We start from the raw sequence: 68,473 nt of genomic DNA on the forward strand, positions 1-68,473 counted from the left end.
CTAAAGCCTTTGACTGTGTGGATCATAATAAATTGTGGCAAGTTCTTAGTGGGATGGGCATCCCAAGCCACCTTGTCTCTCTCCTGAGGAATCTATACAAGGATCAAGTAACAACAGTAAGAACTGACCACGGAACAACAGACTGGTTCAAGATTGGGAAAGGCATACGGCAAGGCTGCATCCTCTCACCCAACCTTTTTAACTTGTATACAGAACACATTGTGTGATGTGCGGGGCTGGATGAATGCAAAGCTGGGGTGAAAATTGCTGGAAGAAACATTAACAACTTCAGATATGCAGATGACACCACTCTGATGGCCGAAAGCGAGGAGGAGCTGAGGAGCCTTCTAATCAAGGTGAAAGAAGAAAGCGCAAAAGCCGGGTTGCAGCTAAACGTCAAAAAAAACCAAGATTATGGCAACAAGAATGATTGACAACTGGAAAATAGAGGGAGAAACCGTGGAGGCCGTGACAGACTTTGTATTTCTAGGTGCAAAGATTACTGCAGACGCAGACTGTGGCCAGGAAATCAGAAGACGCTTACTTCTTGGGAGGAGAGCAATGTCCAGTCTCGATAAAATAGTAAAGAGTAGAGACATCAGACTGGCAACAAAGATCCGCCTAGTCAAAGCCATGGTATTCCCTGTAGTCACCTACGGATGTGAGAGCTGGACCTTAGGGAAGGCTGAGCGAAGGAAGATCGATGCTTTTGAGCTGTGGTGTTGGAGGAAAGTTCTGAGAGTGCCTTGGACTGCGAGAAGATCCAACCAGTCCATCCTCCAGGAAATAAAGCCCGACTGCTCACTGGAGGGAAAGATACTAGAGACAAAGTTGAAGTACTTTGGCCACATCATGAGGAGACAGGAAAGCCTAGAGAAGACAATAATGCTGGGGAAAGTGGAAGGCAAAAGGAAGAGGGGCCGACCAAGGGCAAGATGGATGGATGGCATCCTTGAAGTGACTGGACTGACCTTGAGGGAGCTGGGGGTGGTAACGGCCGACAGGGAGCTCTGGCGTGGGCTGGTCCATGAGGTCACGAATAGTCGGAGACGACTGAATGAATGAACAACACAAAGTTCAGATTGGCTTTTCCCACAATCATGAATTCTGTCACTACAGGTTCACTGTAGGAAGTGAAGAAGGCATATCACTGTGAGTTATTACAAACCAAAAGAAGAAGAAAAATAACAGCAAGAATGGAAGTAGAAGGATGCCTGTGCAATATTTGACTTCTTGCTGGAATACCTTACTAACTGCACTTAACAGCAAATACAAACTTATAGCTTTCTTGGAAGAGGCACTCAAAGCATTATAGCTACATGCTGAGATTCATTAATGCATTAAAGAACCATGAAGACTTTGGATAAAACAGAGAATTGATCCTACAGAATCAACTGAAATTGCAAAGGACAATGGAGAGGGCAGTAGCTGAGGAAACACCAAGGAGGACAATCACTGTCAGGAGCATAAGGGAGTCCGAAATGCTCCAATAAGCTATTGCTTCCTACATATTTCTAAGGAAAACAGTAATCAACATGGTCAAACAGGCAACAACACCATAGAAGGAACTAATGAAATCACTACATCAAGAAAAGGTGCTGGTGGTTGAGGACTAATTGCTCAGGGACAACAGGAGAAGGCCCAACAGACTGGAAAGGGGCAAATAGAGTGTCATCTTCAAAAAAAGAGGAAACAGAATAATAGAGTTGGAAGAGACCACACGGGCCATCTAGTCCAGCCCCCTGCCATGGAGGAGAAGCACAATTAAAGCACCTCGACAGATGGCCATCAAGCCTCTGTTTAAAAGTCTCCAAAGAAGGAGCACTCTGAGGCAGAGGGTTCTACTGTTGAACAGCTCTTACAGTCAGAAAGTTCTTCTTAATGTAGAATCTCCTTTCCTGTAATTTGAACCCATTGTTCTGAATTATAATTTCCAGAGCAACAAAAAGCAAGTCTGATTCCTCTTCCTTATGACAAGATTCAGATATTTATACATAACTATCACGTCTCCTATCAACCTTCTCTTCTTCAGGCTAAACATATCCAGCACTTTAAGCCACTCCTCATAGGGCATGGTCTCCAGACATTTGATCATTTTAGTCCCCTTCCTTTGGACTCATTCCAGCTTGTCAATATCTTTTTAAAATTGTGGTGCCCAGAATTGGACACAGTATTCTAGGTGAGGTCTAACCAAAGCAGAATAGAGAGGCATCGTGAATTCCCTTGATACTCCTTTTGATGCAGCCCAAAATCCCATTAGCCTTTTTAGCTGCTGCTCACACTGTTGGCTCATGTTCAAGATCTTTTTTACATGTACTGTTGTCAAACTGTCCGGCATCTGTGTATTTCAATTTTTTTGTGCCTAAATGAAGCATCCTACATTTTTCCTCATTGAAATTCATTTTGTTTTGCCCAGCTCTCTAATCTGTTACGTTCATATTGAGTTCTGATCCTGTCCTCTGTAGTAGTAGATATCTCTCCTTATTTGATAAGCATGTCTTCTAAATCCAAGTCATTAATAAAGATGTTGAACAGTACTAGGCCCAGGACAGAACCCTGTGGCTCTCTACTAGTCACTTCTTTCCAAGATGAAGAGGAACAATTGGTGAGAACCCTTTGGGTTTGGTGGCTTGACCAATTGCAAATCTACCTAACAGTACACACACTTCCAGACGCAAGAGGCACTTGAACCCACCTATGAATGACCAGCTGGTTCTGGCTGGCATTCCCCGCCAGTCAGAAAAGGGGAGGGGCCTTAGGAACCTTCTTACAGGTAGCCCCTCCCCTCTGCATTCGGCCTTCCAGCAGCACAACTCACCCTCCTGCCCTCAGTTCAGTATGAGCTATATTCGTCGCACTAGGGCCAGGTAAGATTTTTTTTCCTTCTCAGAAAGGAGGGTTTTTCGCCTACCCCAAATTGAAGCTGATAGGAGTAAGGAATTTAGGGTGTGGGCTGTATAAATAGGTGTCCCTGGCAGGAAGTGGGGGGAGAGATTGGATTGGTGTACACCTTGGCACCCTTCCATTCTGGGGTTAAGGGAATTCCTATTCTGGGTTACATTTCACCTATCACCACACCTGCTCCATATTGTTCAGGTTGAACACCAGTCTCGTTTTGGGAAAAGACTGAGGCACAGAAGGTGTTGAGCAGTTCTACCTTTTCCCTATCCATTGTTAACATTTTATCACCTACATGTAGCGACTTTACTCCTTGTTTTTCCTTTTTCTACTGACATCCAAAGAAGCCCTTTTAAAATTGTTTTTAATCTCTCTGGCAAACTTGAGCTCATTCTGTGCTTTAGACCAGGGATCCTCAAACGTTTTAAACAGAGGTCCAGATCACAGTCCCTCAAACTGTTGGAGGGGCCGGATTATAATTTGAAAAAAACATGAATGAATTTTTTAATAGATTGCACATATTTTATTTGTGCTTAAAAAACAATACATTAATTAAAATGAAGAACAATTTTAACAAATATAAACTTGGTATTTCAATGGGAATTGTGGGCCTGCTTTTGGCTGATGAGATAGGATTGTTGTTGTGTGCTTTCAAGTCATTTCAGACTTAGGTTGACCCTGAGCGAGGGCCGGGTAAATTACTTTGGAGGGCCGTAATCCAGCCCCCGGGCCTTAGTTTGAGGACCCCTGCTTTAGACTATCAGACCTTTTCCTTCCTATATACTGTATTTTGGTTATTTGTTTTAATTCCTCTTTGGTGATTTCCCCCTTTTCCATTTCTTGTCTATACCCCTTTTAAATCTTAACTCAGTTGAAAGTTCTTTGGACATCAATTCTGTTTCCTTTAGACTTCTCTTATTTTTCTCTCTCTCCTTTTTGGCACTATTTGCAAATGTGCCTTCAGTATATCACTTTTAAAAAATTCCTATCCATCATTCTTCTCATTTAGTATTCCTATCAATGGGATCTCATTTTGAAATGGTCATATGACTGGTCAAATATATAAACAAATTATTGTTATTATAATTAAATGAAAATTATTATCAATGGTATCTCATTAAGTATTTCCCTAAATTTCCTGAAACCGGCTCTCCTAAAGTTTAGAATACATGTCTGACTTCTCTTAGTTTCCCCTTTCCTCTGTATCACAAACTCCTGAACAACAACGTCACTCCCACCTAAGGATCCCACCACTTTCACTCCATTGACCAGGTCCTCAGTGTTTGTTGGAATCAGATCGAGAATAGCAGATCTCCTTGTTGCTTCTTCCACCTTCTGAACAATAAATTTGTCTACAAGGCAGGTGAAGAATTTGTTAGACTTTGTACTCTTGGCAAAGATTGTTTTCCAATATCAGAATAGTTGATATCTTTCATTGCTAGTATATCTTTTCTTTCTATATGTTTGATATCTGTTCAAGAGAGGCTTCTTCAGTCTGGCTTGGAGATCTGTAATAGGTCTTCACAACTAAATCTTTTTTCAGTTCTTGCTTCCTTTATTTTTGTCCAGACTCTCTCAACCTGGTCACCAGGATTTAAGTTCCAAATCTCTTCACAGGTGTAAACATCCTTGACATATAATGCTACCCCACTCCTTTTCCTATTTGGTCTATTTCTCTGAAATTAGTTATACCCCCTCCATTACTACATTCCAATTATAGGACTCATCCCACCAGATTTCAGTTATGCCTATTACAACATAACGTTTTTGTTGTGCTAAGAGTTCCATTTCATGTTGTTTATTTCCCATGCTCTGTGCATTAGTGTAGACTGACATCTAAGTTCATGGGACATTCTCCCTAGCTGTTTGAGATTATTTTCCACTCACTGCTTAGTAATTCTCTCTTTTCAGCTTTTATGTCCAGATCTTAATAAGCTACTATCCCCAAGAATATTGTTACCCCACTCCACACACAACTCAGTTTTAATTTTGTATGATCATTTTTTTTAATCTTTTAGCAAAAATGATACTTCTAACTTCTGTGAGGCGCAACTCATCCAGAAGCCTATCTTCCTGGCAAAGCAGACCATGTTCCAGGAAGCCAAATGGTTCTTGAAGATTATCTGTTCACCTCTACTATTTTTCTTGTCCTTCCTGGGCTGCCTCATACAAATTATTATAGCCTGTGCCATGCAAATGAATATAACCCAGCAATTACAGCAATTCTAGGAAAGATTCTGTAGCAGATCATAAAAATAGATAGTTTTTTAAGCACTCAGAAAGGAATGCCATCTCTCACTATGAAAGTCAAGATAGGTTTGTTTGTATCTTTATTTATATATTTCAACCACAAAGGCTCCCATATGGTTTGATGGATCTGGACCAAACTTGGCACATATACCCTTCATGGTCCAGCTTAAAATACTAGTGTGGTTTGGGGGGGGGGGGGTTGACAGAGTTGATGGGAGTTGTAGTTCACTCACTTCTAGAGCCGTATGAATCCCACTGACAACAGATCTGGACCAAAGTTGTCTTACCCATCAAGACCAGCTCATAATACTGGTGGTGTTAAGGGAGAAAGGCAGAGGATGTTGGGAGTTCTAGTCCACTCACATTTGGAGAGTTGCATCATGGCCACTGATGATGGATCCTAGAGCACATTTGGACCGCATTTGGCACAAATACACATCATGACCAACTGAAAATGCTAATGGGCCTTGGGGGAATGGCAGCACATGATGGAAATTGTAGCTCCCTCACATTCAGAGAGCCATGTGAATCCCATCAGGTGCTATGCTATGCTTTAAAGAAACAAATCTCTGGAGGGTGAGGGAAGTGAAGATACCTGCTGATGAAGACGGTTGCAGAACTCCATTCAAATTATAAGAAAAAATCACAAAAAATATTCATTCTGCAATGCGGATTTTTAAACTGGAAATGAAAAGGACAGCAGAGCACCTTCAAGAAAACAGCCTGCTGAAGTTCTTTTTGGAGAATTAAGAATAGATTGACAGCTGCCATCAGGACAACAAGATGAGTACAAGATGGCATATGATAACAATAAAAGACTAGCTGCAGCAAAAAAAAAATGGTTATAAAGATTGATACAAAATTAGTGTCAAGCAATCTATCACCAGAGATATTCATAACTCTGAAAAATGAAATAAAACTTGCCATTGTTCAGGCAATGTCCCTTTTACAGCTAAAATCAACACCATTTTAGATTCTACAAATATGACTCTTCAGCAAAGAATCTCTTTCCCCCTCCCTCCCTCCCTCCCTCCCTCCCTCTCTTTCTTTCTTTCTTTCTTTCTTTCTTTCTTTCTTTCTTTCTTTCTTTCTTCCCTTTCATCCATCTCCAAGGCCCTTCCACACTGCCCTATATTCCAAGGCAGAACTAGACAGTCCCTTTGTTGCAGAAACTTCCACCATAAAAAGGGGGTTGTCCAGATTACATCCTGGACAAACCATAATTAATCCGGCACAACCCCCCCCCCCCTTTTCCTCCTGGCATTTCATAGAATCATAGAATCATAGAATCAAAGAGTTGGAAGAGACCTCATGGGCCATCCAGTCCAACCCCCTGCCAAGAAGCAGGAATATTGCATTCAAATCACCCCTGACAGATGGCCATCCAGCCTCTGTTTAAAAGCTTCCAAAGAAGGAGCCTCCACCACACTCCGGGGCAGAGAGTTCCACTGCTGAACGGCTCTCACAGTCAGGAAGTTCTTCCTCATGTTCAGATGGAATCTCCTCTCTTGTAGTTTGAAGCCATTGTTCCGCGTCCTAGTCTCCAAGGAAGCAGAAAACAAGCTTGCTCCCTCCTCCCTGTGGCTTCCTCTCACATATTTATACATGGCTATCATATCTCCTCTCAGCCTTCTCTTCTTCAGGCTAAACATGCCCAGTTCCCTAAGCCGCTCCTCATAGGGCTTGTTCTCCAGACCCTTGATCATTTTAGTCGCCCTCCTCTGGACACATTCCAGCTTGTCAATATCTCTCTTGAATTGTGGCGCCCAGAATTGGACACAATATTCCAGGTGTGGTCTAACCAAAGCAGAATAGAGGGGTAGCATTACTTCCTTAGATCTAGACACTATGCTCCTCTTGATGCAGGCCAAAATCCCATTGGCTTTTTTTGCCGCCACGTCACATTGTTGGCTCATGTTTAACTTGTTGTCCACGAGGACTCCAAGATCTTTTTCACACGTACTGCTCTCGAGCCAGGCGTCACCCATTCTGTATCTTTGCATTTCGTTTTTTCTGCCAAAGTGGAGTATCTTGCATTTGTCACTGTTGAACTTCATTTTGTTAGTTTTGGCCCATCTCTCTAATCTGTCAAGATCGTTTTGAATTCTGCTCCTGTCCTCTGGACTATTGGCTATCCCTCCCAATTTGGTGTCGTCTGCAAACTTGATGATCATGCCTTCTAGCCCTTCATCTAAGTCATTAATAAAGATGTTGAACAGGACCGGGCCCAGGACGGAACCCTGCGGCACTCCACTTGTCACTTCTTTCCAAGATGAAGAGGAAGCATTAGTGAGCACTCTCTGTGTTCGTCCACTTAACCAATTCCAGATCCACCTCACCGTAGTTTTGCCTAGCCCACATTGGACTAGTTTCCTTGCCAGAAGGTCATGGGGGACCTTGTCGAAGGCCTTACTGAAATCCAGGTACGCTACATCCACGGCATTCCCTGCATCTACCCAGCTTGTAGCTCTATCGAAGAAAGAGATCAGATTAGTCTGACATGACTTGTTTTTGATAAATCCATGTTGACTATTAGCGATGACTGCATTTGTTTCTAAGTGTTTGCAGACCACTTCCTTAACAATCTTTTCCAGAATCTTGCCCGGTATCGACGTGAGGCTGACCGGACGGTAGTTGTTTGGGTCATCCTTTTTTCCCTTCTTGAAGATTGGGACCACATTGGCCCTCCTCCAATCTGCTGGAACTTCTCCCGTTCTCCAAGAACTCTCAAAGATGGTTGCCAATGGTTCCGAAATGACTTCCGCTAGTTCCTTCAATACTCTGGGGTGTAGTTGATCTGGCCCTGGGGACTTGAACTCATTAAGAGCGGCCAGGTATTCCTGAACGACTTCTTTCCCAATTTGGGGTTGGATGTCCTCCAAACCCTCATCCACTCCATCTTGCTGAGGTTGAAGACTCTCTTTTTGTGAGAAGACCGAGGCAAAGAAGGCATTAAGTAGTTCTGCCTTTTCCCTATCCCCTGTCAGCATTGCCCCATCTTCTCCTCGAAGAGGTCCTATCGCCTCCTTGTTTTTCCTTTTTCTACTGACATAAGAATAGAAGCCCTTTTTATTGTTTTTAATGTCCCTGGCAAGTCTGAGCTCGTTTTTTGCTTTAGCCTTGCGGACCTTTTCCCTACAGGTGTTGGCTATTTGTTTGAATTCTTCTTTGGTGATTTCTCCCTTTTTCCACTTCTTGTGCATGTCTCTTTTGTGTCTTAGCACAGTTAGAAGTTCTTTGGACATCCATTCTGGCTTCTTTGCACTTGTCCTATTTTTTCTCTTTGTTGGCACAGTTTGCAATTGCGCCTTGAGTATTTCACTCTTGAGAAATTCCCATCCATCCGTAACTCCCTTGTCTTTTAGTATCTGTGTCCACGGAATGCTGCTCAGCGTTTCCTTCATTTTTTGGAAATCAGCTCTCCTAAAGTCCAAAATGCGGGTTTGACTTGTCTTAGTTTCGGCCTTCCTTTGTACCTCAAATTGCAGGAGCACATGGTCACTTGCCCCTAAGGATCCTACCACTTCGACCGCATCGATCAGGTCCTCCGCATTTGTTAAGATGAGATCAAGAGTAGTCAATCCCCTTGTTGCTTCTTCTACCTTCTGGACCATGAAATTGTCTGCAAGGCAAGCGAGGAATTTGTTGGACCTTGTACTCTTGGCCGAGTTTGTTTTCCAGCAAATATCGGGATAGTTGAAATCGCCCATGACTACTACATCTCTTCTCTGTGCCTGTTTGGTCAACTGTTGGCAGAAGACTTCATCAAGTTCTTCCTCCTGGCTTGGGGGTCTGTAGTAGACGCCTACAACGACATCTTTTTGAGTCCCAGTTCCCTTGATTCTTATCCAGATGATTTCAAGCTGGTTTCCCAGATTGCTGTCTTGAATCTCTTCTGTAGCATAAGAGTTTTTGACATATAAGGCTACTCCGCCTCCTCTCCCCTTTGTTCGGTTTCTGTGAAAGAGGTTATACCCCTCGATATCTACATTCCAGCGATAGGAGTCATCCCACCAGGTTTCAGTGATCCCTATGATATCATATTTGTGGTGTTGTGCTAAAAGTTGGAGTTCGTCTTGTTTATTTCCCATGCTCTGTGCATTAGTGTAAAGACATGTGAGCCCCTGAGATCTTCCCCTGAGCTGTTTAATTGGGATTATTGTGCTTTGGGTACTTGGTCCTTGTTGTGTTTGTGCAGCCCTCTGTTTAGCCTTCTGGCGATTCCCAGATATTGTGGGTAAAGTAGTGTTCGCAAGGCTGTTGTCCCCCTCCCCCGGTGGACCTAGTTTAAAGTGCGTCTAATGAGGTTTGCGAGTCTGTGAGCAAAAAGGTGTTTTCCTACTTGTGTGAGATGCACCCCATCCCTTGCCAGTAGGCCATCCTCCTGGAAAAGCAGGCCATGGTCGAGGAAGCCAAAGCGTTCCTCCTGACACCATTTTCTAAGCCAGTCATTGACTTGTACTATTTTTCTGGCTCTTGTGGGTCCGTGTCTTACAACAGGGAGGAGGGATGAAAAGACCACCTGTACATTACATTCTTTTAGCTTTGCTCCTAGAGCTCGAAAATCATTTGTGATCTTTTGAAACGTATGCCTTGCAGTATCATTGGTTCCTACATGAATCAACATGAGGGGAGGACGGTGATAGGGCTTGAGGAGCCTGGTGAGCCTCTGAGTGATATGGTGTATTTTTGCCCCCGGTAGGCAGCATATTTCTCGAGCCATCCCATCTGGTCTGGAAATGACAGCTTCCGTTCCTCTAAGGAGGGAGTCGCCTACTACCAAGACCTGTTTACTTTCAGGAATGACAGGGCCCCTTTTGTGCAATGTAGTGTGTAGGTCTCCAGAAAAGTGATCCTGTTGGTATGAATTGTGTAGGTGAAAAGTGTTGTCCTCCTCCTCGACATCCCCGGTGCATTCATCAAGGACAATCCATTGAGATCCATTTCATTAGTACAAGCCTGGAGAACTCCGGCAGTCGTCCCATTTAGCCTGGGTGAGTTCTTTTCTTTTACTCTGTTTAGTGGGCTTTTAGGGAGGCGATTACAGTGCCTCGGTATTCTTTGGATACTCACCCCAGAAAGCGTATGCTTTCTGGGGTAAGTGTAGATGAGCCCCCAGGAAGATCTGCATTTTTAAAATGTGGATTCTCCTGGGATAAAAGCCTATCTGGAAAGGCTCCCAGAAAATCCCACAATATCTGCTTTGAACTAGGCTATTTGAGTCCATACTGCTATTCCAGTTCAAAGCAGATAATGTGGGATTTTCTACCGTGATATTCTGGGATATAGGGCTGTGTGGAAGGGCCCCCCAGTCACCCACCCCATTATTCGCAATTGCAAAGTAATACCATAGGATCCACAATACAATACTTGGATGTTATTTTTTTTTTTTTAAAAACTGACATTATAATAACTTATTCTTAGTTTATATTATATCTCTATGTTAACACATAATCTAGTGGTGAGATGGTAGATACATAAATGACTCGCCGTCCCCTGGCACACATTGCTGTGTCCCAGTCTATGTATATGTGTTTTGTGTGTGTATATGTGTGTGTATATATTTGTGTATATGTGTTTTGTGTGTATATATTTGTGTACATGTGTGCGTATATATATGTGGTTTTGCGCATGCGTTGTAATGTAATTTTGGGGTTTTTTTTTGGCCTTTTAAGTCTCTTTTGCTGTGTTTTTCAGTGTTTTTATGAGTGTGGTCACTTGTTGGCCTGATAAGTGTATTGTGTCCAAATTTGGTGTCAATTCGTCACCAAATTTGAGTTAAGTTAATCCCACAAACGAACATTACATTTTTATTTATATAGATGTACAGCTTCACTTCCTGACTTTATCCCTGCTTTGGATGCCTGATCCTCCAGCTCAGGTGTTCAGGGGCGCCTTCTCCAGTATCCTCAAAGCAGACATTGCTTGTTAACATATCTGTGTAATAATGTGCAGTTAACTTCAAAGAGTGGAGCCCCCGGTGGCGCAGTGGGTTAAATCCCTGTGCCGGCAGGATTGAAGACTGACAGGTTCGAATCCAGGGAGAGGCGGATGAGCTCCCTCTATCAGCTCCAGCTCCTCATGCGGGGACATGAGAGAAGCCTCCCACAAGGATGATAAAAACATCAGATCATCCAGGCATCCCCTGGGCAACGTCCTTGCAGACGGCCAATTCTTTCACACCAGGAGTCACTCCTGACACGACAAAAAAAAAAAAACAAAACAAAAAAACAAATTCAAAGCGTGCCCACTTTCCACTGCATTTCATGCTCTCATTACTTCATTGGAGGTGATGTCTTAAATGACCGTAATAGTTGTTGTTGTTTTTTGTCAATTGAGGAACACTTAGGAAGGAAAGTCATCACTCTGCCCCCAACCCAGCACAGCCTGATTTTTTAAGGAAATGTTTGAAACAATAAAGAGACATTTCTTAAAGGGGAATTGATAATGGGAGGGGAATTACTACATTCCTCTGCCCTTTCCCCTCCACCCCCATTTTGCACTGTCTATTGAACTACTCGCAAATCTGATCAGATCAAACAAGTGATAACTTGAGTAGATATCAAAAAACATACACGTGTACAGAATTTATTTGCAGATAATGTCTATTTATTGCTAATAAATCTTACACATTCTATATCTGCACTGCAATCGACCTAATGAGATTTCAAAAATACTCTTGTTTTCCAGCTAATCTTACAAAATCTACATTATTCTACTTCAATTCTGATCAAAAATTTCAACAACAAACAGGAGTAGAAATTAGACATTCAAACTTCAAGTATCTGGGCATTCTCTTAACAAAAGACTGAAATCAGATAATTAGGATAAATTATCTACAGGCATTTTATTTGGCCAATTGACGCAAAAGTTGAATACAAGATCAGATTTGAAATTATCAGTGTTAATTAGGGAAGATTGCAGCAGTATAAATGCATATGCTTTCAAAATTACCATATCTGTTGCAAAATATTCCTTTAACAATGTTCTACCAAATTCTCTGAAATTTATAATTAACTGACAAATATTTTACAGGTGGGAAGAGAAATCATTTTTTAAAGAAGTGCAATATAATTCAACTGCGTTAGTGATACTTAACTTTAAAATTTCATCATTTTGGCTATGGCATTTGAATCACTATGCTTTGGCTTAATAAGTGAAATTAGAAATGGAAAGTGATGAAGGATAGAATGAGATAATAGCCGTATTTACTCAAGTCTAATGCACCATCGAAGGTAATGCACATCTCAGTTTTCAAACCCCCAAAAGTACTTACCATATTATGCAAATCTAATGAGCACCATATTTTTAGAAGGTAATTTAGTCAAAAAAGGTGAGCATTAGAATCAAGAATATATGGTACTTTATTTAGGTCTTGATGTTGCTCAGCTAAATATGGTAGCCTCAGTATGCCCTTCTTTAAAAGCCTTCTACGTGTTTGATGAAAATGGAGAAAATATCTGGCTCCAGAGCCCTCTCCTATTTGCCCATTATTTTATCACTCTAACTTTACCTTCAATGATTGAACATAGCCATTTAGGCATTATGAGATCCCATGTAAAGTCCTTTAGGTCCATGATGGAACAGCAGCAGTTCTGACAGTTTATGTTGTACCCCCTCACACCAAACATAACTGAACACAGACCATCCTTGTTCTAAAACAGGGATGTCAAATGGGTTGTAGATTTTTGGGGGGCTGTATGACCATGTTCTAGAAGCATTCTCTCCTGATGTTTTGCCTGCATCTGTGTCAAGTATCCTCAGAGGTTGTGAGGAGTTTACGTTGGGTACCTCACAATTTTTGAGGATGCTTGCCACAGATACTGGTGAAACACAAGGAGAGAATGCTTCTGGAACATGGCCATACAGGCCAAAAGATCTGCAACAACCCAGTGATTCTGGTCATGAAAGCCTTCGACAATACAGGGGTGTCAAACTCATTTTCATTGAGGACCACATCAGCCTTATGGCCACTGAGGACCGCATCAGCCTTGAAATGGATACAGAGGATCAGCAATTACATTTTTTACATAGTGAATGGTGCTCTTTAGTTTTTACTTCATTTAGGTCCCCAGATGTTATTGAATGACAATTCCTATGATTTTTTAATTATCTGCCACATGGACTTGGAATTGTAATCCAACAGCATTTCTTAGGTTGGGAAAAGGTTAAAGGACATTTTAAAGTCAGACATCATATCCACAAGCCTTGTATCTAAATTCAAACAGCATTTTCTTGATTAAATGGAACAAACTGTAGATGGCACTGCTCTACTCATGATGTCTAATGACTCTACAGATGTTGTAGTCCATCAACTGGATAGGCACATAAAATAGTATGGTGAGCTGGATTTGGCCCATGGCCCTTGAGAACACACATCTTCTAAAACAATGTAGGAGCAAATGGAGAGCCATATGGTTCACAGACACTAATTGCAAGAGTTGAACAGAGAAATGCCAGTTGCTTGTTGTATAGCCTCCTTTCCTTACCACCATGACTGTTGGGGGAAACAATGGTAGAGAATCAGGTTATGTGACATGTGTTTTTCTATTATACAGGCACTCCCCAAGTTATGAAGAAGATAGGTTCTGTAGGTTTGTTCATAAATTGAATTTGTATGCAAGTTGGAAGAGGTATATTTTTAAGTATAACTCCAGCTATATATAAAAGCATAGCACACGGAAGGGTTAACACCTGTTAGCACCTGTGTTGTGTTTGTTTTGCTGTCTGTGTCCCTGTTCAGAAGGTTTCATATTTCTGTCCCTGAGATAATTGGATTTTGAAAGTGTTGGATTGTTGCAGGGACTGGGACAGGATGGGAGAAAGAGGGGTGGGGCGCAGGGCCGTAGCCAGGATTTCGTTTCGGGGGGGGGGGGGGGGGGCTAAAAAATTTTCAGGGGGGTTTCGGGGGGGGCTGAGTTTCGGGGGGGGGGGCTGAGTCTGAGTGAAAGAGGGTCTAGCCTAGCAAACCTTTTGTATCATTACCCCAATACCCCCATACATATGGGATATATTGAGAATGGTGATCAAATCATGATATTAATAAACATAACAGTTTAAATAATGCACCAGTAAGGCCTTTTCGGGAACCACCATGAGAATTTCGGGGGGGGGGCTGAAGCCCCCCGAGCCCCCCCCCCTGGCTACATGCCTGGGTGGGGGGGAAGAGGCCAAGAGTAGTTGGCAGAGGGTGGGAGGGGGAGGGTTGCCTGCCATGAGGAAGTCTTGACACACGGTGATCTGGGAGGACCCTTCTCTCAGCATGAGGATGTGGTGGGCCGCCCCGTCCCCCTGTCAACAGGAGGGGGTGACACACAACTGGATCCAGGGGCCGGGGCTGGAGGAAAGAGCCCAAGAGGCTGCATCTGGCCCACGGTCCTGGGATTGCCCATACTTGATCTACACCACAGAATTAATGCAATTTGACACCAATGTAACTGCCAAGGCTCAATGCCATGGAATTCTGGGAGTTATAGTTTGGTGAGAAATTAGCACATACTGGCAGAGAAAATTAATGATCTGATAATTGTACAGTGTAGATGTACTCTGTTGAATTTCTGTGTTTTGTCTTCTCCTGTTGTCTTTATGGCTACAATAGAATTTTTAGTTTGTACAGCAGCACAACTCCGTGTTGATTCTCTCTCTGCTGTGTCCTACACACATAGGCTACCAGGGTTGTGCCTGATAGATGAATTAGGACTGGGTCATGAGAATGCAACCCAGTTCTTTTCAGAAGGGAAAGAAAGCACAGTTTTGAAGAGGTGTCTGGAACATACGAGGGTTGAATGAAAAGTAATGCCTCCACCTTCATTGCTTGGGTTTGGATGGAAATATTTTAATAAATCAAACGCCGAAATAATCCTTAGAATGTGCTCTTTAACTACCACTATTCACTTTTCCACATAATCACCAGACAATTGGATACATTTCTGCCAACAATAAACAAGTTTTCTGAAGCCATCACGGAAGAAGTCGATACTCTGTTTCCACCACCCATCGTGCACAGATCTTCCTATAGCCAAGGAAAACAATAATGTGACCCACACAATCTTGTAAAATGCCGATTATGCTTGAAATTTCTCTCTGAGTGATACAATGATCATCCTGAATCAATCTGTCAACCTTTTGCTTGTGAAACTCGGTGGTTGCTGTCACAGAATGTCCAACTCTTTGTTTGTCACGCAAGTCAGATGTTCCCACCTCAACATCTTTAAACTTTCTCGCCCAATGACACACAGTACTCACATCAACACAATCACCATAAACAGCTGGCATTCTCTGATGAATCTCCTTTGGGGTGACACCTTCAATGATTGCACGTTGCTTAAGTCGCATTGACTGACCGTCTGCGCAGGGTTCCATACTTCACACTTTAATAACACAACCATTCAATGCTAAGGCTTCCCGCCAAAATGGAACTGTAAAGGAGAGTCTACTGAACAACCAGTACCTGCCGCATACCAGTACTGTCATCTGTTGAGGAGTTATGAAGGTGGAGACATTACTTTTCATTCAACCCTCATAATTGCCATTATGGTGATACAATTGTCTCTTGGCTATACCACTTCAGAAAGCAGATGTGGAATGTGCATGAGAATGTTCTGTCATATGAAAGCATACCTTATATAGTGGGCCCTTAGTATTTGCAGGAATTTGGTTCTAGGACCTTCTGTTAATACCAAAATCCAGGGATGCTCAAGTCTCATTATATACATTGCTTTACCTTATATAAAATGGCAAAATCATAGTTTGCTTTAGGTTTTTTCGGGGAGTTCTTGTTTTAACATATTTTCATACCATAGATGGTTGAATCTGTGGGCACAGATCCCTTGGATATAGGGAGCACACCGAACGTAGAAGAACAACTACTCTTGGAAAGAATTCTTGCCTAACCTTCTTTCTCACCTCTACTTTTCACTACACATGTGGGTTGCCTTTAAATCAAGGAGCCCCTAAAAATGACCTGTGGTCCTCTAGGTGTTTGGGCTTTTAACTCCCAGAAGTCTTAGCCAACTTGTCAAGTGGTCAGGAATTCTGGGAACTGAAGTCCAAAACACCTGGAAGGCCATAGGCTGCATGCTATCCTTATTTTTAGTTGTATATCCTTCAGAATGACAGCATGAAGTTTTGTATTATTATAGGAGCCAAATACAGCCCCATTTTCAGCATGCACAGCAACAGTTGCATTGTGCTTCAGACTGTTATTATTTGTTTAGTGGGAAATTAAAGGCTTCCCTCACACTTTGCTTTGGATTTATCTCAAAACTTTACCTTTTAAGGTTGGATTGCAATGTGGTGCCCAAATATTTTGCTCTTCATGAGGTATATGGGTCAGGTAGGTTTGCTTTGTGTCATGAATCCAATGACTATCTGAAGATAACCAGCTAGCACTGGGACAGTTGGGTGACTTGTATAAGGAAATCATTTATGATAACCATGTTTGCTAGAAAAAAAGTGCAACAGTGCCTGATGGATTGGAGATTTTCAGCATTCTTTGTGGTCAGTACAGGATATTCCACTCACTTGTTAAACATGAGCTGATGCGAATTCTTGTACTAGAAAAAGGGCTTATTTGTCGACATTCTTCATAACCATGATGTTCAGAAAGCAATATTAAAAAAATTAAAATATTATACATTGGAATATAATTAGGATTCTTCAGAATTAGCACGCCATAATTTAACTTATATGTTTGGTTTGTACGTTCCACGTTTTCCCAAAATTTCCATTATTTTTTAATTTAGTGATACTGTGGTGAAGATGAAAAATACCAATAACTGGCAGCAATTGAGAAGGTGTAGGCATATGACATTAGAGACCTTAGGGTAAGGTAACTTTAGAAAACACAAAACTCCAGAGCTAAGGCCTTTTGGGTGATTTTTTTGTATGGAAAAATGTATTTTCAATTCTGCTACTATGATGAATAAAATCTTGCTTTATTTGACAATGAAATTTAGGACTGATATCACATTTTCCAGTGAACTTTTAACTGGTTGGATTATGATGATTTATATCTCAACGCAGCAGAAGATAGAAAAAAATGAAGTTTACAACTAGCAACGAAAAATAGTCAGGAAGTCTCATTCATCTACTCACTTAATTTGCTAACCAGAACCTGCCATGAGGCATGAATCGTATATATGAACATTTGTCTCTGCGGAATACACCATACAACCATGATGGGCCTTTTTTTAAATATCCGGACTACTATATTTCTGCAATGAATATCCCATATAAAATCTGAAAAGGGGCCTTATTCATATATTTTATTCCCATGGCTGGTTTTCAGTCTATACATGATGAAATCCCTGCATTTTGTTTTCCCCAAAGAGAAATTTATTCCATATTACTTTCCATTATGCATCACACTATCACTCAGACTGTTTTCCCTCAATGTTAATTTGGGGTTAATGCCATTCGCAAGTTTCTTCAGAGATAGTAGATAAGATTTCTTTTTATTACAAATTCCACTAAGATCCAACCAGTTGTATTAATGAATGTGTGCATGCACTTTTAGGACATATCCTATATATATAGTTATTGTTAACTGCTATTAAGTCGACTTCAACTTACGTTGACCCTATGAATGAGAGACCTCCAAGTCACCCTATCATTGGTAGGATATATATTGATATATGACTAAACACACATACACACATGCGCGCACACACAATATAGTGGTTAACACCTTATATTCTCACAATATACCTTCAACAACAAAATCTTCAATTGCACCCACTGAAATGATGTCAGCATTAGCTGAGAGACTTGTGTCTTTTTCACAGTTATACTGCGACCTGTCGTCTTCTTGATCGTGAATATCACAAGGTTGATTGTCTGGAGACTGGTCTGCTAGTTGCCACTCTAAAGTCGGTTTCAGAAGTGTTCCTTGTAAAGATGAAGCAGTTTCAGAAAGCTGAGATGGAGATGCCAGAACTGGAACAGACGAAACTCTGAGGGGGAGAGCGTTGGGGTACAAGGCATGAGGAGAAGAGAGGATCTCTGAAGTGGGTGTTTGAGACAAGTTCCTTTTTGAAGAAGGAATTGACAACTGAATGTATTTGCCACTTTCGGGGTCATAAAACGTCTTTAATTGAACTGGCAAATCTATTATAAAATATTCTCCTGAGTCTGGATCCTGAAGGAGTTTACGTTGGGTTGCAGGTAAAGAAGGTGCAGGACTTAATGATATGGCAGGCTGGTGTTCCAGGTTAGATTCTGAGGGGGTCAAAAGAGACCTGGGAGAGAGTGGAGACTCAACAAGGGGCAAGTGTGCAGTGTCTTCACAGGGTGGGGTAGGTTCATCTTGAAGCCTTTTTGGTTGTGAGACTGCTTTCTTCCTCTTGTTTGCTAGTTTCTTTGCTCTTCGCAATGCTTTTTCTGTTTTTGGTGGCACAGCTGGAGGCTTGGCTGCTGTCTTTGCCATTTGTCCCATCAGCTGCAGTTTTCCATTTGTCACCGGAGAATTGCGAGCATCTTCAGAGTGTTGACTTCTCTGGACTGGATTAAATGTTTCCGTGGGAGAAGGCTGCTCTCTACTCTCTGTTGCTTTGTGTAGCAAAGAAGTATTTGTTATTTTTTCAGCATCTGATGCATTGAAAACTGCCCCTGAACCTGTCAATGGACTTGTGAACGAATGTGATACCATGCTAGCTGACCTTGGATTTGGCTGTGTACAATTTGACAGGCTGCCTGTTGCAGCTGTTACATCTTCAATTGTATCACTGAGACCAGGAAATGATGCTGGGCTCTCTGAAACACTAGGAGATTTTGTCTCCTGACTGATTATTTTTTTCACACAAGAGCCACCTCTGCGTTTAGGAATTAGGTGGTTCTTTTCTCTTGTTGGAGAAGTTTGCTTGTTTTTTGCTAGCTCCCTTTCAATACTAAGGTTTGGCTGACTAGTCGGACTGAGTTTCAGTTCTGCAGCTCTGACCTTTTCTCTGACCAAATTTTCACTGCTTTTCACATTTTTGCCAGATAGCACTGATGTAGTCTGAGCTCCTTCATCATCATCATTATCATCATCTTTCACTAGCGATATGATGCTTCCTAGTCCTTCTGTATGAGTATATTCTGTTGTTGGGTTGTTCTCTTTTCCAGTAGCTTCTGCTTTGTGCTGGCTTCTCATTCTGGAAAAAGACAAGCCCACCTCTTCAGTATTCATTATCATTTGCCTTGGCCCATATTGTTTTTCAGTCTCACTATAACTACCAGCAATAGGCTCTTGACAGGAAAAAGATCTGTGCAGAGGCAATCTGATAGTTTTTATCACAGGTGGTGACTTGAATGTGTTGTCTTTGATCATGAATAAATTGGGCTTGAATGAATTGGGCAAAATTGGTGTCAGAGGCTCTTCTGACTTGCTTTCTGATGCAGAATCCACGATTTTCCCTCTGTCTTCTTTCTTCTCCTTCCCCATTCTTTCTTGTACTGTGCTTCCATTTTCACTTTGCTCTTTTTTCCTTTTGCCCTTCCCATCCACATTAGAGTTGTCATTGCTAAGGAAGTCATGCAATTCTTTCCTCCTTTCTGTCTCTGTTCCTTTACAATTGGGCATTTCCTCCACACCAACGTCAGACTTCTTTCTTTGGCTTTCTTGAAGACATGCTTTATGAAAGAGCTGCAATAAAGAACTGTTTGTCTCATTAAACGGTTGGTCTGTTATGGATATGAAAGATTGCTCAGAAGAGCTGGTGCTTCTTTTGCCTTTCTGTTCAGTCCCATTTAGTGGACAGGCCTGACTGTCCGTGTTAACAATATTTTCTTCAGCTGTAAAATATTGATTTGGGGATGCTGGAGATCCGACATTAGAACTGTGACATGGTACACCTTTTTCTTTCTTAGGGTCTTGCAAATAAAGACTGTTCACATGCTGCTCAGATACATCAAGTGAACAACTGGATGAAGGAGAATATTGCCTGAAACTGTGTTTAATTGGGTGCAGTGCAGTTGCAGAAACCATCTTAAAGTCCTCTATATCTGCTGAAGTACATTGTCTTAAATTATCCCTGTTTTGGTAATTTAAAGAATCTGCCTTTGATTTGGATGCAGTTGCGGTAAGATAATTTTCATTTACATCAGCAGCAATGCTGTTTTCCATGGTATTGTCCATTTGTTCTTTATCACTGTCATCTATTAATTTTTTACTGTCTTCTTGTACCATACCAATTGCTGTAACACTTGATTTTATGTTGTGTTCTTTAATCTTTTCGTCTTCTTCAAGGGCTCTTGGCAGAGGAGAGGGACTGTAAGTACTTTTCACTCGCTTTCGGATGTCTTTTAAGTTGAATAATAATCGTGATGCTTTAGATTTATAATCGTTCTGAGAACAGTAAAGGTTTCCCTCCTCAATATCTTTGATTCTTCTAGTGTCGGATATGGGATGAGTTACCGGTAACAACTGGCTTTCTACTTCATTTCTCTCTTGAGGTATAATTGGAGTTAAAAGTTTTGAGATGTTGAAAGAAGTACTGGAGGGAATAGACACAGATTTGGGTGACTCAGTTAAAAGACTGAGATCAGATTGCTTTCCATATAATGAATCCTTTCTTTTGGGCATATCACAGGCAATATTCTGAACCGGTTCCATTTTCCCAAGGGTAAGCTTTTGTTTCCTCCAGGGTGGACAAATATTTTCCAGTTCTGAATTATTACACTTCTCTGGTACAGAAGTAACATGTGGCGCCAGTATTTGTGCATCAGTGCCACAGGGCACCATTACTGGTGGAACAGAGATCTGGGACAGAGAAGGTGAAATAGGAACCTTGGATAGTGGTGCTGGTAAAACATCAATCTGGGAGGTCAGTGGTGGTGTAAAAGGATCTTCAGATGTGTGGGACGGTGGTGTAGGAATCTTGCATACAACTGCTGACAGAGTGGAGACTTGGGGTAACAAGACCTTTGAAACAGTGTCTTCATGTATGGGCAAAGATATCTGGGGTAGAGCTGCTGAAGAGAAAGAGGCTTCAGATTTTTCTGAAAGGACATCTGAAAAATCTTGTTCCAGAATCCCAGTAACTGTGATATCATCAGGAGATACATTTCTTTTAGAAGTACAAGATTCGTTAAGGAACGGTGTTCCTCCAAATGTAAGATTGTGCCCTTTGGGCTTAATTTCAGAAGAGTCGCCCATTTCAGACAAGTTTTTGTGATGAGCATTCCATGATTCAAACGCACTGTTTTCACTGTGGAGAAATCTGCCTTTCCTTGCTGGTTCTTTTGCTCTGCCTGTTCTGTTTTTCACTGCCTTTTTAGAAACATTGGAGATTTTAGACTTACAGGCATCTGCCTGAGAAAAATGAAAACTATATGGACCTTGACAGATCAGATCCATTTTGCTATGTCTCTTGTGCAACTCATCTCGGTCACTTCCATTTGCCATATCTTGGGATGTGTCAGAAAACTCAGAGAGTTCCTTTTGAATATTTAGAATTGTTTTGCCGCCCAAGGAAGTGATATTGCGTCCAAAAATTAATGGGCCCTTTTTCAAACTATTTTTATCTGGGTGTTCAGCAAGTGCTAATGAGGCTTCATCTTCAGCTTTATCAAATGTTTTTATCAGAGAGGACACTTTTGAGGTATGTTTATAATTGCACAGCCCAGACACTGGTAAACTCATTTTTCCCCTTGTGTTTGTAGAAGCCTTTTTATTTTCGTGAGAGTTTTTGGGAAACTGCTGGAATGTTGAATGCTCCTCAGCTTTTGACAATTGCTTGCGAGACACAGTTTTCTCATTATGTGGACCTTGTAACAATTTGCTAGATAATTGGTGGGTGATGTTGGATGGCACAGCTGGATCAGAATCTGTGTAAGATGCTTCAAGCTCAGCCACGCACAGACTTCTGAAGGCTCGATCCGTGAGACTGCAAACCTCTCGGTCTGTGTCATCTAGCAGACTCCCAATGCTGGAGGAGTCACTTTGTCCATCTGACTGTTTTTTATTCTCCTGCATTTTTCATATGAGTCAGAAATAAAATAATCACACTAATAATTTCATATATAAAACAGGTAGGTGATTTCTTTTGGTTACTGTTTCTTATCCATTTGCAACATCTTTGGATGAATTTCTCTTCTAGAATGTGCAGTTTTATATTCATTTGCCTTATGGAAACTGGGACTTTCTGCTCTGCAAATTGAAGATATAGAAGATATTATTATTGTCAGCAGATAATACACTTGAAATTAACCTTTTCTGTTTAATTACCATTGCCCACCAGTTTAATGTCATTGTGATATTTTCTAAATAAAGGAAAGAAATAAGAACACATCTCATTTATTACATTGCCAGATTTCTTCAATTGTAAGACACTACTGATTGTAAAATGCACCCTAATTTCAGCACATAAGAAACACCTGCGATTCTAAGATGCACACCATTTTTAGAGATGTTTATCTATGAAAAACTGAATCTTAAAATCGAAATATTTTAGTTAAGATTTTAGTCTTATTCATATTCATTTTAAATCCTGCTACTTTTCCAAACTCTTCTATTTTCTGAGTCCAATTTAGTAGATTATTGCATGGGTCTTCCACTATTCCGATCACGTCATCTGCAAAAGCCCATATTTTATACTCATGTTTGCATACTTTAGATCCTTTTATATTTTGGTCTTCTCTTATACCTTTCATTAGTAACTTCAATGCCATTATAAAAATTAACGGAGACAATGGGCAGCCTTGACGTGTTCCTCTTCTGTTGTTTGGCTATTTACTATAATCTTAGCTTTTTGGGAGTTGTAAATGGAATTTATTGCGTTATTAAATTCAGAGGTGGCTCTAGGTAATTTTCAATGGTAAGCAAACAGTATTTTGGTGCCCCCCCCCCCCAAACAATCATTGATATATATTTTCTGTTCGTCACGGGAGTTCTGTGTCCCATATTTGGTTCAGTTCCATCATTGGTGGAGTTCAGAATGCTCTTTGATTTTAGGTGAACTATACATCCCAGTAACTACAACTCGCATATGTCAAGGTTTATTTTCCCCCAAGAGCGCCCCTGGGCAAAATCAACTATACTGTGAATGCTTACTTTGCATAATGGGTTGAGCCACCCCTGATTAAATTTGAAGCCCATATCTAATTCTTGTATTAATATTTTGAAAAAGTCCCAATTTAAATTATCAAAAGTTTTTTCTGTGTCGACCGCTAATATAGCCAATTCCTTCTGGTGATTTAGCTCATAATATTCTAACAAATCCAATACCATCCGAATATTGTCCTTCATATTTCTGTTTGGGAGGAAACCTGTTTGTTCCTCCCCTATCCAATCCATCAGAAAGTATTTCAATCTTGTCGCCATAATATTTTTAAAAAAATTGTAATCTGTTTTGAGCAGTGAAATTGGTCGATAGTTTTTTTAAGTCTGTTTCATCCGTGTCCTCTTTATATATCATTATTAGGTCAGGAATTATTTGGTGTGTCATAGCCTCATTTAATTCTCTTTTCAATAGTGGAATTAAAACTTGCTTCATAGATTTATAGAAACCTGCCGTAAATCCGTCGAGGCCCGGAGCTTTATGGCCTTTTCTATTTCTTCCTCGGTTATTTCCTTATTTAGTTTTTCTCTAGTTTCTTCTTTAATTTTCTGAAATTTAACGTGGCCTATGTAGTCCATTATTTCTTCTTTGGATATTTGATCCTTAGTATATAATTGTTTATAAAATTTCCTAAATTCTTCCAAAATTTCCTTATCAATCGTTATTTCCTTACCGCCGTTTTTATTTTTGTTATTTGTTGAGCTTGTTTCTTTGTCCGGTCCTGTCTTGATAGCCATTTTCCTGGCTTATTAGCATTTTCAAATGACTGCTGTTTCAAGAATTTCAGCTGTCTAGCCTGGTACTCTAATTCTAAATGATGTTTTTCCTGATGTAATGCTCTTATCTCTCTATTTAGTATTTTATTTTCTGGGCTCTTTTTTGCTTCCTTTTCCTTCATTTCAATCTTAATCTCTATGCCTTTAATTTCCCTATTCCTCTTCCTGTTTTTTGTTTTTGCGCTATGCTGTTAAATAGCCCCGAAGAACTGCTTTAAGTGCGTCCCAGACTACCTGGGGTTTTATTTCTGTTGTATCATTCACTATTATGTATTTTTGGATTCTGTAACAATTTTTATCTTCCTCTGTTTTTAGTAGATTTTTGTTAAGTCTCCATTTTCTATATTGATTCTTTTGATTGATTATTATTTCTAGGCGGCAATGGTCGGTAAGATCAGAAATTCTTATAGCTAATATTTTTGTTAGCCACGCCATATCAATATAGACCCATTGATGAATACACTAAAATAGATATATAACAGAGGGCATATATATAAAACAGAGTAAGAATGTATCATGTACCTAGGTTTTCCTAATCATGCATTATTTTGGTTAGCCTTAAGGCTTAAAGCATGGAATTATATGGTGTCTGTAAATTCTATGTTTATACATATTTGTGTGCAAAGTAAACAAGGGTAGGCAAGCTGTAGTCCATGGGCCACATGTAGAGGTAAAAAAAGAAGGGGGCGCTCCAAAAGGCCCCAAAACATCTTTGCTACAGTAGAGTCTCACTTATCCAACCTTCACTCAGCCAACGTTCTGTATTATCCAATGCAGTCTGCTTCCGACCCGGATCCACAGCTGTTTCAATACATTGCAATGTTTTGGTGCTAAATTCATAAATATAGTAATTACTACATAACTTTACCGTGTACTGAATTGCTTTTTCTGTTGATTTGTTGTAAAACATGACATTTTGGTACTTAACTTGTAAAATCATAATGTAATTTGACATGTAATTACTTTTCTTTGATCCCTCCTTATTATCCAACATTTTTGCTTATCCAACGTTCTGCCAGCCACTTTATGATAAGCAAGACTCTATTGTACTTTGTTTTGCACAGAATATTGTCTGTAAAATGCAAACCTATTGGTTCACGTTCCCCCAGAATCAGATCATTAGAGGGCAGCATTGTTTTGTGTGTGTGTGTGGGGGGTTGGGTGTTCATTTTTATGGTAGTAGCTGTTTTGTGTGTGTGTGTGTGTGTGTGTTATATTGTTTATCAAAATCCATGCTGCAACTGTACAATTTTGAGTGAAGGAATTATGTTGGCTAAGAAAGCCAAATTAAATCATACCACATCTAAGAAAACCACAATCTTTTACATGTTTTCTCAATGTGAATGAAATGGGGAATAGGGGAAACAGAATTCACCTCTCATTTATAGATATCTATAAAACACCTGTTCAATGTAAGTCTATAAAATACCTGTTCAATATAACTACACCACCCTCAGTCTCATATCTATGATTCTAGTTATACATTTTTTTTAAAAAATCAACATTATGTTGATAACTCACCCAGTATATTAACTGATGCTTTGAAGGCCCACATTCTGGTCTTCCCTTGTTCATATTTGCCCCACTGCAGACCACCTTCAAAGGCAAATTGAAAATATTTAAGTGAAGTATTTTCAGAATGCAGAATTCCTCATGTGTCCAGAGGACGGCGACTAAAATGATCAAGGGTCTGGAGAAAAAGCCCTTTGAGGAGTGGCTTAAAGAGCTGGGCATGCTTAGCCTGAAAAAGAGAAGTCTGAGAAGAGACATGGTAGCCATGTATAAATATGTGAGAGGAAGTCATAGGGAGGAGGGAGGGAGCTTGTTTTCTGCTGCCCTGGAGACTAGGACGTGGAACAATGGCTTCAAACTACAAGAAAGGAGATTCCACCTGAACATGAGGAAGAACTTCCTGACTGTGAGAGCTGTTCAGCAGTGGAACTCTCTACTCCAGAGTGTGGTGGAGGCTCCTTCTTTGGAAGCTTTTAAACAGAGGCTGGATGGCCATCTGTCAGGGGTGCTTTGAATGCAATTTTCCTGCTTCTTGGCAGGGGGTTGGACTGGATGACCCATGAGATCTCTTCCAACTCTATGATTCTATGTTTCCTCCCTATGCAAATTGGTTTTTAAAAGAGGTATTTGTAAAATAGTGAGTATTGCTTGTTTTTGCAGGGGTTCACCCTTATTATCTTTTGTCAGTTTTGCTTGCTGATTTACTTGTCAAAAGCCAATCAATAACATGCTATGAATATCTCTGGTGCTCATAGGACTTTATCACACTGGATAAGCAAAGCATTTTGGACCATTGGTTTTAATCTATTTTTTTCAAGTAAACGGGTTTATTGAAGTATGGGTTGACACTGTAATCCTCTATCATGCTGTGTATGTTCAGCTTGGTGAAGAGAAGATTGAGAGGAGACATGATCACACTCTTTAAATATTTCAAGGGTTACCACAAAGAGCACATCTACACTGACCATTTAGTGCAAAGAGCATCCAAATCATCTCCGTAGCGACCATACTATACATGGTGTTGATCCAGTTGAACGCAGGTCAAAATTATTTAATGAAGTCAAAGCCTTCACTTTAGGCCTATGTAAACAGTTGGGCTCCAACTATTTATCTGGCCATCCCTTGTTTGCTGGGCTCTGATAGCCCAGAGACATGGGATGGCACTTGCTGTCCTTTCCCATTCTCCTTGTTGCAGTAGTCTCCAAGCATGACATAGGTCCTGCCAGTCATTTGTTGCCTCGAGTGACATCAGTTGGAGTGAGGAGGCAATTGGCACCTATGCCAGGAAATAACCAACTGACAGAACTCATGTCATGCCTGGAGACTGCTGCATTAAGGAGAATGTGAGGTGGTGGCAAGAACAGGAGTCCAGAGCTGTGGATATGGGTTTGGGCTTGGCTTTCTCTCCCATCTATATAGCAGTTGGGGAAGGCTGGGTGTGTAATCCATCCTGGAATTGATCCAGTAGACACCATACTGGATCAGTCCCAGGATAAGGGGTCAGTATAGATCTGTCTAAAGAATAGGGCCAAGGCTTGCTCTGTGCTGCCTCAGGGAGCAGAAGTCGTTCCAGTGGTTTTAAGCTGCAGGAGGATGGATTTCAACTGAACATTAGAATAAACATTTTGACAGTGAAAGCAGTTCAGCAATGGAATCAATTACTGAGAAAATTGTCATGTCTCCTTCTTTGAGCATCTTCAAAGAAAAAAGAAAAGAAAAGCTTGACCTGCTGGAGATGTTCTGGCTGGAAATCCTGAACTGAATGGTAAGGACGGATGGCTCAATGACCATAAGGGATCTTCCAACTGTGTGATTCTATTATTTTCTTTTGGTAGGTGGTCATGTGAAACCAACACGGGTTGTCTATCTCTTATCTGAAATGTTTTGGATTTTATTTTATTGGAGGGATTGCAATACCTGTATTTGCAGATACATACATAGCAATATATCTTGGAATGGCAGCCAAGTCTAAACACAAAATTCATGTTTCATGTATACCCTATACACATTGCCCAAAGGTAAATCTATATACAATATATATTTTAAATAATTTTGTGAAATGAACAAAGTTTGTGTACATTGAATCATCAGAAAGAAACTATGTTGTGATGTCAGCCACTCCTGTGTGAACAATTTGGTTTTTGAGGCATTTTGGCTTTTGGAATTCTGGACAAGGCATGCTTGACCTGTATAGTGATGTTAGTATAATGAAGAGCAATGCAGCAAAAACAGAAGTGGCAGTCAGTATGTCCCATTCCGGTGGACACTGGGATTCTTGTTGGAGATCAGGAAATACAATAATGTGTGTATTCTCACATCCTAGGAGATTGGACTGAATGGCCCTTGTTGGCTCTTCCTACTCCCAAGATTCTATGTTCCATGTTAATTTTATATCTGGTTTTCTCCAATATAGAACACAAGATGGTGCACAACATCTTAAAAACACAGTACACTTAAAATAGATAAGCATAATATAAAAAAGTTAAATGCAATTAAACAAATGTTGATTTTAAAATACAGGTGAAAAATATAAGTCTCTGAACAATTTTCAAAGGTAGCCCCACATAAAACATGTTACAATAATCCTACTGGGGTGTAACAAAGACATTGTCTCTATGGCTAGATCTGACTTCTCAAGGAATGGGCACAGCTGGCACATAAGCTTTTGCTGTGCCAAAGCATTCCTTGCCATTGCAGAAAACCGGGCTTCCAGACTCAGAGTTGAATACAAGAACACATGCAATCAGTGAAGCTATGGCTTTGGGAGGAATGTATCACTGAAATAGGATGAATCCCTATTTCCTGATCTGTCTTTCAATTGACAAGGAACAAATCTATTCTGTGAAGATGCCAGTCACAGATGCAAGTGAAACGTCAGGAGAAAATGCTGCTAGAACACAGCCATACAGCACGGAATCTACACAACACCCCATTTCTTTCTTGTCTGGATTAATTTCTTTACTCTCTTCCAGTCTATTATTGATGATCGGACGAAGACAGCTTCCTTGGCTTCTGATGAAAAGAAATAATAAAGTTGGTTGTCATTTTCGTAGCGATGGTACCAAATTGGATGACCTCTTCCAGCAGTTTTTATATATATGTTAAATAGCATGGCAGGGGACAACCAAGGAAGGAATGAAGCCACTATAAAACAGTTTCTCCAATTCCCATCCCAGCAAGATAACCCAAGAAAGGAAACTATGGTTGATAATATTGAAAACTTCCAAGAAGTCCAGCAAAACCAACAGGAATACACTCTCCCTGTGTAGTTCCTGGTGTAAATCATCCACTTAGGTGACCAGTGCCATCTCTGTCCATATCCAGGCCTGAAGCCAGATTGAAATGGATCTAGGTACTCTATTTCATCAATAAACCCATTGAGCAGAGAGGCTATCACATGCTCTAAAGCTTAGTCAAAAATGAAATGGTTGAGACTGGTTGATGATTATCCAGAAAGATGGAACATTGCCTTGTTTTAGGCCCAATGTATACGGACAATTTAATGCAGTTCCAAGTTAGCTTCAAATTGTGGCTGGCTAGACAACAAACACCAGCAAAAATGCACAAAAGAAAGCTATTAATGTACAATAGTGCTCTGTGATTTGTGTCATCACCATATGGGCTTCAGACAGGTTCCAAGAAACCACTTCCTTCAATACTGATTTGAAACGGCATTAAATGGTCCTTATAGATGTGCCCTAGGCCAGCCCTCTCTAGAGTTTTAATTAAGATAGGAAGTCCAAGGATTTAGGACAGGTGTAGTAGCTTTCATATCTGCAAGAACCATATCTACATCCTCAAATCGCACAAATTGAAAAGTATCTATTGTGACTGAACAAGCAGGGGCTAGAGTTACATCTATTGGGTCTGTACCAATCATAGCATCTGTCAGAGTGAATCCAAGGGATGTTATCTGCAAACTACTAGGCAAATTGTTTTCAGTGAACTGTTAAGTGATTGTGATTCTCCTCTCTTGAGTCCTTATGTAAAAGACCCCATACCATTCAAAACAGCTCTGGAAATATGTCAGTATTCAAAATGAACAGGGAGAAAGCAACAATGTCAACTAAGAACTTGATGAAAGCAGAACACAAAATCTTATCTGAGAAACTCTGTTTCCAAGTTGTGCAAAAAGTTAAATATTCGGGTATTAAAAACTGTGTTTGTATATCCATAATTTCCATCAATTTGTCTAGCCATTGCTCCATTGTTGGAATTTCATCTCTTTTCCAATATTTTGTATAAACCGTCCTAGCTGCTGCAGTGAAATACATAAAAAGGACATCTGTATTTTAATCCAAATCAATCTCCTTACCTGTCAGGCTCAACAGGAAGTATTCTGACTTTAATTGTATTTTAATAGGTACTGTTATGCAAAAATTCAATAAAAATACTTGGAAAAAATCCTCTATGTTGTTAAAGGACAATTATGATCCAACATGGAAAGATGTTAAAAAGATCTAGATAGATGGAAGGGTCTAAAACAGGCATGGGCAAACTTTGGCCCTCTAGGTGTTTTGGACTTCTACCACAATTCCTAACAGCTGGTAGTCTAAAACACCTGGAGGGCCAAAGTTTGCTCATACCTGGTCTAAAACTATTCCTTGTGAATATATTAATGAAGTTGCTGTTTGTGTTTCAAACTTTACCAATTATCATGAACCACATTCCATTTAGATAACTGCAAAAAAACCTGTCAACATTTATCTGGCAAGGAAAGAGACCTAAGATCAGATTTAAAGTACTACAAGAGAAGAGGAAGAATTGGCTTCCCTGGTTTGAAAACTTACTATTAGGCATGCTATTTGACATGGCTGAAGAACTGGTTGTTCCTGAGAAATGAACAAATGTTACAATTAGGAGGAGAGGGTCTGAAAATTGGGGTTCATGCTTACCATTGGTATGACAAAATAAAGGCAGAATCCAATTTTAATAGTCATTTCATAAGTAGACCACTATTATGAATGTGGAATAAGTACAATAAAAGATTTTATACAAAGAGGTCATTATAGTGCTGTCCACATGAAGCTTTGTTTAGAAGGGAAATGGTCTTGAAAGATAAATGGTTGACCTATGAAGGCTTACTGTTATTGAACAATGACCAATACATATTAAAGACGAAAGTCCCGTTATTGCTAGAGTGTTTCTCAATACAATAGTTTCCTTACAGACAAATTACAGAATGGATGAAGATGGATAAAATTGGAGGAGGAAGAGGTGAAGGATCGTATAGTTAAGTGGGCGCAAAACATTGGTAAACAAATACAGATGGAACAATGGGAAAGGGTGAGAATAGAGTAATGATTTTGGCCCAATTAAGACCCAAAATCTTGTCCTCACATTTTACTATTGTTCTATACCCAAAGTTATAATGCTCTATCTTATACTGCCCTCTGTCTCTACTGCTGCCATATGACCTATGTACTTTATCCATCAGCCCTATCCTTACAATTGTTTTTGCACCAGTCCGCCCACCTGTGCCCAGAAATTGATCATGATCACAGAGCTCATTAGGTTCTTGTGGGTTTTTTCGGGCTATAGAGCCATGTTCTAGAGGCATTTCTCCTGACGTTTCGCCTGCATCTATGGCAAGCATCCTCAGAGGTGTGAGGTCTGTTGGAATTAGGACAATGGGTTTATATATCTGTGGAATGGCTGGGGTGGGGCAAGGAGCTCTTCCCTGCTGCAGTTAGGTGTGAATGTTTAGCTGATCACCTTCATTAGCATTTGAAGGCCTGTCTGAGCCTGGGAAATCTGTTGCTGGGAGGTGTTAATCTGTGCCTGGTTTTTTCCTCTCTGTTGTTTAGCTGTTATAATTTTAGAGTTTTTTTAATACTGGTAGCCAGATTTTGTTCATTTTCATGGTCTCTTCCTTTCTGTTGAAATTGTCCACATGCTTGTGGATTTCAATGACTTCTCTGTGTAGTCTGACATGGTGGTTGTTGGTGTGGTCCAGCATTTCTGTGTTCTCAAATAATATGCTGTGTCCAGGCTGGTTCATCAGGTGCTGTGCTATGGCTGACTTATCTGGTTGAAGTAGTCTGCAGTGCCTTTCATGTTCCTTGATGCATGTCTGGGCGCTGCGTTTGGTGGTCCCTATGTAGACTTGTCCACAGCTGCATGGTATACGGTAGACTCCTGCAGAGGTGAGAGGATCCCTCTTGTCCTTTGCTGAACATAGCATTTGTTGGATTTTTTTGGTGGGTTTGTAGATTGTTTGTATGTTGTGTTTCCTCATCAGCTTCCCTATGCGATCAGTGGTTCCCTTGATGTATGGCAGGAACACTTTTCCTCTGGGTGGATCTTCATCTTTACTCTCGTGGTTTGTTCTTGGTCTTGCAGCTCTTCTGATGTCTGAGGTGGAGTACCCATTGGCCTGGAGAGCCCTGTTGAGGTGGTTCAGTTCATCTTGGAGGAGGTGGGGTTCGCAGATTCTTTTTGCACGGTCTGCCAAGGCTTTAATGGTGCTTCTTTTTTGACTTGGGTGATGGTTGGAGTTTTTATGTAGATATCTATCTGTGTGTGTGGGTTTTCTGTAGACGGTGTGACCCAATTGTTGATCTGGTTTGCGGATGACTAGGACATCTAGAAAAGGCAGTCTTCCTTCATTTTCTTTTTTCATGGTGAACTGGATGTTTGGGTGGATGCTGTTAAGATGGTCCAGGAACCTGTTGAGTTCTTCTTCTCCATGGCTCCAAATGGTGAAGGTGTCATCCACATATCTGAACCATATCGTGGGCTTTTTGGTTGCTGTCTCCAGGGCTTGTTCTTCAAAGTGTTCCATGTAGAAGTTAGCTATGACCGGGCTGAGAGGGCTCCCCATAGCTACTCCATCTTTCTGTTCGTAGAATTCATTGTCCCACTGAAAGTAACTGGTGGTGAGGCAATGGTGAAACAGAGCCATGATGTCTTCTGGGAACCTCTGGTTGATGAGTGCCATGGTGTCTGCTACCGGGACCATGGTAAATAGAGATACCACATCGAAGCTGATCAGTTTGTCGTTTGTATTTAGCTTGAGATTGCTGATTTTTTCTATGAAGTGGGCTGAGTCCTTGATGTAGTGTGTAGTGAGCCCAGTATGGCTTTGTACTCCAGGCCAATGGGTACTCCACCTCAGACATCAGAAGAGCTGCAAGACCAAGAACAAACCACGAGAGTAAAGATGATCCACCCAGAGGAAAAGTGTTCCTGCCATACATCAAGGGAACCACTGATCGCATAGGGAAGCTGATGAGGAAACACAACATACAAACAATCTACAAACCCACCAAGAAAATCCAACAAATGCTACGTTCAGCAAAGGACAAGAGGGATCCACTCACCTCTGCAGGAGTCTACCGTATACCATGCAGCTGTGGACAAGTCTACATAGGGACCACCAAACGCAGTGCCCAGACACGCATCAAGGAACATGAAAGGCACTGCAGACTACTTCAACCAGAGAAGTCAGCCATAGCAGAGCACCTGATGAACCAGCCTGGACACAGCATATTATTTGAGAACACAGAAATGCTGGACCACACCAACAACCACCATGTCAGACTACACAGAGAAGCCATTGAAATCCACAAGCATGTGGACAATTTCAACAGAAAGGAAGAGACCATGAAAATGAGCAAAATCTGGCTACCAGTATTAAAAAACTCTAAAATTATAACAGCTAAACAACAGAGAGGAAAAAACCAGGCACAGATTAACACCTCCCAGCAACAGATTTCCCAGGCTCAGACAGGCCTTCAAATGCTAATGAAGGTGATCAGCTAAACATTCACACCTAACTGCAGCAGGGAAGAGCTCCTTGCCCCACCCCAGCCATTCCACAGATATATAAACCCATTGTCCTAATTCCAACAGACCTCACACCTCTGAGGATGCTTGCCATAGATGCAGGCGAAACGTCAGGAGAAATGCCTCTAGAACATGGCTCTATAGCCCGAAAAAACCCACAAGAACCTAGTGATTCCAGCCATGAAAGCCTTCGACAATACACAGAGCTCATTGTTTATTCGTTTGATGTTTTGCTTTCATATTTTATTATAATGTTGTTGTTTTAGTCTGTTTTATGTTGGTGTTTATATATTTTAATATGCTATATTTTAGCCATGTTGATTGGGCTCGTCCCCATGTAAGCCATCCTGAGTCCCTTCAGGGAGCTGGAGACAGAGTACAACAATAAAGTTGTTGTTTTTGTTGTTGTTGTTGATGATGATATTATATTAATAATTTTAAATAATTTTTATAAGATGATGGACAGATTGTATTTAACACCAGAAAGGCTTTCTAAGATGTATAAAAGTAGCTCTAGTGATTGTTGGAAATTTGGGGGAAAATGTTGGTACATTTTATCATACATGGTAGTCCTTTAAAATGTCCCAGAAATATTGGATGCAAATACATCTGTTACTCGAAGAAATTGTTAAACTTACATTTGTGATTAGTTCTATTTGCTATATGATCAACTTGATAGAAAATGTGGAAGACAAATGTTATATATGACTATGGCAGCAAGAATAAGCTATGCACAGAGATGGAAAGAATCAACTACCCTGATGCAATAAGACTGGCTTTCGAAGATATGTCAACTAGCAGAAACTGACAAACTCACAATGCTGATTAAGGAGAAATTTCTAATCAATTTCAAGAAAGATGTTTCAATAAAGATGGAGTTAAACATCCATTATTTATTTTTTTGAATTAGAAGAGTGTCATGTCATGGTGAAAGAATGGATTAACGGTCTTTCTTCGTTTAATGGGAGTGGGAAATTGAGACACTAAAACCATCAGGCAGAGAGTGTATAGCCCTTAGACTAGGTGCTGTAGATTTGTATGTAGTTAATGTTTAGTGATGCGAGGTTCTAGTGGTTGTAACAGTAATATGTTTTACATATTAAGCAAACATATTTCTATTGGTTTTTTATTTGTATTTTGTCTTATGATTTATATTCTTGCTTTTTGTCTGTTTGTAGTTTGGTGTTTTCTGAATAAAATTATCAATAATAATAATAATAATAATAAAAGATATTTAATAATATTTAACAGTATTTAATAATAGCACAAAATATGAATTCTTATAATCCATTCATTGGATCTCTTCAAGGTGGAGACAATGCAAGGAAGGGGAAGATTGCCAAAAAATTTAACCATTTCCTATTAGATTTCTCTCCTCAGCTGCAAAAAGTGCATCTTCATCAGGGATGTCAAACTCATTTTCACTGAGGTTCATATGAGCCTTATGGTTGTCTTCAAAGGGCCAATTAATCCATAAACATAGAAGTCAAGAAGGCCAACTACAATTTTTTTTACAAAGTGAACAAAACAAACATTTGTTTTGTTTGTTTACAAAGTGGTCAGTGCTTTTTAATCCCCCCCGCCCCCAGTTTGGGTCCCCAGATATTATTGCATTTACTCGAGTATAATGCACCATCTAATATAATTTACAACTCAATTTTGAGGAGTTGCATTACAAAAAAAGAGAAGATTTTATGTCAAACGTAGTGTGTGTGTCAGTAAAAAAAAAAAAACTGATGGGAAGCTGCGCCCCTGCATCAGGCCTGGTAAGAAGCTGGTAGTGGCCATAAAAAGACCAAGGACATCAATCTGGTCTTCCCACCTGCATTTTCAAGGCCACTATCAGCTTTCCACTAGCCTTTTCATAGCCTCCGGTACCGCCCCTTTTTATGTCCCCAACTGGGATCTCTTGACCAACAGTGCAGATGGGTTTAGGTGTGTGATTCTAATGCACCATCAAATCTAATGCACATCTCAATTTTAGCTATGTAATTTAGCCAAAAAAATGTGAGCATTAGACTCAAGTAAATATAGTTACTCTTAATTATGCTTTCCTTTTTACCTGTGACTTCCTCTTGTTGTATATGCCTTTGTTGTGATGTTGTTGTATGCCAATAAAGGGTTTGTGTTTGTGTGTGTGTATTGAATGATAACTCTTATCACTTTTGATTATCCACCATTGGGCATAACAGGAATTGTAACCCAACAGCACTTGTAGCTCTGAGAAAAGGTTAAAGGACATTTTAAAGTCAGACATCATGTCTATAAGTCTTATATCTCAATTCAAACCCCACTATCCCAATGAAATAGAACAAATTGCATCCTTCAAGATGTTACTGTATTGAACTTCCATCAGATCTAACCATGATGTTTCATGATGAGGAATGTAGGAGCTATAGTCCAGCATCTGGAGGGTCACATAAAATGATATGATAGGCCAGATTTGGCCTGTGCGCCTTGAGACATATATGATCTACATACACTGTAGAATTCATTCTTCTTTACAAGAGCATCATGACTCAACGCTATGGCATCTCGAGAGTTGCCATTTTGTAGGCTAATAATTTTAGCATACGCACGCACACACACAAGACATTGAGAGCAAGATGAAGCCTAAATTCATTGTCCAAATTGCCATGGTCACACTGAAAGAATTTTACAATTCATTCAGCAATAAACACCAACCAGAATTCCAGTCCAAAGTCAACAAAGCCCATAGTCTGAAAACAGCAGAGGCAGAAGTCCAAGTCAGAATCCAAAACCCAGCAGTCCAAGGTACAGTCCTGAATCAATAGAGCTGATAACCCAGTGTCCAGATTCACATCATGAAGCAAAGACATTGCCTCTTTCAACATGACTGAAACATTGAGAACCCTTTATCCTATGTTCACAGGTATTGCCTATCTAATGCCTGTCTCTGCTAATTGGGCAGACCCATGGGTTGCAGCATGCTCTCATCTGTATTCTAAAAGGGATGGTGCATTTAACCCTTCATCAGCTTGCCATGATGTCCTTCTTGTTCCACCTGCTGGGAAGTTGTAATTACTGCTGAAGGTTCCTCTTCTGTAATAACTAAGGCTGGATCCAGACAGGCCTTTATCCCTGGAGAATCCGCGTTGTAAAAACACGGATTTTCCCGGGGGGGGGGGGGGGGCTTTCCCCAGGAAGATAGTACAGAAATTTGAGATGTTAATAACAGAGAACTTATCAAAATTGTGCATTTCTAAATAAGTCACTGAGAAATGGTTCAGATAAATTGGCACTTCTGTTCAGAAATCTTGAAGTGATTACAAATAAACATGAACAGAAGAACCCTAAAATACGATGGGATCGCAAATCTATAACAAGACTTAGAAAACATCCAGGACAGAGTCATGTTGATTGATTTAAAGCTAAAGCAAACACAAACCAGACTGAGATGGTCCCTGAGGAGCTGATGGGAATTTAAACAGAGAATTTTGCATCCTTTTGCAGTCCTGACAAACAGGTTTTTTTTTTCAACTTCTGGATAAGCAAATCGAAGCAATATATAGATAAAACTCTCCTTATACAGAGAGGAAAAATACTACCAAGAGATATAGCACTGTGTCCAGTTCTGGGAACCACATTTCAAGAAAAATATTGACAAACTGGAATATCTCCAGAGAAGGGTGAAAAAAGTGTTTGAAGTTTTGGAAGCCATGGTCTATGAGGAATGGCTGAGGGAGCTGAGTATATTAGTTGGAGAAGAGAAGGTTGAGAGCGAAATGATAGCCATGTTTAAATATTTGTAAGAATGTAATATGGAGGAGGAGGTGGACTTGTCTGCTGCTGCTCTAGAGCACAGAACACAGAGAAATTGATTCAAATGACAGGAAAAGAGGTTCCACCTAAAATTAAAATGAGAGAAGCCTAGCATCTGTTTATCTATTGTCTGTCTTTGTTGTTAATTGTATAACAGCAATGAATGTTTGCCCTATTTGTATTCTGTAATCCACTCTGAGTCCCTCGGGGAGATAGAGAGGAATATAAATAAAGTATATTTATTATTATTATTATTATTATTATTATTATTATTGATTTTTCTCTTATCTAGATATCACATATTGTACAATGATTAGAAATAAATGTCCAAGGCATTATGTATTTGGGCGGAGCATTATTTATATATTTATGTGTCAGTTGGTCTCCACTGACACATCTTTCCCAGCACATCCCTCAATAGACATTCCTTCTAGATTAGTACTTACAGTCATGGTGGTGAAAGTGATTCAAATAATTGTCCCATTTTTTTCACTGTATATTTTTGAAAGTCTGAAAAGAGAAATTAGTGTCCTTAGATTGACTGTTGTGTATGCAATTTATACATATAATTCAGCATGTCTAATACAGTAAAAGATGTGGACTATCTTACAAACCTCTCATTCCCTTATTCTGTCCAAATGCAAAAGAAGATGAACAGCTTAATATTGTGTAGAAGGGGGTGTTTCATCAAGTATATGTTGATGAACACTACGGTTGTGCATTCAGGGTAAACCTTGATCCGTTTCATGTCCTGGCTTTTGGTGGGTGCTGTTTTTTGGAGCCTCCTGATATCAGGAGGGCATATAGCTATTTTCACTCTGGGGTGCCATAAGATCCATTTTCTATTGACCCATTATGCGGGGGGGGGGGGGGGGTTCCACGCAGACTCCCCTTCCCGGCACGTGCTTTAGGGAGGCTTCTTCTTACCTCCCAGTGCCTACAGCTGAGCACCACCTCTAGAGTAAGGCGCACACACTTTCTGGGCTTGCACACGACACACGCACTCTTTTTCCAAGGCAAGGAGGCAAGTTCGGGGAGGTGTTTGACTGTCAGCACATGCACTTTCTTTCCAGGGATACACCACGCCAGCCACGCACTTTCCAAGACATTTTAAGGAGGTTTCCCCTACTTCCATGTAAGGAAGAACAATGACTTCTGGAAAAGGAGAGTAGTTTTCAGGGAGTGAGGGTTTACTTTTTGTTTGCTGGAAGATTAATAAAAAAGTTTAAACTGTGATGCCAAAAAGCAGGCCAGGAACCAGGACCCACTCCTGCTTGCTTTCGTGTTGAGCTGATTTTTATACTGGAAGCAGCCTTCCCGTTCTGTGCTCCCGAAGTACCAAAACAAAAGAAACAAAGGAAATAGGAGGAACTAATTCTGTGCACAACTCTAATGAATACACAATTCCTTTTGCATGTTGCTATTTCAACTGAGAACCATATGAACGGGTAAGTGCTGTGGTGGTTCCTCAATAGTGAAAGTACCATTGTCTGCTTTTACTCAGAAGCACCTTTGCTACTACTGTTTCTATGTTCTTAGTCCAAAATCTGATATTCAGAACAGGTTCTAGGCCAAAAGCCAAAGCCTGGCTCAAATTAACTGCTATCTGTGAAGCTTTATTTATAATTACAACCAGCTTGCTGCTATTCAGTCTAGCTCCTCAGTTGCTGGCTGAGCTTTACACCTGCTGCTGCCACAAATATGTCACTTCTTTTCTCAGTTACTTTGCAGTTCTGCCCAGAGTAAAATTGTTATAACTGACCAGAAAATAAGTTCCAATTCCTTGCTGTTCAGAGGTCACGACAAGGTTAAAGGGATTCCTCAGCATTTTCCTTTGCTGATCGGTTACAGTATAATTTTTGGTTTCATTATCTATGTTATTTATTTATTTATTTACTTGTATGGCGCTTTTCTCACACCAGCGGGGAAGTCAAAGCGGTTTCCAACATAATTATGGCAAAATTTAATGCCCCACATGCAGAAACCTAACATAACGATAATAGCATACAATTATAAATTAAATCATAAAACACCACATCATTTAACATTAAAACTTGGAATTAAAAACATATCAATATAAACATTAAAATCACACAATCCAACAATCGTAGGCCAGGCCATTCAAAATGTCATATTTTGCACATAATCCCTGATCATTCCTAGTTCTTCTTACTGCTCAAAGGCTTGGTCCCATAGCCAAGTTTTTACTTTTCTTTTGAAGGCTAGGAGGGAGGACGTTGATCAAATTTCATTGGGGAGGGAGTTCCATTGCTGAGGAGCCACCACTGAGAAGGTCCTGTCTCTTGTCCCCACCAATCGCACTTGCAAGTGAGGTGGAACTGAGAGCAGCCTCCCCCCCGATGATCTTAACCTCAGAGATGGTTCATAGAGGAAGATATGTTTGGACAGGTAAGTTGGGCCGGAATCGTTTAGGGCTTCACAGACTTAAGTGAGCACTTTGAATTGTGCTTGGTAACAGACTGGCAGCCGGTGGAGCTGTCATAACAAGTGGGTTGTATGCTCCCTGTACCCCACTCCAGTGAGTAGTCTGGCTGCCGCCTGTTGGACCAATTGAAGCTTCGGAACAGTCTTCAAAGGCAACCCCACATTGAGCGCGTTAGTTAGAGAAAGAAAAAAAAAGATATGAATTTGGTAATCAGATAACCACACAAATTCAGTTTTCTTCTGTAAGTATGTGGACTAAAAATTATTTCTATTAAAATGTATTTTTATTTTGTTTTTAAAAATTCTATCCAGCCGGTAAATGCTATTATGGCAAAGGACACAATCATAAACTTCCCATAAAATCCTTTTTCACAAAAAGCAACACTTTAATAAGAATAACAAAATACAAGCAAAACAAAAATAGCAAAATAAATAAATACATAATGATAAAACAACAAAGGGAAATCACAAAAAGAAGAAACTCAATGCACTATGAATATTAAAAAGTTCTTTGTAGTCTGAGGGAAGTCACCAAATAAACAGAGATTGTGTAAACATTTTATAAAGTTTCCTTTAAAAAAACCAAGGGTCAAGGCTAGAATATGCAGCAGATCTCCTAAAAGGGTGCCCTTCCACACAGCCATATAACCCAGAATATCAAGGCAGAAAATCCCACAGTATCTGCTTTGAACTGGGTTATCTGAATCCACACTGCCATATATTCCAATTCAGAGCAGATAATGTGGGATTTTATTCAGCTGTGTGGAAGCGGCCTGGTTTAAGGATAGATGTTTATTATCTCCATCAGATATGCAAGACTTTTATGTGAAAAATGACAGGTTAGTTCCATTATTTCCTTATCTTTGTTTGTTGTTTATTCAGTCAGTTCCGACTCTTCGTGACCTCATGGACCAGCTAATGTCAGAGCTCCCTGTCGGCCGTTGCCACCCTCAGCTCTTTCAAGGTCAAGCCAGTCACTTCAAGAATACCATCCATCCATTTTACCCTTGGTCGGCCCCTCTTCCTTTTTCTTTCCGTTTTTCCCAGCATCATTGTCTTTGCCAAGCTTTCCTGTCTTCCCATGATGTGGCCAAAGTTTGCTGTTCATTCATTCAGTCATTTCCTGCTCTTCTTGACCTCATGGACCATCCCACGCCAGAGCGCCCTATCGGCCGTCATCTCCCCCTGTTCCTTCAGAGTCAAGCCAGTCATTTCAAGGATATCATCCATTCATCTTGCCCTTGGTCGGCCCCTCTTCCTTTTTCCTTCCATTTTCCTCAGCATCATTGTTTTCTCTGAGCTTTCCTTGCTTCTTATGATGTGGCCAAAGTACTTTGCCTTTAGTATCCTTCCCTCTAGTGAGCAGTCGGCCATTATTTCCGGGAATATGGACTGGTTTGATCTTCTTGCGATCCAAGGCACTCTCAGAATTTTCCTTCAACAACAAAGTTCAAAAGCACCTATCTTACTTTGCTCAGCCTTCCTCATGGGAATTTTTAAAACTGTCTCTAAAAACCAGGTTTTGCTTACAACTAGTGTATTTTTAGTCATTTACTTTAAATTGATTAATTACAGCCTTCTAAAACCATTCTCTAAGCAGAGGATTCAAGTTGGCTTTTAAATTCTTTCACTCCTCCCTCCTGTAGACTTTAAATGCCATATCTCTTTAATTGTAAGACACTGTGGGTTGTAAGACGCACCCTAATTTCAGAACAATGGCTGCCAACAAAAATATACATAAGATACACCTGTAATTCTAAGATTTACCCTATTATTAGAGATGTTTATACAGGGGAAAGTGCATTTTAGGCCCCTTCTACACTGACATATAGAATCCAGATTATCTGCTTTGAAAGAAATTATATGGCAGTGTCGAAGGGCTTTAGAATGAAAGAAATACAGTAATAGCACTTTGCCAATTGTCAGTTTATAATAGAAGCCAAATTGAAATGAATACCTTGACATCATGCCACAGAAATAACCATACATGTTTGTGTATAAGTCAGCCTCATGTATAAGCAGGTTTGCAGGGGGGGGGGGGATTATGGATTTTGTTGATACTTGCGGATAAGGGTGACTCCAAGGAGAAGGGAAAGCTGTCTCAGTATGTTTCTGTCCATGGCCACTTTGTTATGCATTCAAAAATGAGTGTGTGTATGTTTGTGTGTATACACACACACATTCTTATTGATTATTTCCCATTTTTACAACACAAAAAATAATGAGGAAATTTAATAGTTACAGATATTAAGTATCTTGCAAAAAAGGGAGGGAGGGAGTTTTAGAGAGGGAGAAGAGACAATTGTCCGTGTACAAAGTTATTATTAATACATCTATTTGTTCATGTCAATTACAATTACAAGAATTGTAATTGTAATTCAAAGGGTATTTTATTGCTCTGCTCAGTGACGGGAATGCTTACTTTTTTATAAGCGTTAATATTGTACCTTAACTTTTATATATACAAAAGGAGGCATTCACTGGCTTAAACGTGAGAGTTTAGTCCATCTCAGGACAACCTAAAAGAAACACAAATTTTGTCAATTCTTTCAGTGCTTCTTCAAGAGAAAGTGCTAGGCAGCAGCATCACAATGCAACATACTGCATGGATCTCCTCTTGTACCACAATCCCTATACAGTGTTCCCTCACTTTTCGTGGGTGTTACGTTCCAGGACCACCCGTGATAAATGAAAATTCGCAAAGTAGGGATGCTATACACAGTAGAGCTGCTTCTGCCTTTGCAACCCTCCCTCTTTTGCTTGCTCACCCACCCGTCCCCCCTCACTCGCTACTCACCGGGCCAAGTCCTGGTTCTGCCACTGGGACCCGGCCTGGTGAGTAGTGAGGGAGAGCAGGTAAGCAAGCGAGGGAGGGAGGACCGCAAAGGCGGAAGCAGCGGCAGAAGCAGGAGCCTGGAAGAGATGGCCAGGCTCCTGCTTCTGCCGCTGCCCTTGCCACCCTCACTCACTCACTCACCTGCCCTCACTCACTTGCTCACTCACCAGGCCAGGTCCCGGAAACCTGCAAAACAGCGAGTGTGCAAAAAGTGAACCGTGAAGTAGCAAGGGAACACTGTACTGTGTTTTCCCTTCTGGGCTGCTCATAGTAGGCATTTTATTTGTTAATAATCACTCTTTCTCTCCTCTTTGCCTAGGCTATCTTCCATCCTATCCATTGCTGCTACTGTGGCCTTTGCTGCCAGTCCCTCTTCAGCTGTGTGTCCAGAGGAAGTATCCAAAACAATCAAAAATCTGGAAACCACAGCTTATGAGGAACAGCTTAAGGAACACCTTATTATACAGCAGACCTGCATAACTGATGGCCTGCAGGTTTCTTGTGCCCCTCCAAAAAAAATTCCAGCAGCTCATAAAAAACGTAAAGGACATGGAAGAAAGTACAGATGTAGTGAGTGCATTATTCATGCATAACTTGTGAATGATGATATCCGCCCAGTGCTGACCCTCTTAACCCGCCTTCCATGACTCACTATTTTGCCTGTCATATAACTTCTTGATAGTGGGTTACCACTGCACACTCTCCCCTGTTTGTCATAATCTAAAAGAAGATCCTTGTATTACTAATTTTTTGCTGGTTTTTTTGGTCGTTACTGGTGTTGAAGAGAGACAAAGTGAGTGCAGCCATGCATCAATGCAGCTCATGCCTGCTATGCGACAAGTGGCAACTATTCAAAGGCTTCTCCCCCAGCCTTGCTGAGCAGCCACCTACCAAGTTACATGAGTGTCTGGCACTCTCTTCAAGGTCAGATACTCCGTTCAGTATTTCTTTGTATGTGAGCAGCTGCTGTGGAGATTTTTTGGTTTGAACGTTAAAGTTTTTGGGGTGACACTGTAAAATGGGTGATGAAAAGAAGCAGAAGATCAAATCAGAACACAGAATGTTTTATCTGGAATGAACAAAAAGATACTTGTTTACTTATGTTAGAGACAGAATGTTATTTTCCAAAAAGTAATAGCTGTTTCTAAGGATTACAATCTTTATCGCCATTTTAAATCAAAATATCCTGACTTAAGCAAACTGAACACGAATGAAAAACGAATTAAAGTGTTCAAATTGTTGAAAAATAACAGTGGGGAAAAACATTTTTCAAGAAAGTAAATTCAGAAAACGAGGTGGCTGCTAAAATAAGTTTTTAGGCATTGAAAGAAATTGCTGCTGCAGGGAAGTCTTCAAACTTCTGGAAATGGAATAGCAAAAGTAAAGAAGAGTGTAACTAAAAAATTAGGCAGAAAGTTTGAAAACCTAGTGGCCATTTGCACTGTTGGTATTCCATCAATATGCAGGAAAAAATAATTAGATATCATTGCATTGTACACTGGCAAAGTTTTGAATTTTAACCATGTAATATCAGTAGCATTTTCAGTTGTAAACTATATTCGTTCAAGGGGATTAAAATATAGGTCATTTCAAGCATTTTTTGAAGAGGTTGGTGCCACCTGCAGGGATGTATTATATCGCACAGAAGTTCATTGTGTTTTTAAAAATCAAATCGCTTCTGGTGTGAGAGAATTGGCTGTCTGCAGAGACTTTCCCCACGGATGCCTGTGGGAGGCTTCTCTCATGTCACTGCATGAGCTGACAGACTGGAGCTAGAGCTGACAGACGGGAGCTCTCCCCATCTCACGGATAGTTCATTGGTTGAACCCTGGAAGAGTATTGCAACATTTTGTTGCTCTCATGAAAGACATTTTTCAGTTCTTAGCGAATGACTTGGAAATATTCCTAGAGCTGTACAATGAAGTTTGGAATAATGGCATGTATTTTTCACAAGTCACTCAAAGTTACTGAAATTATAGCTTTAAGGAACAAACTTAATGTATTTTTCAAATTTTTGCAGCAAAGCTTTCAAAATGAAATGGAGGCTATTCAAAAGCCTATCATCAAAACAAGAAATGTGCCACATTACTATATGTATGAAACATATTCTCTTATGTAAGCATGCAGAAATTTCACAAAAGACTGACACTGTCCAAAGATGACTACATAAAAATTAAGTTGACCAAGGTCCCCATGCATATTTTAATTTTGGTAACAGAGTAACAAAGTGGCAAACATTCAATGCCAAAACAAATAACTGACAAGTCAACTGGAGCCCCAGTGGCCTGCTGGAGGGTGATGATGAGGCCCTCCTGGGCCCGGCCTGGAAGAAGGCGATGACAATAACTAATTAGCTATCCACTGAAGTATTTATGATGATTTGTGAGGATGTTTGTTATTTGTCACATTTTTCCTGCTTTCTGGATCATGTATTGTTAGATTGAGCCAAACTTCCTTTTAAATCTGCATGTTTCTGTACAAATTTATCAAACAATAAATTTGTACAGGAGATTCCATCTGAACATTATTAAGAACTTCCTGACTGTGAGAGCCGTTCAGCAGTGGAACTCTCTGCCCCGGAGTGTGGTGGAGGCTCCTTCTTTGGAAGCTTTTAAACAGAGGCTGGATGGCCATCTGTCAAGGGTGCTTTGAATGCAATATTCCTGCTTCTTGGCAGGTGGTTGGACGGGATGGCCCATGAGGTCTCTTCCAACTGTATGATTCTATGATAGATTAACAATTTCAAGTTCTTTAACAAGTATTTTCTTTAACAGGTATACTTTTTCTTAGTATTCATAAATTGAAATAATACTGTATGCCATTAAAAGGCTGTTTTTTGTCACAAAATCTGGAGGGCATGATTATAGTTCAATGTGTTACTTCTTCTCAGCATGAAGTAATTTTTCAAGCACAACCTCAACTGACCCAGTTGACTCCAAGTATGTTGATTTCTGCCAGAGACTTCCAAGAACTCAGATAAAGGCTCATTTTCTGTATCCAAAGCCAAGAAACTATTAGCAGTCGATATCGCAAACCTAGTGTTTCAGCTTGGAATCATCATAGCTTCTGCACAGACAAACAACTCATCCATCGTCAACTCTTTGGAGGCCTTGTTATGTCTATATTCCTGGACTCATGCTAGAAAGCTTTTAGTCCACATTTAATAGTAATAATAATAATAATAATAATAATAATAATAATAATAATATCTTTATATTTTGCCCTATCTCCCTGAAGGAACTCAGGGTGAATTCCAATCATAACAGGTAAACATTCAATGCCTGGAGATAGCAAGCAATACACACATAATAACAAAAATTAACAACCCAACATATAAGAACAAATTGCAATTTAACAACTATAGTTAAAGGAAAAACGCAACCTATTATATCAGACATGAAACAAAACATCAAGCAGAATCATCATTTTCCCAGAGCCAACGGAATTCCTTGGGGGCAGATCATTGTCCAAGGTGTCTATTGAGTTAGTGGGGCTAATAGGGCATGGATGCGTATGGCTGCTATTAATCAGAGGTAGAGTGGCAGTATTCCTGCCATTCTATTCCTCCTCCTCCTCATAAGCCTGTGAGCAGAAGTACGTCTTCAGCTGTTTCTTATAGGCAGGGAGGGAGGGGGGCATCTTTAGTTCCTTAGGAAGGGAGTTCCACAGGTGAGCAGTGGCCACGGAGAAGGCCCTTTCTCTCGTTCCCACCAGCCGCTCTTGGGACAGAGGCAGGACCAAGAGCAAGGCCTCCTCCAATGACTGCAGTGTCTGGGTTGATCTGTAGCGGGAGATGCAGTCAAGGATAATTACCAATTGTGACAGGGGAGAAAAGGCACATTCAAAACAGTGCCAAAACAGCATTTCTAAAGTTTTGCAGTTTTTAAGTGTTTGTTTCCAGCTTAGGAGTTATTAGCAGAGTTATTGGTAATAAATCCAAAAAAATAGTGTAAACAGAAAATACGACATTTTCAAACCATGCAAGGAAAGAAGAGACAAATACTGCATAGCACTGAAGTGTAATAACCAGATAAAATAATAAACAATCAGGGCAGGAAGAAAAAAAAACCTTAGTGGTGCCAGAAAACACCCTCCTATCATGCTGATTTCATCTTTCTTCCACCCACTTGCCTCTGGTTAGCACAAAAGGAAAAAAAAAACAATGAAATAGCTGAGAGCTGTAAAATGGGAGGTATAATGTGATGGTTAGGTTGTCAAAGTACTGGCTAATGCTTTCAGGAGTCAATAATTTATTTCCCAATCATTGCCCTTACGTTCAAACTTTTGTCCCCATCAGGAAGGCATTAATTGTTCAAGACGGATAGACTTACATTTATGACAACTATTAGCAGTAGTAGAGTTATATTAATCTTGCAGATCTGTTATATGTGAGAAAGAGTTTCTGATATATACTTGTTGATCGTGTCGATCAGTAGTACCTCTGCATCCTTGTTCATTGGGTTTCACATTGGATCAGACGCCACCGGTTTTTCCCCATAGACCTATCTGGTTTCATACCTATCTGATCATTCCCTCTTCTATAGCATCAAACTGTAAATGCTATTCTGCCACAGTCTCTGAGTTTTTCAATAGGACAGATGACTTTAAGTTTTGGAATGAGACTGAACATATTTTTTTAAATTCTCTTACATATTGTGAAGTAACTTATCAGAATGCTTAGGATATTTTTGTGCAGTAGCCCTTAGCACTGTTATCCTGGATACGGAGCCAGGATGATTTAATGGTTTGAGCATCGGACTACTACTCTGGGGACCAGGGTTCAAATCCCTGCTTATCTCTGAGCAAATCATGCTCTTTTAACCTCAGAGCAAGCCAGCATCAAATTCTGCCCCACCCCCCAGGTTACCATAAATGGGAAATGTATTGAACCATACAATTTTTCTTCATATTTTCATGTATGTCTTGCTACCCAAGCAGAGAAGCAAACTATTTATCCTGCATGCATAAAAATCTTGATTTCATTTTGATAAATGTTATTAGTACAGAACCTTAAAAAGAATAAGGTTTTCTAAATTTAACTGAATTTGGTCATGTATCTGCATAGGACAACTGGTAATAAAAAATAGTTTCATGTGTGGGATATCAGACTAACTAACATTAGAGTAAATTACGTTCTGACAAATGTTTTTGAAAAATTCCATGTCAAACAAAGCAACCCCACCTTCTTTTTTCAAAGGTGTCCTATGAAGGAAATATTTGAACTAGAAACTAAAACAACATGACAAATGTTGCTATCAAAAACTATCATTGCTGTTCACATTTTAACACTGATATTGAATAACTTTGGCCTGGATATGTCTACTAAGGAAAGTCCCACATAGCTCAAGAATACTCCCAAGTATCAAACTTTTAATAAATAATTCAACTGTAATATTTGTTTATGCTTCTAATGTTTATATAATCATTTTAATATTATACTTTCAGCTCATATACATACACACAGAGAGAGTTTCTATCTGTCTGTCTGTCTGTCTATCTATCTATGCATAATTATACATTTTTATGCCAACAGAGGAAAGAAAACATCTCTTACCTTTTATATCATACTTTTTTGTGGATGGAGGGCCACAATGCTGTCTTCAGATGAACAAAGTTATAGAACATTACATTTAATACTAGACTGCTTGCGACTAACCCCGTGTCACATCCTCAGTGGGTTTTTTTTGTTATGGAAATGAGAATAATGACTTTGGAAGTTGAAGTCTTTGCTCCCAAAAGCTGCCAAAATAGGTGAAATGCAAAGAAATCCAAAGACAGTAAAACAAACAGTTATATCTTAGGTAAGGATAAACCAAGTCTATAACATGGTGGAGAAGAGGCAAACATACGTATTGGAATAACCATGCAGTGTCAAGTAACAGATAGGCACTCATAGGCTATTTTTACCCGCTGCTTTGCCTCTGGCAATGCTTCAAATATGACTGAGTGACAGAACGTAATCTGTGATTGGCCAGCCCCCAAGAGTGATTCAAACTCTAAACTACTACATTTTCATGCCATCAGGTGGTGGGTGAAAAGGTTTTGTGTGAAAGTCATCATTAAAAATAATAATCCAAAAATGTGCCCATGTGTTTTACACGTGATTGTCTTACTGGTATTATTTCAGGAATAGCACATTTCATCATCAGGGCTGAACAGATGCATTGCATGCTGCATTCTTTGAGGCAGAGCTTGCCTGGCTTCAGAAGCCAACAGAAAGAACAGTACATCAAAAAGGCCCTTCAGAACTGAGTTTTAGTTTGCATGGGGCAATAGAGTATTCGATAGGCAGTGGGTCGGCAAGCTATTTACCCAGTTCAGTTTGACTGTGCATGTTTTGTTTGTTAATGATTTTGATGCACTTTAAAGAATTACAAACATTAAAACAAATCTACAGACCAAAACAATAATGAATATGTAGTATATTCCTTAATCAAGGCTGCAGTAATACAAATAAGCAATAATTTAGGACCCTGCTTCTATTATATTCTGCTTGTAACTAGAAATCTCTATTTTCTAGTTGACACAAGCCTTTTCTAGTAGGGTTTCGAGTGAAGCACAGGAAGGTCTCCTTCATCTTTAATGTTGTATAGTAAAGGGAAAGTCAGCAGTTGTTGTTTGTTTCACAGACATCACGTGCACAGGAGCTCTCTTTTTCCTGGCAGCCTTACCTCTAATCACTGCTTTCTTCTGCAGCATGATAATATGAAGGAAATACATGCAAATGTTGCAACCATTGCTGTTAATTATTTCAATGCTTTGAACAGTAAAGCATGCTTTTCCAGATGTTCCTTGGTAGATCTATGTCCTCTCCTCTCCTTCCTTAACACCCACCCACACCCACCAAGGACCTCATCACATGTACTTTTGCAGTGTCCAACGACACTGCCAGGACACTGCCGGAGCCCATCACATGGCACAGGGCTACTTTTGGTGGGGCTCCATCCTGGAAGTGTCCTAGGACAGAGCCCAGAGAACATGAGAGACTTGCTGTGCTCCCATTAGCTAGAACAGGTTCAATGTGGGAGGAAGCCAGGCAGTGACGCTTTCCCCCATATGATGGGGAAAGTGGTGATGCGGGCAGTGTGGGGTGCGGGTTTCCCCCACTGCCCCATGGATTTGCCACACTGTTTGGCTAATCCCCCCGCTGTTACCCACCTTTGGGATCTCTATGTGTTGAGGTCTCAAGTTCGAGTAGGACTGCAGTTAAGGCTAGTTTCTCTTGATGCCAAATATATTGTGCATTGCTTAGCAAACCTGTTCACATAAGCTTGTGAACATCCTGTTGCCTGAGCTTGAATGGCCTCCTGTAACAGTGTGCTGCCTTTTGTACTTAGGTAGATTTCATGTGCAGATGCTGCTCCCTGGAAGCCCTGTACTCCTGCAAGAGCACTCTGTCTTGTGGCGCTTTCAGCATGAGCACTCTATCACTTGCACGCATGCTCCTTTTGGCACAAGGGGTCTGGTGCTCACTTGAGTGTTCCATCTGGTGCAAGCACTCTCTTGCTCGAGTGTTCCATTTGGCACAAGGGTTTGGTGCTGTTCAAGTGCTCCATCTGATGCTGTTCATAATGGGGTTCGGATGTCAAAACGAAATCTAGGCTGAGCAACAGTTCATAGGTCAAACCGTATGTATGTTGGGACATTTGTAAGTAGAGTTCAATTGTATTTTATGTACCTGAAGAAGTGGGTGCTTAAATGTTCTGCTTTGTTGGAAATGACAACTTTCTTCAAGCTCTCTCTAGTAATGTTTATCTATGATCCTGTTGCTTGTTGTTTCCTGTATGTATGTTCTGGTATGCAGATTCCTTTACTCTATGATTTCTGAGAAGCTATAAAAGGGGCTGCAGATGACGTGATCACTGCAGACTATTTCAGACCTGTTTTGCTGTAAGAGATGTTCTGGCTGAATGGTACAGAGAATTATCTCAAATATATCTGAAACTGGACTGATAAGTTTTGTACCTATGTATGCTGAACACATGAAGCTTGTGAGTAAACCAAATATATTATTTTTTTAATCAAAGTCTACTTCATTTTTTTTCTCTTGAGTGCAATATATAAAACAAGATGTTTTATGGGAGAGTATATATATATATATTGGGCACTGGAAAACACTTATTTTTTCTGACGCACTGCTGTTTTATATGTACTGGCAAAATCTGTTTTTCTAACAGATCAGACATAACAGGTTATTCAGTTTAACAACTGAAACAATTGCCTAGCATAATTGCATCTGGTTGTATACCACAAGAGATACGGTAATTATACTTTTGGCTCTTCTCTGAAAGGTCATGCTTTTCTTTAAATGTTATGATCTCCAAAATGTGTTTTCCAAAACTCTAAATAGTTCTGGTTTTTAATCTCTCACACTCTCCCCTTCCCTCCTCTCCTCTCCTCTCCCTCCTTAACACCCACCCACACCCACTTCACACAGACATATGAATGAGAAGCCATGTGTGTATAATATTTGGGATTGTAAATTGGCCCTTGGGGATAAGAATGTATTATATTTCTTTGTAAACATCTAGTATTTCCACCTGCAATGAACAGCGCTATCTTTATCTTTATTTTATTTTAACAATTTTGCTTTTGAGAGCTGAGGGATTGCTTGAAACAATTAGATCCTAGACAGCAAATACCATAATTATATTACGCAATGAAATCTATTACTGGAAACAAGAGTTCATATAACCTTTGCATCAAATAAATATATACATCTGTCTAAGTAAGAATTCCCCAAATACCATGGTTGAGACATACCCCCTTTGCCAGGTCAAACAGACATGCCAGGATTACCTGATGCCCCCCTCATCATTGAGAGGTGTTAGTTGTGTCCTCCCAAAAAGCAGTTATGACCATGCTGTACTGCTCATGCCCTGACCACACCCCCTATCCAAATCAGAGCACCAATTTAACTGGCTTGTCCAAACTAAGCAAACAACCAGAAGATAGGAGACACGTGAGTTTAGCTGAAGTTGAAACAGTCCAAGGTCAAGAAAGCCAAATTAAGAAGTCCGTGCAGGGTTGAGCTAGAAGAATAATGATAGCAGGTCCGAGGTCAAATCCACAAGGCATGAATAAGCATTGGAACTCAGGTCAAAACAAATCAGTTGTCCTCAGCAGAGAAGCATTGAGCAACTGCTTGATTTCTAGCTGTGATTCAATGTCTTATCTGTTCCTTGATTAAGCAGTGTTCCTCATAAAGGCACTGTGATTTTCCGAAGCCTTCCCTTTCTGGTATCTCTGCAACACTGTAGGTATTAGGGGTGTGCAAGTTTTAATTAGTCGTCGTAAGTCAGATAACATTCATTAAATTCATACTTACAACGTGATCTCTGACACATGGGCATGGCCTGCGCCAAAAGCTTAAGAATCAAAACTTACCTAATACATTTTCATTTTCATTTTGTAAATCTCAGAAGCCTCCCAAAGTCAGTTTTATTTTCAGTGAAAGCAAACAAAGCAAATCCCAAAAGATTGCAATTCCCCTTTAAATGAATGGCTTCTCACTAATAGGAGAGGGAAACAGCAGGGAGAAAGCAGAGTTTGTTGGGAAAGAGACTGAGAAAGCACGGAATTCTGGGAAATGTATTTTGGGAAGGCAAGAGAATTCAAAAGACCCTGCTGTAAACTACATTTCCCAGAATTCTGCTCAGCATCAGAAAGCCCCAATCAAGATAAGGAAGAGCAGCAGCCAGCCAGAGTTCCAATGAATTGTTGAATCTGGAAAGGGGGGGGGGGGGGCTGACTAATACTTCAAGTAAGTAAATCTTCAAGTAAGTAAATCCCTAAATGGAGTTCTATTAGTTAATATTAATATGAAAGACATTTAATGAGATAGCTGTTGTCTTTTTTTAAAAAGAAGTTTTGTCAACATTTTTTAAAAATCCCTAAAATCAGTAGATGTATGAATATTTCAAAAAGTTGGAGGGAATGATCCTGTTACCTTGTGTCATTGTACAGAACATTCAAGAAGATAGTTCTTCTTTTTATGTATGTATGTATGTATGTATGTATGTATGTGTGTGTGTGTATATATATATATATATATATAGTTTATTAAAACTTTGAAAATTCCCCAAATATTCGTGGATTAGAGAAAGATTCTGAAATGTGATGGTATAATAGTGGTAAACGTGTTCTACCATTGTAGCAAGTTTCATCCCAATAGCTGTAAAAATGAGGGAGAAATGAGCCTCTGAAGTTTCCCCACTTGCACAATTACTATAATGAAAAAGTAACGGAATTTCATTACTCTCATTATAGTAACAATTTTTTCACTAACTATACTTTAGAAACACTTTAGAAACAAAATGGTGGCACCCCCTAATTTTGTAGTGAGTTTTGAAACATGTTTTTCATTGATTGCACAGCCTTAGTAGGTATATCTATATTTCTGGAACTTATGGGGAGATATATGTGATTTTATGTGCTGTGTTTCATAATGTATAATGTTTTATCAGGGGAGGGTCAATGTTGATGTTTTACTCTGTTTGTATTGATGGCATTGAATTGTTGCCAACACTATGAATTGCCCTGAGTCCCCTTCGTAGTTGAGAAGGGCAGTATACAAATATTGCAAATAGGTAGATAAATAAAATTCTCACTTCAGCTTCAACCACTGGAACTTCAAAAGGCTTCAAGGTAGGTGATTGCTGGGTGTTGTTTGCTTCAGCCTCAGTCACTGGCATCTCCACCTACTTATCCGCCTTGCTGAGCAGGGCATTATGGCCTCCAAAGTCATTGTAATGAAGACTTCACCATACATGAACTATCAAACAAAAAATTCTGCGTGTTAGTCTGCTCAGAATCACTTGAACCAGGAAATACTTATTTGAATATCTGCTTCCTGGCTGCAAGTGGAATCCTCCTGTAGGGACACACTAGTCTCCTCTTCCTTACTCTTGCCAAACTATTGATGCCTAGCAAGATCAGGAGATAAAGGAGGAAAGCCATCACAACCCCCTGGCTCATCCCTTGCCCCCTTATGACTTTGCAAAACCCAAACCGAGTCATGCAGGCCTTGCCATGATCCCCTAGCAGCAGGCACATATCTAAAACTTTCCTACGCATGCTATAGCCAAGAGGAGGCAAGGAGGGCAGAAGGAAAGTGGGAAAGAAAGCAAGGAGATAAGATCTACTCCTGAATCTTCAACCATTCATCTTACCTGGACTCTTCTTCACATCAGATGGTATCTAAAACTGTAATCTCTTCTCCAAAGTTATTTATTTATTTCCAACATTTCTACCTTGTTCTTCTCAACCCCTGAAGGGGGACTCAGGGCGGCAACAATTCAATGCCAACACATACAGAATACATACACAATATATCACAACATTACACATTAAATAAAACCATTAAGTTTAAATCCATTTTAAAAACATTATTAATAACCATTTAGCCAAATCCAATCGAATTCAGCATCCCAAGACTTTGTCAGAGCCTGTCCATTGGCAGTTCACGTAAACATTGCAATCGCTAATAAGCCTGCTTCCCAAATGCCTGGCCCCAGAACCATGATTTAAGCTTCTTCCTGAAGGGGAGGAGAGATGGAGCTGACCTAATCTCATTCCAGAGGCAGGGGACATAGAGGGAGATACGTTTGGACAAGTGTTGGCATTGAATTGTTGTCATTGTGAGCTGCCCTGAGTCCCCCCTCGGGGGTTGAGAAGGGTGGGGTAGAAGTGCTGTAAATAAATAATAAATACATGAAACAAAGAAGTAAGCTGGGCCGGAACCGTATAGGGCTTTATAGGTCAAGACCAGCACTTTAAATTGTGCTCGGAAATGGACCAGCAGCCAATGGAGCCGACACAACAGGGGGGTAGTATGCTCCCTGTTTGTCGCTCCAGTTAGTGATTTGACTGCCGTCCATTGGACTAGTTGGAGTTTCCGAACAATCTTCAAAGGCAACCCCACGTAGAGTGCATTGCAGTAATCTATTCGGGATGTAACCAGAGCATGGACCACCATGGCCAGATCAGTCTTCCCAAGGTACAGGGGCAGCTGGTGCACAAGTTTTAACTGTGTGAATGTTCCCTTGGCCATTGCTGAGACCTGGGGTTCCAGGCTCAGCGATGAGTCCAGGAAAACTCCCAAGCTGCAAACCTGAGTCTTCAGAGGGAGTGTAACCCCATCCAACACAGGCTGCAACCCTAGTTACACTCCTTGATTCCACTTAGATTTATCAGTAATGGGATTTTTAGTATCTGTGCAGTCTTTTCCCTCTTTTTCTTTTGAGAAGCTATTTTGGACAAAGAGTGTTCATTTGTGTTTCTACTGTGTCAGCTTGAAGGAACGGCTGATTTAACACTCAAGCAGAGTAACATGAATGTGAGAAGGCTAACATACACCTAAAGTTGTTCTGCCAGGGAAAGGAGAACCTATTGGGATGAGTGTAGGATACTGGGGGGGGGGGGGCAGGGGGGAAAGAGTCAGGTTTCAAACCCATCATTAAGAGAATCCCCTTTGAATCATGTGGGAGAAGGCTTATTGGGAATTTCCTACTGGGTTTGCATGATTGCTTTATGCTATGTGGAAAAGAATCATATGTCTGTGTGGCTTCCTCTGCTTCTGTTCCAGTGGCTCTTATTGCTTTGAGCCAGGCGGCTATACTAGATAAAATGCTTGGGGTCAGTCAAGATTTGTGTTCAAGCTCAGATCTATACTTATGCTAGATTAATGTGTATAGCTCTAAATTTGTGTCCATTTTTTGGTGGTTGTTTGGCGTTGTCTTTGGTTCTTATATCCTCACATTGTAGTGTTGTAGCGAGGCCTGCAAAGTATCTTACTTTTTCATTTTTCAAATGTTTACTCAACACTTGGAAACAAATTGCCCTTGGAAATCAAAAGTGCTGACAGCAATCTTCTAAACATGCCAGATCTTCAAGCTTTAAATATATGTTGTTGTTGCTGCTGCACTCTAACCACAGCAAGTTACATGCAACTTTGAACTGTGACGTGGTTAGGCACACTGTAGTTGGGCAAGAATGCTACTGGTGATTTTGCTTTACCCATGTTGGATAGCCCAAAATACCATTTTGGTGGCAGGAAGAGTGGGATATAGTTCCTATCATCACTGCTATGTAGTGGGAAGTTTGAGATGGCGAGTAGTAAGCAGATGTCTTTGCAACAGTTTCAACTGCTGCCTGCTCCTGTCCATTACACACAATCAAATGTAAGCACAGATGTTTTTAGTGGTGGTACACTTGAACTGTGGTCCTGGAGGAAAATTCTGAGAGTGCCTTGGACCGCGAGAAGATCCAACCAGTCCATACTCCAGGAAATAATGCCCAGCTGCTTACTGGAGGGAAGGATATTAAAGGCAAAGAGAAAGTACTTTGGCCACATAATGTGAAGACAGGAAAGCTTGGAGAAAACAATGACACTGGGGAAAATGGAAGGAAAAAAGGAAGAGGGGCTGACCAAGGGCAAGATGGATGGATGGTATCCTTGAAGTGACTGGCTTGACCTTGAAGGAGCTGGGGTGGCCACGGCTGACAGGGAGCTCTTATGTAGACTGGTCCATGAGGCCACGAAGAGTTGGAAGCGACTGAACAAATAAACAACAGCTCTAGAATCATAGAGTTGGAAGAGACTTCGTGGGCCATCCAGTCCAACCCACTGCCAAGAAGCAGGAAAATCACATTCAAATATTTTGATATATGTATGTGTTGCCACCATAAACAGCTATGGTTCTGGCTGAACCGCAAACCTGTTTCTTCTCAGTTGGATGAGGAACCGGCAAAGCACTATAACACTGTATTACTTTCCTCATCTTTGTTGCACAGGTGACCACAGACTGGTGTCAGGGAACCATTAACCAAACTTAGCTTTCTTTTTGTGCTTAACACAAGAATATTTTAGCGAAGTTCCTGGTTGAGGTTGGAGTTTGCTGGGAGGAGAAATTGTTCCCCTATCTCGGGCAAAAGGGACACATGGAAATTTCACAGGCCTCTAATTACAACCACCATGACATTTCATAATGTTGCAGCAATAAAAAGAATCATCAACCTACCTCATCATCATGAAAAAGTAAACAGCCCCTCATTGGATCATCATGTGGAAATACTGGGGTGACTAATAAAGCCCGAAGAGCATAGGGGCATTTGAAGAACATATTTTATATCCCCACTATTTCCTTCTCAACTTTAGAAGCAAATTTTTATTAAGTGCATGCAAGAGGATGATCTTAAACCTCACGAAGAGAGTGCATAATAATTGTATGTTCCTGTAATACTCTCCAAAGGCCTATTCAGAGTCCATTCTGGAAGACAACAATATATTACAAAGTTCTACAAAGTTCCTCCTAATGAACGCATGCCAATTTGAGAGCAAGAATTTGGCCTCAGAGGACAAAATAACCACTGCTCTTAGTCTCTGGGTACTTTGCTACTTTATTTCAGAGCGATTCAAAATCTAATTAAATTTCCAAACTCTAATGAAATTACAGTAGAAAAATCATTTAGGACTATATTATATACAATTACTCATGACTGAAAATTACAGCTAGCCCTTTTCACTGGAGGAATGTCCCTGGAGAAAGCCTTGTTATTCTGACCACAAATAAATCTAGCACTATTCCCCTTAATTTACTGAATGAAGGTAAAACTGGAATTAATTAAAAATATATATCCTGCTGCTGCTGCTGCTCAGTGACTGGGGAGTTGTAGGACTAGGTTTTGTAGTCACCAGAATGGCCAAGGAGCAGGGTGGCCTCTTAGTTTTCACACAAGGACTAAAAAAAGGCATGAGATTTTCTGAAATATTTATTTATGATGAAGGAATGCCATTAATTTGGGGAAAAATAAAAACCAAATATCGACATCAAGAAATGGTCTTAGACCAAGCATCTACAAGTAACGATATATCTGTATTAAAATATGGATATTTTCTACTATCGGAGTGTGTAATGGAAATCTGTAAGTGGATTTACTCCCTGGGTCATTATTTACTACATCTTGTTTTGTATTTGTGATACAATTACAGGCTGGATTGGAATAAGAAGAAATTGCTGTAATTTGTGTACTCAACACACCTATCTTTAGGTGGATTTAGACTGATTTAAAAGACCTGAAAGTCTCAAATTTTCTTCCTGTTTTTTGCTATTTTATTTTGGAGACCCATACATATTTTTTTATCATCAATTTTTTTCCATCAACTCTTAGGACTGTCAGATACCAGCTCTATTGGTTGGTCTATTTTAAACCAGTACAAAATAAAAAAGAACAGGAATATAATATAGGAGTTTTTGATCAGTCTGGGAGTGCCCATTGTTACTCCGGGGGTATTAAAAGCAGCAGCACTATTAATACAAAACTGTAGGCTCAGGGTCCTGGTGTGTCTAGGCTCCAAAGATCCAGTGAGACACAAATGGGTTGAAAACAAAGAGCAGAGACTTTATTCACACATCAAAAGTGGATACCAGAAGAGTATGTTCTCAAATTTGACATGCCCACAATGCAAATATACAGAAGCATTTATAGGAGTTTGACAACAGTTTAAAACAATGGACTTTTGTCACTGAGTGATGATTGGCTCAGGCTGTGGCCAGCTAATATCCACACACTGGTTGATCGAAGTATGCTAGGTGTCACAGGATTTCTGGGAGAAAGGTTCTCATGGACTTCATGTCTGGGACCCTTCTTTGCACTTCTGGGGTGATGACTATTGGGGACCATTTGGGGTCCTGAGGTTTCAATAACAGCACTGAAAGGGGTTTGTAGGAAATAAAAGGAAACATGTGAAACAGTTCTAGGCATATGGAACACTATTTTCAGAAAGCTGGAGCTGAAGGAGCTGAGTGAGCCATTTAAACGGAGTAGTACTCTATACTGTCATATGACAAAGATGGACAAGAAAATGTTTACTTTGTCTTTTAATTTATTTGGGCATGCCTTCTATAAAATGTAAGTTAACAAGTGACTTAAAGGCATGTGCACATGTGTGAATGCACGTGTGTGAAAGGGCCGACTCAATGACAACATCGAGGCACAGACAGGGCTGCTAGCAGACTTGTGGAGCACCTCAAACGCAGATCCAGAAGTGGTGGGTGATGACACTGTCCATGGCCATACCCCAGCACACCATGCAGTGACCCAGGCAACCATGGAGATAAGACATCTAGGAACCCACCCCAATAGCATTCCTCATTGCCCCCATCCCCCAGATCCAGGTGGAGGTGCCCAATTTTCCATGCTCTCAGTGCAGCTGAATCCCAGATGCCTAGAGAGGCCACACAGAGCTCCAAAAGTTCCAACTCTCACCATGATATAGTGTGGTATTAGATGAGGTGCCCATGGATACAGCTAGAGTTACACTGCAGCAATGTTTTATGCTTTCCTCTTCTCCAGAGGACCCTTTCTAATAGGCAATCCATACCCCATCTCCCAGCAATGTTCCCAAAACCTTAATGCCACACTTCCAACCTTTGCTTTATGCCAACAAAGAAACAAGCAACATACTTGGAGTTTTGCAAAAATATTTTATTAAACACATCTGTATAGTGAATACGTGGGGGATGTTATTAGGAGAGGTGATATTTGCAGGGGAAGGGAGTATTTACATACAGGGAAGTGCATGCTACACCAGTAGTTCTTGGATAGTATCCTCAATGTGGTACAGCTGTTTTCCATGACTCCCACCCTCTGCTCCAGATGACAGAGTAGAAGGGAAGAGAAGCAAAGAGGGGACAATTAGCAGAAGACAGGGTACACAGGACCCACAGTCTCATGTTGCGTAAACTGTACATACAGCAGGAGCCCAGCAAATACCTAAATAATTAGTGGAGTCTTCAGAAGGTTGCTATTTCCAACATCCCACACCACAGTCATGCCACAGCAATACATGACATCTTTCTTCACATCTGCTTTTGCTGCTACTATGGTTGTTCTGGGAGGATCTTTGCTAGCTACGCACTGGGGTGCATGCCTTTCTCTGCTGGTGGTGATCCTGGATTGCTGAAGCAGTGACAGTGCTGGGGTACCTCTGTAGGTTGCTCAGCGTGAATGACCACCTGATCTGTTTGTGAACAGGTGTGTGTGGCGTCAGGGCACTGTCCAATTTCCAGAACTGCATTTTAATATATCACATGTGGTTTCTGTCAACAGTGGCTGTGGGTATGTGGGAAGGAGGCAGCAAACGACATTTTATAGCACTGTAATAATAAATGCACGCACACAAGAGGGAGCTGGTGGGGAGGGGGGGGGGGGCTTGTAATAATTATTATGGCAGATTAACGGACTAGTATGAAGTGCATATACACACCATTCCTGCCTCAGTTTAACCACTGTTGGTGTGAACATTTTTGCTTCGCATTTCCTCATAACACAGATCTGTAGTATATGTGGCCCATATAGATGCATTCCATGTCAAAGAAGTTACAACCCTGAGTTTACAAGACCTTTGCCTGTATACAAACACAAAAAGCTATACTTAAATATAGCAGTGAATGCACCTTTTTTAGGGCTTGAAGAGATAGCACTTCTTGCTCTGCAGTTTCCAAGAAAATACAGGTTGTTGCTGTGTTTTTTGTATAGGTATAGTCTAGATCAGGATAGCTTCAAGGGAGGGGAGCAGGAGAGGTTGCTGGTTGGCAAATGTCACTTTCTTTACAAGTCCACTACTACTTGTGGGGTGTGTGCTTTCTGGCATTAAAACCCTTCTGTTTTGTGCTAAGAAGAGAAAGGAGTGGGCGACTCTTTCTGCTTGAGTTGTTTGGGGGAGGAGGGCTTCCTTTCCAGTCAAACAGCTTCTCAACAGAGCCCTGCTGGGGAAGTCACTTGCTCAGAATGAAAAATGATTGATCAGGGCACCTTCTCACCATTGATCACATAGCTGAGAACATTTGACACGTCCTCTATTTCATTGTCCAAGTCACTGTTAAAGATGTTGAATAGCACTGGGGCTAGGACAGAACCATGTGGCATCCAGCTAGTTGTATCTCTCCAGGATGAAGAGGAGCCATTGGTAGCACCCTTTGTGTTTGGTTGATCAACCTATTATAAATCCACATAATAGTAGCATCGTCTAGCCCGCATTTTACTACCTTGTTTGCAAGAATATAATGGGTGACCTTGGAAAGGTCTTAATGAAATTAAGGCATGTCACATCCACAGCATTAATAATAATAATAATAATAATCATCATCATCATAATAATAAAATAAAACTTTATTTGTACCCCGCTACCATCTCCCCAAGGGACTTGGTGCGGCTTACATGAGGCCAAGCCAACAGCACATCAATAAACAAAGGCGATAACAAATTATCAATACAAAACAGTTAAAAATAAAATAAAATAAAACTCAAAAACAAAAAATACACAATAAGCAATATCAATAACAATAACATACAGCATTTAAAAACCATTCTCTTCATCTACCAAGCTTGTAAGTAATTATCAACAAAGAAGTAACATTAGTCTGAGATTACTTGTTTTTTACTTCAGTGTCATTGCAATGAAAGTACGAGGGTTATCCGGAAAGCAAGGTTACAAGATTTTTTAAAAAAATACAAAGAATGATTATATTTTAATAAAACTTACATAGATTATAGCATAGGTGTTACATTATGTTTCCACATAATCACAATTCAGTTCAATACATTTTGTCATCCGTGCGATGAGTTTTTTAATGCCTGTGTCATAGAAGTCTCCCATCCCCAGTTCATAACTTTAATTTTCACCTCGTTGTCGGAAAAATGTTTTCTACCCAGGTGTTCCTTCAATTTAGTGAACAGATGATAGTCACTAGGTGCAAGATTGGGGCTGTGAGAGGAGTGGCTTGAAACATCCCATCCAAACAACAACTCTTGTGTTGCATGAGCGGTGTGCTCATTGTCATGAAGAGACAGACTCCTGCCATCAGCATCCCAGGACGTTTGTTTTGGATGGCTCTGTGAAGTTTCTTTGTGGTCTCACAATATCTTGAAGCAGTGATTGTTTTACCTCTTTTCAAAAATTCAACAAGCAGAACCCCTTTTCGGTCTCAAATCACTTATGCCACGATTTTTCTCACGATGAATCACAGCAGCGTTCATGCCCTTCACATTTAGGTAGCATATTACAGTGCAGACTTTGCACTTGGATGGAAACTGAATGAGGATGCTCATCTCTAACGTTCACCACAATGCCAGTCAATGAGCTACTGACAACTGGCACTGCTCATTTGTTTCTGCTGGCTTCCCGCAACACGGCAGTGATCGGGGAAAATTCCACGCGAGAGCTACGTGCCTTGTAACCTTACTTTCTGGATAACTCTCGTATATAAGTAAATTAAATAGTTCAGTAATTACCATAGACAAAAATAACTGCGGTGAGTTCCACTCCATCCTCTGCTTTTTGATAACCATGTATCTTTGATTGCGCTTTTCCTGCATGGCAGGGGATTGGATTGGATGGCCCATATGGTCTCTTCCACCTCTATGATTCTATGAAATTGCTGTAGTGTTATACTGAATGCAACATAGGGGCACCTTTTCTCCTAGGTTTGCCAAGAAAAATCACATTCCTTTTATTTAAGAATATATTATTATTAATTTATATTTCATATATAAAAGTACTTAACAATGAAAAGCAGAAAATACTTCTCAATCCAAGGTAAATACATTAGTTGTTTATAACAGCAATTTGCTTAACAAACTAGGGAAACTGAAGAGAACCCGGAATTAATCCCTGTAGGAGTTTTATTTATTTGTCTGAATCAGTTTTCTCTGTGATGAATGATGAGATACGCTGGTAAGCAAATGCTGTGCTAGAGTAGTTTCATGGATTCCCAAGGTGTCTTTTATCCAGTTCAATAATACTACAGATCATTAGCGGCATAGGCTAAATAATATCCTAAGTGAGTAATGCTATGGTAAGTAATTTTGAATGTGTATAGTGGAGAATTAACCATCCTGTAAGGTGTCTGTTAATTGATTTCCTTTCTATAGTTGCATTTTAATTAAGATCTTTGGCTTGGGAGGATGTGGTCGGAATGTAAAGGCATCCATTCAGCAATACAGGCAACTACTCCATCACCTCCTTTATAATCACAGTTTGAAGAAAACAAGTCTTTAAATAAATCAAGATTTATATACAAGCATAATATTAGATGGAAAGTTACTATTCTAGACTAGGAATGGAAATCATGCAGTAGCCCATATCTTCTTGGCTTGCAATTTTCTAGAAGTAGTGCTTGACACAGCTTAAAGCTGAAGTATTTGTACTCCACTTAATTCCCATACCTGTTTTAGATATTGACAGGCAGGAAACCAAGAAAAGTCAACTTAGAAGCAAAATCCCTGATTTAAATAACACATATAATATCAAAGAAATGAATCTTGGGTCCCTTCCACACAGCTGAATAAAATCCCACATTTTCTGCTTTGAATTAGAATATATGGCAGTGTGGACTCAGATAACCCTGTTCAAAGCAGATACTGTGGGATTTCCTGCCTGGAAATTCTGGAGGCCCATCCAAACAGTATCTTTACCCCAGGAGCTTCCGCAACAAACAGGAGGGTGGACAGACGCCATTCCCTGTAAATTCAGAAGCAACCGCTACAAAAGGCAAAAAAATGCGAGATTTCCAGGTGCGGGAATATCATGGTTTTGAGTTTCTATGGCACACAGCAAACAGAGTAATTGATCAGCAACTGAACATACTAGAGAGGTTTGGGGAGAATTCACCATGATTTATAGGAGTTGTAAGTACTGGGATGTATAGTTCACCTGCAATCTAGGAGCATTCTGGACACCAATGATGGACCTGGAACTCACTTGGCACACAGAACCCCCATGACCAACAAAACATACTGGAGGTCTTTTGGGAATATTCACCTTGATTTGGGGGAGTTGTAGGTACTGGTATGTATAGTTCACCTACATCCAGAGAGCACTGTGAAACTAAACAATGATGGATCTGGACCAAACTTTGCATGCATACCCGATATGCCCAAATTTGAATACTGGTGGGTTTTGAGGGGAATTGGCCTGGACATTTTGGAGTTGTAGGTACTGGGATTTATAGTTCACCTGCAATCAATGAGCACTCTGAACTCCGCCAAAGAGGCAGATGGACCAAACTTGGCACGCAGAGCCCCCATGACTAGCAAAAAATACTGGAGGTCTTTTGGGGAAATTCACCTTGATTTGGGGGAGTTGTAGTTCACCTAAATCCAGAGAGCACTGTGAAACCAAACACCAATGGATCTGGACCAAACTTGGTACACATCCCTGATATGCCAAAATGTGATTACTGGAGGAGTTTTGGGGGAACTGAACTTCCATTCTGGGAGCTGTAGTTCACCCACAACCAGGGAAGCTGTGACCTCCACTGAGGATGGACCTGGAACAAATGTGGCACACAGAACCCCCATGACTAACTCAACCTACTGGAGGTGTTTGAGGGGACTGACTCCCCATAGTGGAAGCTGTAGTTTATCCTACAGCCAGAGAGTACACTAAACCCCACTGATGATGCATCTAGAGCCAACTTGCCCAACATAAAAAAACTTTAAGTACTGGTGGAGTTTTTCGGGGTTAACCTGGCATGATGTGAGTTGTAGTTCACCCACAACCTTATGCATTTTGTACAATTAAAAATTGACTTTTTCAAATAACCTGGACAAAACCGGGTACCCAAGCTAGTAATCCATAAAATGTGCTCTATGGGATGGCATTGAGTCCCATCTGATTTCTTTATATTCATGGCACTGCCAATTGTGATGTCTCATGGTCACTTATAACAAAAATAAGTAGGGGAAAATAATAATGAAAGATGTGCACTTTCTCATTATTATTCTCATAGGATATAGCATACTGTCTGGAACATATGCTATATCCAATGAGAAGAATAATGATGCAACCCCTTAATACAGTTTCTCATGTTGTGGTGATCCCCAACCATAAAATTATTTTCATTGCTACTTCATAACTGCAGTTTTTGCTACTGTTATGAATCATAATGTAAACATCTGATATGCAGGATGTATTTTCATTCATTGGACCAAATTTGGCACAAATACCTGATACGCTCAAATTTGAATATGGGTGAGATTGGGGGATTGGTTTCGTCATTTGGGAGTTGCAGTTGCTGGGATTTATAGTTAGTATACAGTCAAAGAGCATTCTGAACTTCACCAACAATGGAATTGAACCAAACTTGGCACGCAGAATTCCCAAAACAAACAGAAAATACTGTTATGGTTTGGTGGGCATTGACCTTGAGTTTTGGAGTTGTAGTTCACCTACATCCAGAGAACACTGTGGACTCGAACAATGATAGATGTGGAACAATCTTAGCATGAATGCTCAAAATTTCCAAATATGAACGCTGGTAAGGTTTGGGGAAAATAGACCTCGACATTTGGGAGTTGTAGTTGCTGGGATTTATAGTTCACCTACAATCAAAGAGTACTGGTGAATGATAGAATTGGGCCAGACTTCCCACACAGAACCCCATGCCTTGAAGGGACTTGCTGGTGTGAGCCTCCCTCCAGCTTCGCAAGCTCTCCCTCACCTGCACATGTGCACCATGCTGCCATGTACCAAGCATGCTTGCTTTCCCCTTTCTGCTTGGAGTCTCAGAAACAGCCCTTCCCTTAGCTGAGAGGCTGGCCAATCACAGCGGAGGAGGGGTTATGGTGGGAGGATTTGCCATCTGTTTCCAAAAAGGAAGAGAAAGACAGTCAAAGAGATCTTCAGCCTTCTTTGCCAAGGGGTTCCTAAGAGCATCAGAAATACGTGTTTTCTGATGGTCTTTGGCGACCCCTCTGCAACAGCCTTGCAACTCCCCCAGGGTCCCGACTCCCCAGGTTAGAGAAAGTAGTTTCAAATAAGACATGCTGTCCTTGTGTCGTATAAACTACAGCAAATTAGGGTTAAAAGGATAAGGTATACAGGTTCTCCCCTATGGGACACTACAACTGACTTTGCTGTATGATCCAGGGCCCTTCCACACAGCCATATAACCCAGAATATCAAGGCAGAAAATCCCACAATACCTACTTTGAACTGGGTTGTCTGAGTCCACACTGCCATATATTCCACTTCAAAGCAGAAAATGTGAGATTTTATTCAGCTGTGTGGAAGGGGCCCTAGATTGGCAAAAGCATGGTTAAACATAATGTGCAGTTTGACCCTGATGGTTTTCTCCACTGGAATTATTCCAACTGGATTGTGCTCAGCCTCAGGACTTCCTGCGAGATATCATGAGTCAGTGTTTTAAGTATGGGTCTGACAGGTTTTCCAGTCTGTCCTAAATTTAATGTTGGGGAAAAAATATGCTTCAGTTTGCTTACAGAGAGAGCCTCCCACATGATGGGAAGCATGTGTTTTTACTGCACCAAACATTGTGATTACCAATCTTTACTTCAATTACTCCTTCCATAATATTTTCCTACTCTAAGAATGGAGTAGACAACTTCTGTTTAGAGAAGCAATTACCCTTTAAAAGAAATGGTGGGTGCTGAACAGTTTGCTTCCTGATTTTTTCCGCATGCAGATTATAGTTGTAGCTATTTAACTTTTCAACACTAATGTTCTACTTGACTTATTTCCTTTTTGGTTATCCATCATGACATTTATTCATCTGGGAGAAGTTAATGGCCATTATTGCCACTAGGAAACTGGAATGTACGACCATGTGCCTTCAAGTTGACTGTCAAGTCAACTTGTGACCCAATGTATTTCATAGTTTTCTTAGGCAAGGAATATGTAGATTTCATGTTTTCTTAAGTAGGGAACATTCAGAAGTGGTTTGGACAGTTCCTTCCTCTGAAATGTAGCATAGAACTGGATTTTGTAAACTTTTTGTACTCACGACCCCCTTTTGTCTGAATTTATTTTTCTGAGATCTTATTTCTATAGGAAGGCAAAATAGGCATAAAATCAGAATTTGCCAGACTTACTAAACAGGCCTAGTTTTCCTTCTTGTGAAGTACAGCTGAAGCATTTTCTGCAGAGCCCACTGTAAACACAGCAGTGTTTGTGTAAATGGGTGGCGATGAAAAAACTTTTTTAATGTTGCCAAATTTGTGTAATATTGACCTAAGGGACCCCATTTAGGGTCAGGACCCACAGTTTAAGAAGCAGTAGCCCAGACTCGAGCATAGCTTCTTAAACTGTGGGTTGCAATCCCATTTGGGGTCCCCTAACACAATTTGGGGACCACAAAAATGTGTGCAGTTTGCCACTTAGTGGCTGTTTTAGACACTTACATGAATCTGTTAGCAGCAAATATTTCAGCTGCCACCTGAAGTTGCAAACCAAGCATGCCAGCACGGCATGAAAAATGTTGAAGATATTAAGTTAAGATCTTATTCTGTGTGTAAAAATAAAGAATTACAGCACATCCCTTTTGTTAGTACAAAAAATGCTTTCATCTATACATATAAAAGCAGAAATATGTATGTATGCTTGTACCACAAAGGCTCCTACATGTTAGATCGGGACCACATTTGGCACACAAGTCAAGTCTGCTAGTACATATTTTGGGTTGGATAATGAAGGGTATGTGTACCAAGTTTGGTCCGGATCCATCAAGCCACATAGGAGCCTTTGTGGTACAAACTTACATACATGGTTTCACGCATGCATATACAATACAGACATAGAGGCAGTTCCCAAGTTACAAACAAAATAGGTTCTATAGGGTTGATCTTAGGCTTAATTTGTATGTAAGCGAGAACAGGTACATTTTAAGTGTAACACCAGCCCTACCTATCTATCTATCTATCTATCTATCTATCTATCTATCTATCTATCTATCTCATATACCGTATACAGATGAAATCTTCTGACCAGGAGCGCAGACAGCAAAATAAACCCTGGTGTCAACCCTTCCCTATTTGGTCCAAAGCTCTCTCTCTCTCTCTCTCTCTGTGTGTGTGTGTGTGTGTAGGCTTGTTGTAGAAACAAGGATTGGTGATAAAACTTGAGACCCCTTTTCCCCATGACAGCTCTTCCAGGAGTGAATGTCTCTTCCTGGGGTCGATTTCTTACACTTCCTGTTGTTTCACCTCAGTTCTTAACTATTAGTATTTTGTAAGTCAGATGTTTGTAACTCAGGGACTGCCTGTATGGTATAGATAATACCTGGATTGTGTAAAAGTTTCTCAGGCGAAAAGGGATCACGGGTGGAACAAAAAGCATTGGCCTTGAGCACCTGGCATTTGTGTAATAAGAGCTTTACAGGAAGTTGTGGGGGTTAGGATGGTTATGTTACAGAGTTCCTTTCCTGGTCTGCCATGTCCTCCTTGCAAACATCATCTGCTATTGCTATGGATCCATCTTGGTTTACTTCCATGCGAAAGACCTGCATTTGGAATCCTCTTTCGATGTGTTGTCGAAGGCTTTCATGGCTGGAATTGCTGGGTTGCTGTGAGTTTTCTGGCCTGGAAGACCATGTTCCAGAAGCATTCTCTCCTGATGTTTTGCCCACATCTATGGCAGGCATCCTCAGAGGTTGTGAGGTCTGTTCAAAACAAGTCAAGTGGGGTTTATATATCTGTGACACGTCCAGGGTGGGAGAAAGAACTCTTGTCTGTTGGAAGCAAGTGTAAATGTTGCAATTAGCCACATTGATTAGAATTAGGCAGCCTTGCAGCTTCAAAGCCTGGCTGCTTCCTGCCTGGGGGAATTTTTTGTTAGGAGGTGTTAGCTGGCTCTAAATCTGCAAGGCTATTTAATGCTAATCAAGCTGGCCAATTGCAACATTCCCATTTGCCTCAAGCCGAAAAGAGTCCCTTCTCCCACCTTGGTCATTCCACAGATATATAAACCCCACTTGCCTGGTTTCCAACAGACTTCACAACCTCTGAGGATGCCTCCCGTAGATGTGGACAAAATGTCAGGAGAGAATGCTTCTAGAACATGACCAATCCTCTTTTGGTCTGTGCCAGTCACAATGTAGAGGTTGGCTGCAAAAAAGGGCTAGACAGGGAGAGGTTAAGCCACTGCTTGCCCACTGAAAATCACATTGAGAAACGTCCCAGTTGCAGGACACGTCAGCCTCTTTTGAAGCATGGAGAGGCACAGAGCTCACCACACAAGTTAAATAAACTACTTCTGACCATAATGCATAGACCTCCATGATTGAAAAGAGGGAGAAGTGTCCTGAAAGGAAGGAACTCTGGCAATCTGACCTCATCACACTGGGAAA

General features: G+C 40.5%; 1 protein-coding gene across 3 annotated transcripts; it reads right to left on the reverse strand.

Moving 5' to 3' along the window:
• Nucleotides 1-17,063: 17,063 nt before the first annotated feature.
• C3H10orf71 (chromosome 3 C10orf71 homolog) lies at nucleotides 17,064-48,332 on the reverse strand. Of its 3 annotated transcripts, none has more exons than XM_060769320.2 (4): nucleotides 47,881-48,332; nucleotides 37,492-37,555; nucleotides 25,484-25,558; nucleotides 17,064-22,276 (listed from the first exon to the last, which is right to left on the reverse strand). In XM_060769320.2, the coding sequence occupies exon 4, from the start codon at nucleotides 22,100-22,102 to the stop codon at nucleotides 17,846-17,848; it is 4,257 nt and encodes a 1,418-aa protein (XP_060625303.2). In that variant the 5' UTR covers nucleotides 22,103-22,276; nucleotides 25,484-25,558; nucleotides 37,492-37,555; nucleotides 47,881-48,332; the 3' UTR covers nucleotides 17,064-17,845. The 3 variants fall into 3 exon arrangements, with proteins under 3 accessions (XP_060625303.2, XP_060625304.2, XP_060625306.2); XM_060769321.2 differs by lacking the exon at nucleotides 47,881-48,332 and adding an exon at nucleotides 43,218-43,395; XM_060769323.2 differs by lacking the exon at nucleotides 37,492-37,555.
• Between the last annotated feature and the right edge of the window lie 20,141 nt (nucleotides 48,333-68,473).

The sequence above is a fragment of the Anolis sagrei genome, chromosome 3, assembly GCF_037176765.1.
Source record: "Anolis sagrei isolate rAnoSag1 chromosome 3, rAnoSag1.mat, whole genome shotgun sequence".
NCBI lineage: Eukaryota > Metazoa > Chordata > Lepidosauria > Squamata > Dactyloidae > Anolis > Anolis sagrei.

Coding starts and splice junctions, on each gene's coding strand:
- C3H10orf71 (XM_060769323.2), bottom strand. CDS start 22,102: ATGCAGGAGAATAAAAAACAGTCAGATGGACAAAGTGACTCCTCCAGC.